Here is a 61,441-nt window from a genome sequence, read left to right as displayed (position 1 = left end):
AGCAGCCGCTTCCAGTGTAGTGCCGGCCCAGCCACCAACTTGGGGTGATCTTGCTCCGTCCCCCTGAGCCAGAATTGGGCTGAAGTGGGCGCAGCGGAGCTTCTGGCTTGAGCCAAGGCCGATACTTTGGGTTAGGCTGGTTCCGCTGCTGCACACGCACACACAACACCGTCTATTTTAGTCCATTCCGCTTTCAGTGCCAGCCTGAGTTGTGAACGCTGCATGGCACATTGACACAGCTTTGTCCAAGCCACCAAACTGCTTCCCGCCTCTCCCCTTAAGCTCAGGAGGCTGAAAGGAAGGAAATACATGCGTAGGCAGCACGTGCATACATTCAGAACGGTAATCTATAGCACATTAACAGTGACCAAGACGTTTCTACCACTCTGACAGAACATAATTGCCCGTTTTTTCTTTTTTTTCCTTACAGTTAGCACAAGGGTAGTTTGAAAAGGGTTTCTTTATAGTTAGGAAAAAAGTATACTACTGAACAGACATTTATTTCACACGTACAATCGAGAGAAACATTTAAATATTTAATAATTCTGCTTCTGAGACTGCTGCTGAATCTGCAGGGTTTCTTCCTAAAATGCTGAAACACAAGTTTTGTGGGCTGCTAATGTTGCAGTGTTCTCTCTAAGGAAAATACTGTATTGCTTCAATTCTACCCTGTTTTAAAAACATCTTCAATCTTGCACTGTTTTTGAACTGCCAAGGCTGACTTGATCACCTTACAAAATCAAATCTGGTGTGTTTTAAGGCTGAAATACGACCATGGCCATTTTAACAGTCTCTGAAAATTTAGTGTATTGGTTATTTACTATTTCTGTTTGGTTTCTGCCTTTCCTGCTCCAAGATATCTGAGGCAGCTAAAATATACATTATCCCACTTTCATGTTTTTTTGCACTTGGAAAAGTCTACATTTAGACCTTTAAAAGAATACTGGGACACCTGTCTCTGCAGGAGGATCCTGAGACCACGGTCCCCTATTGCAGCTGAAATTATTTAGAATAATTTTTTTTTCCTATAAAAAACTGTTTCCATTATCTTTGTTTTATATCACCTCAGTCACCTCAAACCCAAAACCCATGTTTTGTTGTCTTCAGTATTTCTGGTCCTTTATGGGGGGATTATATTATGAATATTTTTGCTTTTGAAACTTAAGGATCTCACTGTCCCTATGAAACAGTTATTTGAGTTGCAAAGGAAAGAGAGAATTTTCTCAATGTTATAATGCTTATTATGCCAACACGGATATTTTTTTCAGAGGAAAGTATAGGTAGCCTCAACATGAGACATGGCTATTTTAAAGGGGTGGCAGGAACAACATTTTGGTCTCATTCATGTTGAAAAAGAGCATGCCAAATGTCAGTAATCTTTACCCCAATATCTGAGGGCCACCCAGTGTGTGGAATCAAGACTCCACTGTTGTCTTTGTGTATCCTCGTAACTTTCCCTCCCCTTTCTGATTTCTCAAAAAGAAAGATGGTTCTTCAAAGAAGAGGAGCCACCAAATCTTGAGATGGCACCTAAGTTGGCCAAATGCTACATTTCTTGCTGTTGAAGGACTTTTATTGGTTTGATTCCTGTCTGGAATAAGGTTTAGCTTTTTAAGTGCACAATTTAAACAACAAAGTGTCCTGGAATACCAGAAACACATGTGCAGCATATATACACATTTATTGTCCCAAGTATAGCACTTATATACACCCAACTGTACATCAGAGAAGATATTAGAATAGACAGCTATTCTTTCTGGTACTTTAATTTGGCACATTCCTTTTTAACTTAGTTCTAAGTTCTTTCTAGGAGTAAAGAAAATGGAAAAGGAGGGAAAGAGAAGACAGTGACTTCTAAGAGTATCTGGGAGAACTATTTTTTTGGATTACCTTGGAAGTACTTGAAGTACTAGCTGGCCAGGAGAGATGGGCACTCTATCTGGCTGGCCCCTTGGGTATTCATGACACCTACAAACAAGGAATAGGGCTTTGATCATCTTGTTGGGGGGGGGCACCCACACCTCTCCAGCGCCCCTGTGTCTTGCCAGGTTTTGTGTGCACTTGCAGCCAAGTGTCACATGAGTAAATGCCACTGTAGTCAGGGAAATGGGAGTTACAGCTTTTCTAGAGTTTCCTGCTTAGAGGGAACACTGTTGCCCTTCTCTTTCTTTTTAATATAAAAATATCCTTGGACAGATAAGACAAGAACCACTGTACAGAATTCACTGCACCATTAGCTAAGAGTAAGTTTAACCCAGCACATAACTCGCCACATGTAAAAAAAAAAAAAAAAAAAAGGAAAGTACTTTTGAATACACTTGCAACCAATCTGTTGACTATACTTGCACCTTGTGGTATGTCAGCCCATTTTTCTGGGTCTGGTTTCGGTTTGCTCTGAAATCCCGTTTGGGAGAGGGTCACCTGCCCTTTCAGTAAGCTGGCACCTGGTAACCTTTGGGGCTGGTGTTCAGGGTGTCGGAGAATGGTGGGCTCTGATAGGTTTCTGTGCTTTCGATGCCACTGCTAGTGGGAGGGTGTCCCGGATATCCTGTCATGGGATCGGGGCCAAACTGATCCGTGGCAAAGAGAGACATGTCAGTCCCCATCCGGTATCTTTGGAGGGCTTTTACAGTCAGGGCAACCTGTAACAGCAAAGAAAGGTTTCTTAGCACTTAGGTTCCGTCTTAGGCCCAGGACTCTTCAATATCTTCATAAATGACTTAGATGAGAGAATAGAAGGGGAACTCATCAAATTTGCAGATGACATTAAGCTGGCAGGAACAGCCAACAACCCAGAAGACAAGCTCAGGATCAAAAAGATCTTGACAGACTTGAACAATGGGTTCAAGTCTGTCAACAACATGAAATTTAATGTGGAGAAAAGCAAGGATTTACACCTAGGCAGGAAAAACCAAAGGTACAATTACAGATTAGGCAAAATCTGGTTCAAAAACAGTAACTGTGAGAGGGACCTTGGAGCCAGCTGTGTGCGGCGGCAGCCAAAAATCTAATACAATCCTTGGTTGTATAAACAGACATAGAATCAAAATTATGTGACGTATTAATACCACTTTATAAAATGTTAGTAAAACCACACTTGGAATACTGCATCCAGTTTTGGTCACCACATTACAAAAAAGATGTGAAGACTTTAGAAAAAGTGCAGAAAAGAGCAACTAAGATGATTAAAGACCTGGAGATTAAAACATATGAAGAAATGTTGCAGGAATTGGGTATGTCTAGTCTAGTGAAAAGAAGGACTAGGGCTAACATGATAGTAGTATATACCATTATTTGAGGGGCTGCCACAAAGAGGAGGGGGGTCAATCTATTCTCCAAAGCACCTGAAGTCAAGACAAGAAACGAAACTAATCAAGGAGAGAACAACCTGGAATTAAGGAGGAATTTCCTGACAGAACAATTAACCAGTGCAACAGCTTTCCTTCAGAAGCTGTGGGTGCTTCATCACTGGAGGTTTTTAAGAAAAGACTGGACAACCACGTCTCAAATGGCATAGGGTCTCCTGCTTAAACAGGGGCTAGGACTAGAAGACCTCCAAGGTCCCTTCCAGCTCTCTTCTGATTGATTGACTTTTGCGCCAGCAGTGGAATTGACGAGTCAACCAATCAAACTACGCAGTTTCTTATATTCATGATTATAATATAAGAAGTTGATTATAACTATTAGTAATAAATTTGTGTGAACAGATTAGTATGAGATACACTGAACTCTTCTCAATAAATTTATATTCCTGCACTTAATTGGTAAAGCAAAAGTTTAGCTGGTTGTGTGGGGCCACTAGACTTGTTTCTTTAATAGCCAAAGTTATTTTGCTTTTGTTTTTCTAATTTTCCTCTGCTCTTTTATTCCTTCCCTCTGACTTCTCACAGATCCACCTTCCTTAGGATCAGGTATTACTACCCTGTTTCCCCCCAAATAAGACATCCCCTGATAATAAGCCCAATCGGGCTTTTGAACGCGTGGCAATAAGGCCAAGCGCTTATTTCAGGGTTCAAAAAATATAAGTCAGAGACTTATTTTCAGGGAAACACAGTGTCCTAGCTGAAGGAAATAGCTTTTTATCACAGGACATCACAGAGGGTCCAAAAGCATTCTGGGAAGACAACGATGGATGTTAATGGCTTGCAAGAGATCATTATCATCATCTTTAAAAGTTTTAAAGCACACGAGATTCCTTAGGAAGGCCAAGGCCAAGGCAAGTATTAGGATGAATCAACTGTATTCATCATGCTGGGGTCTAAGGAGCTCTGGAAGACCTTTCCACTTTCAGATGGACCTGGACTGGATTTATGGTCTTCTACTTGCAAAATCCTTGAATGCTAAATTTGGGGATCTTGTCCTCCTTCTGTCACTGATGACTGGATAAAAGAATATTGCCAGCTGAGAGCAAAGGACACCATCATAAGGAACAGCTTGCACAAATGTACGGATGTGTTTCTGTGGTGCTCTACCCTGCAAAGTATCATCCCATACAATGACTTGGTGAATAAAACTTTTTTCTTTTTGACCTACAGAAATAGAGCTCACTATCTTACGACCCCTACTTAAATCCCCTGTATTTTTTTTCCTTTATGTCCTGTATTCTCTGAGCAAAACTAAGAGATTTCTAATAGTTTACTAAAGGACCCAAAGTATTACAGCAGGATCTCATTTAAAAATCAAAACCCTCTTTTCTTTCTGATACTCTTGTACTTTCCAAATATAAAAAGCAATCCCCTATTTCAAACGTGTTAAAGCTTTTGTTATTTTTTTCTGCTTATCTTATTGGGCATCTCTTGAGAATGCTTTTATTGAAAAGGAGGCCCCTCTTTTGTCTGCCCTTATATATATATATCCCAATTTCTAAAATGACTCTGCAAGTGGCATTGGGGAGGGGGCAGCCCTCTCTCGCCTTAGAAGAGGTCTTTGGTGCCTGTTTTGCAAATGTTTTTCCTCTACTTGGCATAATATAGAGCAGCTCAGAGTCTGCTGGAGTGGGCAGCTGTAAACAAATAATCATATATTCTTATCATTAGCTGCTAAAGAATATATTACAGATCTTTTTTTAAAAAAATGTTCAATATCTCATCAATGTCTCCAAATATAAAACAAAAGTTCCAAATAATTTAGAACTCTTTACTTGTTAATGCCAACATCTATAGAGTGGCAGGAAATTTTTAAAAAGGCAATTGGGGGAAGGAGGCTTAGATATCAGGGCAAAGTTTCACCTCCAGCAAAGAATTTGACCAGAGATGTAGCATCTGTATTAATTTTCTATTCTTAGTCACTGCGTTTTGCTGAGTTGAGAAAAAAAGCTAATAAATCAATTTGGGTCATTCTCAGTTTCATTTTTGTAAGGGTGACTTCCTTTTTTCCGTGGAATAAATGTGGACTGGAAACTGTATCTGATGAGGAAAGATGGTCAATCTTCAGGTATTACACAAAAGATGAACTAGATGCCTGAATACAGAATAATGGATTTCAGTTACAATAAAGTCATCTGAATGTTGAAAAAAAATCCTAATATTAAGAACAGGTCAAAAGTTGCCCCCAGAGATAAGGAGAATCTCAGTGCCTTCTGCCGTGCCCTTAAAACCCACTTTTCCCAGCAAGCCGGGCTGGCTTAAGAAGAAATTTTTAAATTTTTTAAATGTTTTAATTGGTTTGTGATTTTTAAATTTTTGGGCCAAATGTATATATATTTTAATTGTTCTTAATATTTGTAGTTCATGTTCTTAATTCTGGCTGTGCACCGCCCTGAGTCCTTAGGGAGAAGGGCGGTATATAAATTGAAAAATAAAATAAAATAAAAATAACAAATAAAAAAGGCATCAATCACCAAAGGAGGGGCGACCTTCCTCTGCCTGGGGACCTTCCAGGGGCAGCTGGAAGTTCATTACTTTGAAATGCTTTGTTTGTGACCCCTCAACTCTCTAAGACAGTGGTTCTCAACCTTCCTAATGCCACGACCCTTTAATACAGTTCCTCATGTTGTGGTGACCCCCAACCAGGGGTGGGTTCTAAATTTTTTTACTACCGGTTCTGTGGGTGTGGCTTATTTTGTGGGCGTGGCTTGGAGGTCATGTGACCGGGTGGCCATGGCTATGTGTACAGGGACTACTCAGAGGGCTAAAAAAAGTCATTTCTGACAGGTCCTCACACTTTTGACTGGTCCTCACACTTATGACCATCCTCACATTTATGCCTGTGCAGCATTCTTAACAACCATGTCACTCATTTCACAACTGCTTCTCTTCAACATGGATAGGATAAGATAGGGCAAAAAATGTAAAATGTGAGGACAGTCGTAAGTTTGAGGACTGGTCAAAAGTGCGAGGACCAGTCAAAAATAACTTTTTCAGCCCTCTGAGTAGTCCCTGTGCACAAAAGGACTACCCAGAGGGCTGAAAAATGTGATTTCTGACAGGTCCTCGCACTTTTGACCGGTCTTCGCAGTTATGACTGGTCATCATTTATGCCCATTGTACAATTCTTAACAACCGTGTCACTCATTTCACAACTGCTTCTCTTCACCATGGTGACAAGATAGGGCAAAAACATAAATTGTGAGGACAGTCGTAAGTTCGAGGACTGGTCAAAAGTGCGAGGACCAGTCAAAAATAACTTTTTCAGCCCTCTGAGTAGTCCATATGCATAAAAGGATACAGCAATAGAGAGGGATGAAGGAAGGGAAGGGAAATTAGAGTAGGAATTTTAGAGTAAGAGAGGGAGGAAGAGAGGAGGAGAAGGAGAAAGAAAGAGGAAGTAGGGAGAAGAAGAAGAGGGGGGAAGAGAAAATAAGAAAGAAAGAAAAGACAGAGGTGGTAGGTTTGAGGAGAAAGATTGCTGTACAATAAAAAAGATGAAAGGGAAGAAAGCCAACCCCAAACAAATATAAAGATATTAAGATAAAGAATGAATTGTTAAACTTTAAAGAATAAAAGAGAACAAATAGTAATAAATAGCAATAATTAGAAACACACATACAAACATACAACGTATTTTCTTTGAACAGAGTATTTGGCCGGTTCACAAATTTAAACAGTTGTAGGAGGTTAGCACCCACCCCTTTCTTAGAAGAATGAAATATTTTGGGAAATATTAAAAAGGCAGAATATTATATTTCCCTGGATGAGAAATGGAGAAGCATATTTTACAGACAAATCAGCTCCCACCTTCCTGCCCCCCAACCTTTGTTAATGGGCTGGAGGCAGAAAGTCAATCCTTTGTCAAAGGACATTTGCAACACAATAGCAACAGAAACTAACACAATGGGCCCCATCATGCCATGTGATCCTGTCCACCATTAAACATCTTTCCAAGCAGTCTCCATGTTTCCAGTGTCTTTTTCCCCACTTGGAGCAGAACCCAGAAGGATATTTCTTCCAACACAGTATTTAGTCATTTCAATTAAATTTACAATTTCTATATTTCCTTTTTACCATATTTATTCCTCATCTATTTTTTTAAAAAAACCAATATTACCCTTCATCCTCATCTCTAATCTTAATCAAATTCAATTTTTCCCTTCTATTCTATACTATACCCCTTCGCATTGTCATCTATTTTTATATCTATCCTCACATTGGTTAATTATGTAATACAGTTGTTTAATACAAATTCAACATTTTAATATAAATCAATTAGTTATATAACTATCTTTTTTGTATATTAATCAATATGAACATGAATATTCCAATTATTTCCATGCAATCCAATTTCTTACACATCAATTAATTATATTTACCAATAATAATAAACCAAATAATTTCCCCCATATATTCCTCCAAACCACAACTTAACCAATTAATAGTATCTCAATTATTACAATTCCCTAGTTAAATAGAGCTTTTTTTCTTTTGTGTTTTAAAATCTTGAACCTCCTCTTTTGCCCTAAATTTCCCATTGTTTGCAGTTTTGCACTTACCTTTTTTGGTGAGGAAAAAGAAAAAGAAATCTCTCTGCCTCATTTTGTCACGTTGCAGCCTGCTTACTTTCAATTTCGCTTTTTCAGCATAGGTAGAGGGGAAAAAATCTGCTCCAGGAATTTACCTCTTTGCAGCTAGCTCTTTGAAGCCCCGCGGCAAGAATTTAAACAGTTTTTTTTTCCTCTAGCCATCAGCTGGGACTCCGGAGGCAGCAATAGATTGGGAGTGGGCGGGGTAAGCGAACGGCGACCGGGCAATCCAGCAGAGGCAGAGGGTGAGTGAAGGCATGGGGGGGGGGGCGAGAGAGGGCTTTGGCGACCCCTGGGAAATGGCCGTTCGACCCCCAAAGGGGTCGCGACCCCCAGGTTGAGAACCGCTGCTCTAAGAAATGAGCTGGCGAGAGGGAGGAACTGACCCAAAGCCACCCAGCCAGTTTCTGTACCTAAGGAAGGATTAAAACACTTTTCTAGTCTATTTACAGTGGGGCAAAAAAGTATTTAGTCAGCCACCAATTGTGCAAGTTCTCCCACTTAAAAAGATAAGAGAGGCCTGTAATTGTCATCATAGGTAGACCTCAACTATGAGAGACAAAATGAGAAAACAAATCCAGACAATCACATTGTCTGATTTGCAAAGAATTTATTTGCAAATTATGGTGGAAAATAAGTATTTGGTCACCTACAAACAAGCAAGATTTCTGGCTCTCACAGACCTGTAACATCTTCTTTAAGAGGCTCCTCTGCCCTCCACTCATTACCTGTATTAATGGCACCTGTTTGAACTTGTTATCAGTATATAAGACACCTGTCCACAACTTCAAACAGTCACACTCCAAACTCCTCTATGATGAAGACCAAAGAACTGTCAAAGGACACCAGAAACAAAATTGTAGACCTGCACTAGGCTGGGAAGACTGAATCTGCAATAGGCAAGCAGCTTGGTGTGAAGAAATCAACTGTGGGAGCAATAATTAGAAAATGGAAGACATACAAGACCACTGATAATCTCCCTCAATCTAGGGCTCCATGCAAGATCTCACCCCATGGGGTCAAAATGATCACAAGAACGGTGAGCAAAAATCCCAGAACCACACGGGGGGACCTAGTGAATGACTTGCAGAGAGCTGGCACCAACGTAACAAAGGCTACCATCAGTAACACACTATGCCGCCAGGGACTCAGATCCTGCCGTGCCAGACGTGTCCCCCTGCTTAAGCCAGTACATGTCCGGGCCCATCTGAAGTTTGCTAGAGAGCATTTGGATGATCCAGAAGAGGATTGGGAGAATGTCATATGGTCAGATGAAACCAAAGTAGAACTGTTTGGTAGAAACACAACTCGTCGTGTTTGGAGGAGAGAGAATGCTGAGTTGCATCCAAAGAACACCATACCTATTGTGAAGCATGGGGGTGGCAACATCATGCTTTGGGGCTGTTTCTCTGTAAAGGGACCAGGATGACAGTGTACAGGAAAGAATGAATGGGGCCATGTATCGTGAGATTTTGAGTGCAAACCTCCTTCCATCAGCAAGGGCATTGAAGATGAAACGTGGCTGGGTCTTTCAGCATGACAATGATCCCAAACACACTGCCCGGGCAACGAAGGAGTGGCTTCGTAAGAAGCATTTCAAGGTCCTGGAGTGGCCTAGCCAGTCTCCAGATCTCAACTCCATAGAAAATCTTTGGAGGGAGTTGAAAGTCCGTGTTGCCCAGCGACAGCCCCAAAACATCACTGCTCTAGAGGAGATCTGCATGGAGGAATGGGCCAACATACCAGCAACAGTGTGTGCCAACCTTGTGAAGACTTACAGAAAACGTTTGACCTCTGTCATTGCCAACAAAGGATATATAACAAAGTATTGAGATGAACTTTTGATATTGACCAAATACTTATTTTCCACCATAATTTGCAAATAAATTCTTTCCAAATCAGACAATGAGATTGTCTGGATTTGTTTTCTCATTTTGTCTCTCATAGTTGAGGTCTACCTATGATGACAATTACAGGCCTCTCTTATCTTTTTAAGTGGGAGAACTTGCACAATTGGTGGCTGACTAAATACTTTTTTGCCCCACTGTAAGCTTTGTTTCATTTACTGAAGAAATGCAAACTAGATTTTTCCTATTTGTAGAGAGAAAAACATGTATTAATGCTTTCCCCTTTTACAGTTTTCCCACTGACTTCCTAGAAGTGCTTTGAATCCCTTTTGTTGCATATTATCTGAATGTTATTCTGAATTCAGCATCAGCTTCTCAAGACATAATGCCAGAAAGAGTCTCATGATTTAGTTGATTTTAACAGAAGTTTTTTAGCATGTGTTTTTTCACAAAACCATTATCAAGTAAACTCTTAACTAGGGGATCTGATTAGTTGACTGGCTTGGGAGAAATTACTATTATGATTATTAGCATCAGGCAACTGTCAATTTTTTAGCTGAGCCAAGGTGGTGCAGTGGTTAGAGTACAGTACTGCAAGCTATTTCTGCTGACTGCCGGCTGCCCGCAATTTGGCAGTTCGAATCTCACCAGGCTCAAGGTTGACTCAGCCTTCCATCCTTCCGAGGCTGGTAAAATGAGGACCCAGATTGTTGGGGGCAAACCGCTTAGAGAGGGCTGTAAAGCACTGTAAAGCAGTATGTAAGCCTAAGTGCTATTACTATTGCTATTGCTATTGCTGTCTATACTTGAGGAACTTATCCGAAGCCCCACCAGGTCTTGTTCACCGGAATTCAGACACCACGCAAAGCCCCAAAATATTAAACAGGACTGTGCAATCAGAGCCCCACTTTTCTATACATCATATGGCACAAGTATGTATACCATCTTGACGTTTTGACACACATCCACCAATACACATACAGATGCCTTTCTTGTCAGGGATCGTGAAGGATATAAATATAGCATTTTAAAACATGAACACTTAAGGCACAATTAGTGCCTGCAGGCTACCCCTCACCTGGGCAGGGGGGGGCAGAATGTATTTTTCTTACCCAGGAAATGATGGAGAAGAAGGAGAAGGCAATGGCTGCTCGGGCAGCATCTCCTCCTTGTGATGCCCCTTTGCTGGCAGGGGTCCGCTGCCACTGGTTGGCGAGAAAGCAGAATGCCACAAACCAGAGGAAGGACCAGAAGCCTGTCAAGCAGAAAAAACAGTCAGCACCCCGGTTGGTTGGATAGATTTCAAGGTAGACCAAGGAACTCGTGGAGGCTGCTGGCATCCTGGAAGATCAGAGGAGAACAACTATCAACTGTGGAGTTGTCAGCTTCATGTCAGAGCAAGGGCCTCTTTATGTGCACTTGGACAACATGCTCCAAATAACAGGACTAAGCAAAGGTTTGTGGCCATCAAATTGTGCCTGGCTAACCTTATCTCTTTGGGCAGAATTTCTAACTCGGTAGATCAGAGGATGCGTTGAGACACAGCATAACTGGAACTTTGTTGTAGCTCCTCTAAATCTCTCCTAAAATGCTCTTGATATAACATGGGCTAAATTAAAGTACTGTTAGGTGGCCCCACAGTTGTTTGAATGACCACACCAAGCGCCTCCACTTCAGCTTTGAGTCTAGTTTCCAGTACTGCGCTGCACCTCTCGGTCCTGGGCTCTGTCCAGTTCAATTGCCATCAGTGACCTTGATGAGAGATCGGAGGGGATGCTTGTAAAGTCTGCAGATGACTCTGCTGAGAAGAGTGGCTAAAGCATAAGTTGAAAAGAGAAGATCAAAACCTCACATCCTGGGCTGAAACAAACAGAGAAGAAGGTGAAGTCCTGCACTGCAGCCTGCACTGTCTCTAAGAACAGCTGGAGAGGCAGATGCTCTCTTGGGGTGGATAAAGAGGAGCAGGGTCCAAACCCTGGGGAATAAAGCAGGCCGCCCTTCTCTGCCCTGGTCAGACCCCATTTGGAACACTGTGTCCAGTTTGGGGCACCAAAGTTCAAATGAACAGTGACAGATTGGAGTAAGTTTACAGGAGAGATACTGGGAGGGAAACCAACCCCTGTAAGGAACAGTTAAAGCCCTGACTATGCTCAACCTACAGAAAAGGTGTCTGAGGGGAGGTGTGGGAACAGCCCCCCCTCAAGATATCAGCAGGATTGCCACACAGAAGAGGCCTCCTCTCTTATCACAAAGGACACAACCAGGACTGCAGCAAAACCCCCTCTGAAGGGGATTCAGGCTAGACGTCCGGATTGCGCAAGCTGTCAGCCAGAGCAAGAAATCCACCCCATGCCAACTTCCACTCTGCAAGGAGGCAGGGCTCCGATCATATGCCCAGGCCCACCGAGGTGGCCTTTTCTACCACCTCCACTCTGGGTTGCCCTCTGTTATTTTTAACAATACTGTAATATGCTTTATTTCGAAGTTCTACTCCAGGCAGTCTCCGACTTACAACATTTCATTTTTATGGATTGTTCAAACTTACAGTGATAGTGAAAAAAGTGACTTATGACTGTTTTTGACACTTATGACCATTGCAACATCCCCATGGTCATGTCATCAAAATTCAGACGCTTGGCAACTGGCATGTAGTTATGACAGTTGCTGTGACCCAGGGTCATGTGATCAGCTTTTGCGACCTTCTGACAAGCAAAGTCGATGGGGAAACCAGATTCACTTAACAACCATGTTATTAAGTTAACAACTGCAATGATTCACTTAACAACTATCACAAGAAAGATCAATAAAGCTGTGTGTGCAGCGGTGAAATCCCCCTGGTTCTATCTGGCTCACCGAACCGGTAGCGCCGGTGGCAGGAGGCTCCGCCCACCCACTGGGACGTCATTACATCCCTTTTTTTACCATCTGCGCATGTGCAGAAGAGGCACGCGCATAGCACACGCGCACTCCCATGTGCTACCGTTCCCGAACCGGTAGCGAAGGTAAGTGGATTTCACCACTGTGTGTGTGTATGTGATGGCAAAGGGGGAGGGGGGAATGACAGGTGATAAAGACCAGAGAAGCTCGGAGCTAGTTGGTACCAGCATCCAAGGCCAGGCAGCCTGAGAAAATATGTGAATTATCACAAAACATCTCAGCATTCTCAAAACACTTCATCAAGTTCTGATTGGCTGAAGATGAACTGGTCACGGGGAGAGGGCTGGAAACCTTTCTGTATCTTTTGAGCGCAGGAAACCCAGAGTTTGCCTGACTTTACTGCAGTCAACATCTCTTAGTAAAAGAACCTTTCGCTTCGACCGAATGGAGTTGAGGGTCTTTCTTGCCTAAGGGATCAGATTAGGGCAGGTCTGACATTAGGCGAGCTCTAGGGTTCCCATGCTCAAAAGAAGTCTGACAGAACCTTTGCATTATCTTGTCGAAAATAAAGGGGCCAAGTGTGCGCAGGAAGGTCCTGTCTCTCGTTGCTCTGCAGCCCTCTGGGCTTCCCAACCTTCCCTTCAATTCCAAGGCAAGCTTCAAAGCAAAAGCACTCCCACACCACGTCATCACCCATGAATGCAGCCAGCTGGAAAACACCCCCAAGGGAAACATAAAAGCCATTCCCAAATGCCTTCAGAATACACTGAGAAGATGAGAGGAAGAAGAACATCTGAGAAGTTGTAAAACAGATTTTAACACAATAGTTTTATTGCCTGAACTAACTGTTTTTGCTTTTCTTTGGTTGGATTTCCATCAGAATTGAGCACAACTAAACACCGTCCTTCACACACCTGCAGTTGGTCAAGCACTTTGTAAGACACGCTTGTGCCAGCCCATCCAGCCTTGGTCCATGGGCAGTTGTGGCACAAAGCCATGCTCACTGGGTGCACTAGGTCAGGCTCAGGATGTGTGATTTCGTCTGTTTGGGGAACCAGGCTGTTATGCAAAGCCATGATCTTGTTTATTTTGGCACCATATGCTATGTGGATACAAGAATGTTTAGTGAACCCAAGCCCCCGTGTGAGTCAAGCTCCCCGTTCCATCCCAGCGGACATACCAGAAAAGCCAAGGTCCAAGAGGACAACACGCTTTCTGTCCTTCACACTGCTGATCTGCTGGAAGTAGAGGTCCATCACCAGGAAGAAGCTGCAGGCCAGGAAAGCCAGCAGTCCTATTGCGATGCCATAGTTGCAGGCGCCTTCATTGCTGTTGAAGATGCAGTGCAGCACCGGGGACTTATCTGTGTTCACATAACCCTCATTGATGATGGAGCCAAACACCACAATAGAGAACACCTGCAATGGGCGGGAGGGGGAGGAGAGGCAGGTGAAGGAAAGAGAGGAACAATGTGCAGTTGAAACCTCAGCTCTTTCCAAAAGGATTCATATTATACCATGTTTCATTTCTGGTCCATCCTCAAAACAACTTATATAAACCAGAGAAAACATGCTAAAACGTATCAAGAAAGGATCAAGAATGCCTGTATTTGTGTATCTGGAGAAGGTCTTCACTCTCTGATTATTGTATAAAACATACAATAAGGGGAAAAGTATTGTATAAAACAACAAAGGGGAAAAGTTTGGGAAGGGAAGAGGAAAAACAAGTACAAGCTCATCCCTATTAAAACTTGGCCCAATGAGAACAGCGCATGCCTCTAGGATGGGGGCAGTCAGTCAGCCCCAAGCAGAGGCCATCACCCTGCCTGGGTCTTCTCTAGCCTGCCCTTCAGTGAGAGCTGCCATTCGCTGATGGTCAAGGGGAGAGCAAGGTACTTTACGGAAACAAGATTAGGATGGATTATTTTAAAAGTAGATGTTATCTTGCCCCCTCCACTTTAGCCTTGCTCCATAGGGGGAACCAAGGGAGGGTGTCAAATCAAGTGGTGATCTCAACCCCATGATTGAACATTACCTAATCAATCACAGAACCTAAGCCTTGTATGTGTATGCGGTGTACGTCCCATGTAGCAAAGGCTTTGACATGGCCAGCATCCTTCTTCATGGATGTTCTACCCCGCCCAAGGCCCCTGGCCTTTTCTATTCATCTGTCCAACCTTTGGTCATTCGCCAGATGCTGCATCAGGGCATCTTCACAAACCATGGGGTGAAGTTCCAAAAAGCATTTTAAAGAACCACAGATGGATTTCTAGCATAGGTGACAGAGGCAACTAAAGCAGCCGAGAGGATCTACAGAAAGTCCCTGTGGCCACAGGACAGGAGGAACTGCAGGCTTTCTGACAGAAGAGTCCCGCAGGGCTTGGAAGCTGCTTGGAAAGAAGCCCTGGAAGGCTGGAAAAAGCCAGGGTTTCGCTGACCTCTGAGTGGAGGAGAGCAGCTATTCCAGTTGGAGGGCAGCAATGATGCAACCTCAGTTCCCCACAGAAAGCTAGGCAGGATGGAAGCCTATTACTCTGGGGATGAGAAACCACAAGGACTCCCAAGATGAGAGCGGGAAATGTCTAAGAAAAGACCATGGAGAGAGAGTTGCCGATTGTGGCCAGGAAAACCATATGAAGATGTCTAGGTAAGTCAGAGAGACTCGATTCCCTTTCTGAAGCCAGGAGAACTTCTAAACTCTTCCTCAGAAGAGGGAGGGCAGAAGAGGAAGGAGAAGAACAGGGAAACTTGAGGAAAGGTCCCTATGTTGGAGGTAGAATAGAATAGAATAGAATAGAATAGAATAGAATAGAATAGAATAGAATAGAATAGAATAGAATAACAGAGTTGGAAGGGACCTTGGAGGTCTTCTAGTCCAACCCCCTGCCCAGGCAGGAAACCCTACACCACTTCAGACAAATGGTTATCCAACATCTTCTTAAAAATTTCTAGTGTTGGGGCATTCACAACTTCTGCAGGCAAGTTGTTCCACTTATTAATTGTTCTAACTGTCAGGATCTCCTTAGTTCTAGATTGCTTCTCTCCTTGATTGGTTTCCACCCATTGTTTCTTGTTTGACTCCCTCTTCTTTGTGGCAATCCCTGAGATATTGGAACACTGCTATCATGTCTCACGATACTAGTCAGCACAGGTATCCTTTGCCACAATTCTGTAAGCTAAGAGTTGGAAGTAGCAATGAAAAATAAAACTGGGCAATTTTGCCTCCATCGTGCAAATCAAGTCCGTTTCGGATTCCTTCCGGGGAGGCAAATCAGAGACAATCTGAGAATTGTGCTGGACACCCTAGAGTACTATGAAGAACACCCCGAAAAACAGATGGCCTTAATCTTTGTTGACGCCCAAAAGGCATTTGACAATCTAAATTGGAAATTTATGACCAAACAAATTGAGATAATGAAATTCGGAACAAATTTTGAAATGATGATAAAATCAATCTATGATAATCAAAAGGCGAGCATCCTGGTAAATGGAGATAGGACAAAAATATTTCAGATTAGCAAGGGGGTAAGGCAAGGCTGCCCCCTGTCACCACTATTGTTTATTTTGGCCCTAGAAGTTTTGTTACGGAAAATTAGAATTAACGAGGAAATAAAAGGTCTAAAGATTAGGAAGGAGATCTACAAGATGCAAGCATTTGCAGACGATGTAGCCTTAATTCTTGAGGACCCCATAGAATCGGGACCAAAAGTGCTAGAGGAATTGGGTAAATATGGAGAGGTGGCAGGCTTCACATTGAATAAAACTAAAACTAAAGTACTGACCAAGAATGCAACTGAGAGTCAGAAAAATGAGATAGCAGTAGTGTTAGGACTACAGGTTGTCAAAAAAATTAAATACCTAGGAATTTGGATTACATCAAGATGTTCTACGTTAAAAGAGGACAACTATATCCCCTTAATTAGAAAAATGAAACAAGACCTCGATAGATGGAAGAAAATAAGATTGTCACTTTTGGGCAAGATAGCCGCAATTAAGATGAATATTCTCCCCAAAATATTATTCCTATTTCAAAATATACCGGTGAATTTAGACAAAAAGTTTTTTTTAGAATTAAATAAAATCATCAGAGAATTTATATGGGAGGGGAAGAAGCCGAGGTTTTCCATTAAAATTTTAAGGGGCAAAAGAGATCTAGGAGGATTTGGGCTCCCCAATTGGGAAACATACTACAGGGCAGCTAAGCTAGTTTGGATAAGAGATTGGACCACCCTGGAAAATGAGAGGATTTTAACCCTTAGAAGGCCACGATTTACAAAAAGGGTGGCATGCCCACATTTGGGACGTAGAGAAGAAAAGGAGAACATATTTTCATAGACACAAAATTAGAGATTCATTGATACAAACATGGACCCCGATTAGGCAAAGATATTATAAAAAAGTCCCAAGTTGGCTCTCTACGATGGAGCCCCTGATCTACCCCAATAGATGGGGAATGGAGAAAATGGGCAGGTATAAAGATATCTTAGATGAAGGAGGGAATCTCAAATCAAATGATACCTTGAGAGAGCAAGGAATAATTTTAGATTGGTGGACCTACTTACAAATAAAATCTAGATACCAGAAAGACAAAGAACAATACGGATTAGAATTTGCACCTAATGGGTTGGATAAAGTCCTGATGGGAACAGGCAAAAAGATTTTGGCTAAATTGTATAATTATTTACTAGATGATGATAAGGCTGAGGATATAACAAAGAATCAAATAAACGCATGGGAGAAAAATATTGGACGAGATATAAATTTTAGTGAATGGGAGGAGGCATGGAATAAGAACCTTAAATTGACTAGAGCGGCGACATACAAGGAAAACCATTACAAGATGCTCCATAGATGGTATCTAGCCCCGGCCAGGCTAACAAAGATATATCCTAATATACACCCTAATTGTTGGAAATGTGGCTATGGTCAAGGCACCTTCTTTCACATGTGGTGGACATGCCCGGAAGCGAAAGGATATTGGAGTAAGATCAGGAGATGGTTACACAAAATAATTGGGGAAGATATTGAATTAACACCGGAAATATTTCTCCTGGTAGTAGTAAAGAAGCCATACAGAAAGAAAAAGATCCACTTAATGATCCATATAATTACAGCTGCCAGACTGGCGTATGCACAGTCTTGGAAAGAGAAAACCCAACCACCAGAAGAGCTTATAATTAGGAAAATATTGGAGTGCGCAGAGATGACTAAACTAACCCATGAATTAAATGATGATGAGAAGTCAGATTATTATATTGAGTGGGAAAGGTGGTATAAGTGGATGCATGATAAAATGAAAGAAAGAGTAAAAGGTGTGCTAAACAAAGGTAAAAAGTAATTTGAAATATCACCACAAATATTTTTTTGTTTATAGTTAAAACACTGCACATTTGATGTTAATTGAAAATGTCAATATACTTATGTTTTTTTAAAAAACTCAATAAAGTTTTTTTTCAAAAAAAAAAAGAGGAAGTCCGTTTCAAGCCTTCCTTGCCTTGATGCTTTTCTCTCCTTGACCCCCCTGCCTGCAAGCTCCTCCGGTCAAGAGGGGCTATCAGAGCCCCTGTGAAACTGAGCTTCTTAGCAGGACCAGAGCAGCAGTTCTCAGGCGCAGCACGGAAGAAGCTTTGGCCTAATGGAAGCTGGGCTCTGGACTGTGAAGTGGCAACACACAAGCTGTCAAAAAGAAGAACACCTGGATAACAGGCCTGCACAGAAGAAGGAAATCCTGACCAATCCTGACCTCCCAATGGTTAATATATGAGACAGGGCCCTTGGATCTCCTATTCTCCATTCCAAATAGCCTCGTTTATTTTTTATTTATATCCCACCCTTAGGTTTTAATGCCTAAGGCGGAACTCGAACTCACTGTCTCTTGGTTTCTGCCTGGTGCCTTTAGCCTACACCAAGCTGCTTAGCAATTCCCCAGCAGTTTGGGTCTGCATTAAATTAGTGCATCAGTCAAGATCCTGAGATCTGCAGGAACCACTACATTTTCAACAATCTTATAAAGCTTCAAAAATGTTTGTTTAGCATCCCTCTCAGTTAAAGCCCAGGCAAGATCAGAAAGGGGCACATTTTAATTACAGCACCAATGCTAATGTGCTCAGCGCATTGTGAGCAGAAAATTCATCATTTAAAATTCCTAATATAGAGGGTGCTTTAGATCATAGACAAAAACAAACTAGATATCCTGTTAGGAAATGATTATTACCTAACTTGTTGGGTTGGCAATATATAAACCATGAATATAGCTTTAAGACTGCTGTATTGCCTGTATTGTGTCCTGATTGGTTAGCTCTGTAGCCAATGTCCTTAAAAGGGAGCTAGAAACCTGGTTTGTTTCTCTTTGCTTCTTTTTGCTGATATCTTTGCTGTTTTGCTGTGTGCTTTTTGCTGTGTTTGTTACTGTTTGCAACTGTTTATCATGTATGACTACAACGACTGGTAAGAAGACTTTGTTATTGGATTATCCCTGGACTATTGTATAACCATCTACTGCTTTATATGTGAATGACCTGGACTGTTTACTGGACTGTGCCTTATTACTATTTCCTGAAAGTAAACACAACTCAGTGTATCTGTGTGTTGGCTGTGTTATTTCATAACTACTCTCAATCGCTTTCATGTGCATACCCTTGTTACTCAAGAGTTGCTCTGCAAATTCCTCAACATATCCGGTTTATACTATTAATGTTCAGATTAGATAACCAGTTTAATTAATTTACCTGAGGTGCATTGGATGGCCTCAGATGACGGCATCTGAAGAAATCAAAGGCAACTCAAGATCTTCAGGGCAAATTAAGGCCATGATAACAGATTCAGTGAGATTTGTGAGGCAGAGATTCTATGTATGATAAAGGGCATCAAGTAGACATTTTTCATGACACCCCCCCTCGGGCGGTCTGAAATGCTTTCTCAATCGAGCAACAGGTTGCACCACATGACACAGAGGGTCTTCCAATTCTGCAAACAGGTTGCATGGTGGTGATGGGAAAGGGTGAGTTTGGGGCAAGTTCAGGAACAAAGCCAAGAAGAGTTGCAAGATGGCAGGGACCTTAATGGAGCAATGTGCATTTCAATCCCCTGTCCTGCTGCTCCTTACTTTGGGTTACTTCAGAGCCTATATTTAAGTAAAATAATAGTTTTTGAAAAATTCATACTCATTGCCAAGATAGAGGAGATCTCTGCCTGGAGTCCTACTCCACTGGACTTTCACTTTTCAAAGCATGTCTGGTTTTTGGAACTTGTACCAGTGATGCAAAGCAACACATTTATTTCATGGAAGGCCTCTGGTCTTTTGTTCCAAGGAAATAACCATGGTGGGCAGTGGCGACTCTTCAAAGTTACAATGATCGGAGGCTAAAACATATGAAGAATGGTTGCAGGAATTGGAGATGTCTAGTCTAATGGAAAGAAGGATGAGGAGAGACATGATAACAGTCTTCCAGTATCTGAGGGGCTGCCACCAAGAAGAGGGGGTCAGCCTATTCTCCAAAGCAGCTGGGGGCAAGACAAGAAACAATGGATGGAAGCCAGTCAAGGAGAGAAGCAACCTAGAACTAAGGAGAAATTTCCTGACAATGAGAACAATTAATCAGTGGAATGACTTCCCTCCAGAAGTTGTGGGTGCTCCAACACTGGAGGCATTTAAAAAGAGGCTAGAGAGCCATTTGTCTGGAATTATAGCGTTTTCTGCTTGAGCAGGGGGTTGGACTAGAAGACCTCGATGGTCCCTTTCAACTCTGTTAATCTGTTATTCAGTCACTGATGCCTCCTCTTTTTTTATATATATATAATTTTTATTAATATATTCTATACACTAATACACAAATAAAATATACAATCCTGCCACCATGGTATAATATGATTACATTGTCCATAAGTATAAAATCATTCCTTTATACATACATATTTGCCACCATATATATATACATCATCATATATCTATTCTATCCCACCTTTTCTGGACCCAATCGTACCATACTTTCCAACTGTTATAAAATTCTGAATCTTTTTTACCATTGATCAATCTAGTTAGTCTATCTGATTCCGCACACCATTAATTTTATATATTATTTTCAAATCTATCGGTAAGTATTGATTTTTCCACTCCTGCGCATACGCTAATCTTGCTGCAGTGATAATGTGAATCAACAAGAACCATATATCTGATTTAACATTCAAAGGTTTTGCCCCCAATAGGAAAATCTCAGGTCTTAATTCCAAATTAATCTGTGTAATTTCCAAAATCCATTGCCGTATTTTTTTCCAATATTTAACCGCCTGTGGGCAGGTCCACCATTGGTGAAAATAGGTTCCATTGCTGTAACCGCACTTCCAACAGCAGGCAGATGTCCCGGGAAACATTTTAGCTAATCTCGCCGGGGGTAGATGCCACCGGTAGACCATTTTATATATGTTTTCTTTATATGAGGAGGCCATGGTTAATTTCATATTTTTCAACCAAATCTGTTCCCATTGCTGGAAGTCAAGGGGATATCCAAAATTTCGCCCCCATGCTATCATACAATCCTTCACTACATCCTGTCCTATCTGCAGAGACAATAAATATGCATAACATTTAGATAATATCCCTTTCCCTCCTTCTAATAAGATCTTATCCAAATCTTGTCTTTTACGGTAGATTCCTTCACTATGTAAATCTTTTTTATACCTGGAGTGCACTTGAGAATAAGACCACCAGTCTATCTTATATCCTTGAAGAGTTAATAATTCTCGTGACTTCGGATTACCCTGAACATCCAAGAAACCTTCATACGTCAAGGTTTTCTCCCCTTTATACAATGTCGGGTAAACCTGAGCTTCCTGCGCCGAAATCCAACATGGAACTTTTGTATATACTCTTCTTCTAACCTTTTCCCAAGTGTACCCAAGCGTCCTACGTAAATAGTGATCATCAAAGTGTCTAGGGTGGCCGGATGCTCCCGGCCATAGGAAATAGTGCCAGCCATGTTGAAGACCGGCTCCCTCAAATGTCAAAAGTCGTCTCTTTTGTAGGACCATCCATTCTTTCACCCAAATCAAGTTTGCTGCTTGGTGATAGAGCTCCCAATTTGGGAGTCCAAATCCTCCTCTATTTTTGGGTTCTTGTAACATTTTAAGTCTAATCCGCGGCCTCTTTCCCTGCCAGATAAATTTAGATATACTCCTATCCAAATTTGATGCCTCCTCTTCTTTGCATCAGATGAATGCTGGTCAGTTAAATTCTCCCCTGGATAAACAGAGGTGTTCCTCTTCCTAGGAATGTCAGCCATGAAACCTGACAAAACTGTAGCTGTTCCTTCCTTTGACGAAAGTGAAGGACGACCCGGCTAGGAAAAAATGTATACAGGAAGTGCCAACCGTACCTGATGGAAAGCCAGCAAGTAAGGAAGAGACTGCAGGGGAGCATGGAGAATGGAGCTGAAAGGCCAAGGATAGGAAGGGGAGGACTGTAAGCCATAGTGTGTGTGTGTGTGTGTGTGTGTGTGTGTGTGTGTGCGCGCACGTGCGCTTTAATCATACTGTAATTCCTATCATATTGATGATGATGCTAAAAAGTTAAGCAAAAACTCCATTTTGCATTGCAAAGGACTATTGAAAAAACATATAATCCAATGCCATCTTGCAGACAAAAGCCAGTTAGCAGGAAGAGGGAAGAGGCCAACAGGGCTCTTTCCTAACATTCTAGCAGCCTTTGGATTTTGGAAGACGGACTCATCTGATTTGGAAGGGAGAATGCTTAGGAGTCAAACATTCAGCTCAAGAAAAAGCCCAATTATCTTAAATCTAATAAGGTATCCTTTAAGATATGCCCTAAATGGCAGAGAATTGGCTTGCCTCAAGCCAAGAATGTCTGCATAGCAGTAGTGGGTTCCACTTACCTTCGCTACCGGTTCGGAACGGTGAGCGTGTGTGGCGCTTCTGCACATGCGCACAGCGTCCATGATGACGTCCAGGCGGGTGGGTAGAGCCTCCCGCCGCCTCCGCCACTACCGGTTCGCCTAAACCAGGGCAAACCAGTTAAAACCCACCACTGCTGCATAGTTTGTGGAAGCAGCTTCTCCCAAGCCAAGCTGGCCTGGCTGAATCCCAGAAAGAGACCGAGGCTGCACTCGCCCGGGAATTCCTGGGCCCAGAAGATTCAGGGTTGTTTTCCATGGACTGGTAGCTTTTGGGGGGGGGGGGATATTAATCACAGGGGTTATTATTTATTGTATGGCACATTGACATCACATTTTGATCAAAACATAAGAGATAAAGATAAAAAGTATTATGTTTAGATTACAGATATAATTTTTTGCTCCACTTGTCACAGCAAAGACTCTATTTTGGCACTTTGCCGCTATATCTTGGATAGCTTGTTTTTCAGCCCCAGTGTCACAATTTGGGGAAGGTATTTTGTCCCGCTTACAGAAGGCATCAGCACATCTACCATGACCAGAGTGGATTTGGAAATGACCATTTGTATCCATGCCATTCCTTAAGTCCCCTGGATGGTGCTAAAGGACAGTCCCTTCAAGACGAAACCTCTGAACGCTCAAATATACGGCAGCGAGTCAACCCTAGTGATCTCCTGGCTATAACACATCATGCTAAATTACACAGAGATCCTTCATGAAAGAATCCCTTGGGACAGACTGAATTCATGGCTGCCCTACACAAGTACAGAAGCCCCTAAATTTAAAGGACAGCAGGTATGCCAGGGAAACAGCTGGTTGAGCTACCCATGGATGGGACAGCCTCAGATATGGGTCTGAACAACTGGAAAATATGCCAATGGCAGCAGTAACTGCCAGCCCTGGATGCTGTTCCTTGCCAGGAAAACATAAGGAAATTTACAGACACTTATCTGGTTGCCTAAGGTGAACAAAAATCTCCTGCCACAGAAGGGTTTGCAAACAAAAGGAAGTGCTCAAGTGTTTCTTCAAAGTGGCACATTGGACATTCAGATACACATTTGGGTGTGTAGGAAGTTAACACCCACCCCTCTCCAACGAAAATGAAATATTTTAGGAAATATTAAAAAGGCAGAATATTATATTTTCCTTTCCTAGGAGAGGGGTGGGTGCTAACTTCCCACAATTTTGTCCTGGTTTGGATCTTGAGTGAGGGCTAATCCTATCATGTCCTGAGGACCATGTCTTTTGTTTTGTAGATAAGCTGGCCCAGCCTTTGTCTTATAGATAGATTGGCTGAGGCTCTGAATTTGTCTTTAGAAACATGTTTCTCCTTTAGGGAAAATATAATATTCTGCCTTTTTAATATTTCCTAGAATATTTCATTTTCCTAGGAAAGGGGTGGGTGCTAACAGGCAGAATATTAAGAAGGTTCACAATCTTGCTCATATTACCTGTATCTGAAGGTAGGCTAAATATCAAATGGAGATATATGGCTAATTTTTTATTACTTTTTCACTGGTGTTGCTGAATTAAAATATCATAATTCTAGAATGCAATTTTTATGCTTAGTGGCAGTTTTATATTATAATTTCATAACTAATTTTCTCAATAGATTGCTTTAAGCACTTAAATAAAGTGCAAAAGGGTTTTTTTTTTTCAAACTGCAAAACTGTTAAAAAGGTTCTTGGGGACATGTTTAATTCATGTCACAGATGAGCCAAAATATCAGTCAGGCTTTTGAGGATGGAGCAGGAAGTGGGGGACGCTTTAGCAAATTAAGGAAATCAATCCAAATTATGTTGCTGAATCTCAGGATTTAGGAGTTTATCACACAAGAAATTTTCCTTCTGCAATGGAATCTTTGAAACCTGTTGAAACCTGTCATTTTTATGAGGGTGGCCCTCAAATAAATCAAACATCTTTGGTTGAAATTTTTATTTAATTTAAAAGCCACCTAATCTCAGGAGTGAACAAACCTGAAACAACTTAAAAGTTTGATCTATTTTAAGTGATGGGGCACTCGGCACCAGTTCATTTTTGGAAATGTAAAGGTTTCTCTTCTATTTCAAGCAAAGCAAGCAGGTCAATTGCTTTAGAAAGTCCAGCTGCTTCTGTCTTGCACAGCAATCAAGATTCAAGGGGTGGGAGGTGTGGATGAGGAGGAAGGAGGCCGAAGAAAGGGAAGATTGTGAGATCCTCATAGAGATGTTCAGCCAAACTATGGGATCATTAGCTGGACTCAAGAGTTGGTTGTATAATTGCTCCCAATAAATATGTGTCAATGGCTCCACATCAAACTAGAAAGAAGTATCAAGGGACACACAGCAGAGCACTGAGGTGTTAGATATAAATGAGTTAGAGAAAGGCTTGGAAAACGTGATTATTGAAATTAAGGAAGATATAAAAAAGAATGATAGCAAACACCTTATCAAGGTTTAGGACAATCTCAACAAGTGAGAAATACCATTATAAATTGCCCATAGTATTATTGGAAGAAGACGAGGAAAACAGAAGGAACAGTGGATCCAAGACAGACCATGTAAGCTGATTGATGAAAGAAAAGTTATAAAATGAAAACGAACGTTGTCTTACCTGAACGTTCCTTCTCTGCGCGCTGATGGAGAATCCAAATAATGGGTAGTTTCCTCAGCTTCATTGCTGGACTGGGTGACTGTTTCTTTAAGAAACATCCTTGGCCACTCCTCCTTTGCCTGGCTAAGCCCCAGTTCATTCGCGAAGTCAATAGAGGATGGAAGTCCTGAAACAACAAAAGGAGACAGAAACAAGGCAGTCCTGGCCAGAAGCAGCCATGGGACGGGTTGGATTCTCCATCAGCGCGCAGAGAAGGAACGTTCAGGTAAGACAACGTTCGTTCTCCAGCGCGCTTCCTGGAGAATCCAAATAATGGGATATACCCAAGCTAGTTAGAAGAAGGGAGGGAGGCTGCGTCATCCCGGGAAGGAACAGCCAGGACAGACTGCAGTACTCGACGTCCAAAGGAAGCTTCAGCCGAAGCAAAGGAGTCAATTTTGTAATGTTTAACAAAAGGAGTCAAGGTAGTCCACGTGGCAGCCCTACAGACATCAAGGATGGAAGCCTGGGTAGCCCAAGCCGCTGAGGTGGCTGCGCTCCTAGTGGAGTGTGGAAGTATCTTCCCTGGCAGAGGAGTCCGTCTGGTGCGATACGCCATGATGATGCAGGTCCTGATCCAACGGCCTATCGTGGATGAAGAAACCTTCATGCCCAATGTAGAAGGATTGAAGGACAGGAACAAGGCTTCGGATTTACGGAAGGCCGCAGTCCGTTTGATATAGCGGTGGAGAGCCCGTTTAACGTCCAGGGTATGCCATTGTTGTTCAAGATGATGGCTAGGAGCCGGGCAAAAGTCAGGCAGAATTAACTCCTGGGCACGATGGTATAGAGAATTTATCTTCGGCAGGAAGGAAGGATCTGTACGAAGAACCACCTTGTTGGGATGGAACACGCAAAGGTCCGGCCGTACCGAAAGCGCCGCCAACTCAGACACCCGTCTTGCCGAAGTAATCGCCACTAAGAAAGCAACCTTAAGAGTTAGATATCGTAGAGATATAGAAGCCAAGGGCTCAAAAGGAGGTGACATGAGAGCTGATAGAACCAGTGGCAAGTCCCAAGTTGGGTATCTATGAATAGTAGGAGGACGGAGATTGGATGCGCCCCGTAAAAATGTCCGTATACTGGAATTCTGGGTCAAAGGTCGATCGTTCCCAGATGACAGAACCGTGCTAAGGGCGGCCACTTGTCGCCTCAGGGTGTTAGGAGCAAGGCCACGGTCCAAGCTGTCCTGTAGAAAAACAAGCACGTCAGAAGGAGAAGCAGTAGTAGGATCCTGATGAGACTTGGAACACCAAGTGCAAAAGGCACGCCAGGAGGCGTCATATATACGGTTAGTGGATGCACGCCTGGCAGACTGCATAGTGTGAATCACACAGGCCGGAATGTTGTCCTTCCTCAATCTGATCCTCTCAAACGCCAGACGGTCAACTGCAACCATTGAGGATCTGGATGCAGTACGACCCCCTGGCTGAGATATATCCGGTCGTTGGGAATGTGCCAAGGACGTTCCACCGAGAGGTTCCGAAGGTCCGCGTACCAAGGTCGACGCGGCCAATTGGGGGCGACCAGGATGAGGTCCGCTTTCTCCTCCAACAACTTGCGAATCACACGGGGAATGAGAGGCAGCGGAGGAAAAGCGTAGAGAAGGCCTTGTGGCCACCTGCTCCGCAGAGCGTCGCATCCTTCTGCTCCTGGACAGGGGAACCGGGAGAAGAATCGGGGAAGATGGGTGTTCAGCTGGGTTGCGAACAAATCGACCATTGGGAGGCCGAACCTCTTCGATATCTCCCCGAACAGAGCCGGAGCTAGACGCCACTCCGCCTGATCTATTGGAGTCCGGCTGAGCCAATCTGCCGTGATGTTCTCGACCCCGGATATGTGTTCGGCTGTAAGGGAGAGGACGTTCCTCTCTGCCCAAAGGAGCATTCTCGTCGCTTCCTCCATCAGCTGTCTGGAGCGAGTTCCCCCCTCTCTGTTGATGTGGGCTTTCGTTGTCGTATTGTCCGTTAGGACTAGGACATGATGCCCTCTCACAGACGTCTTGAAGTGACGGAGAGCGAGGTGGACCGCTCATAGTTCCAGCCAATTTATGTCGTGCCGTAAGTCCCGAGTGGACCAGCGGCCCTGGACAACTGACGACTGCAGATGGGCGCCCCAGCCGAATTGACTCGCATCCGTCGTCAGGGTTAAGCGACAGGGTTCCAGGAAGAAGGAGCCCTTCCGTATGGACGGGGAGATCCACCACCTCAGAGACAGCCGTACCGTAGCTGGAAGGACCACGGTGATGTTCGAACAGGCCCAGTGGGATCTCTGATAGGGCAGGAGGAACCATTGGAGGGGGCGAGAGTGTAGACGAGCCCACGGGACGATGGAGATGCACGAAATTAGCTTGCCGAGTAATTGGGACAAGGTGATCAGGGACACGGACCTGCGGGCAAGAACCTTGGTCACTGATGACTGAATGCTGTGAATCCTGTCGGGGGATAGGAAAACCCGGCAGCTGATGGAGTCGATGAGAGCACCCAGATGGAGGATGTGAGTGGTAGGCAAGATTTGACTTTTGTCGAGGTTCAGGGAGAACCCGTGTTGTCGCAGGACACGAGAAACGACCTTCAGATCGACGACAGCCTGATGACGAGAGGCAGAAAGGATAATGATGTCGTCCAGATAGCACATAATCCTGATGGGGACTTGTCGCAGAGATGCTGCTAATGTAGCCAGCAGTTTCGTGAAGGTCCGAGGGGCGGACGAGAGGCCGAACGGCATGGCCCGATACTGGAAGTGCCTGTTGGCATAGGCAAATCGAAGAAACCGTCGATGACAAGGACGGATCGGGACATGCAAGTAAGCCTCCTTGAGATCGATTGATGTCATAAAGTCGCCTCGTCGGACGCCCTGCAGGATCGATCTGAGCGAGTGCATCTTGAAATGATGGTATTTGACGAACTTGTTCAAAGCCTTCAGGTCCAGGATCCCTCTCCAGTCCCCGGAGGATTTGGGGACGAGAAACAGGCGCGAGTAGAACCCGGAGCCCCGTTGTTCTACCGGCACAGGTTCGATAGCGCAGATATCGAGTAGGTGTTGTACCTCTGCGTCCATTAAGGTCCTCTTTACCGGATTGTTGGAAAGAGGGCACCGCAGGAAGCGGTTCGGAGGGCTGGAGAGGAAGTCCAAGGTGAGACCGAAGCGTACAGTCTGAAGGACCCAAGCATCCGTTGTGGAAGAGGTCCATTGAGGTAAAAAATGGAGAAGACGGCCCCCGATAGGTAACTCTGCGGAATAGTCACTTTCCCCTCCGGAAAGGTCGGTTAGATGCTCCGCGGTATTGACGCCTGGAGGAGGGTTGGCCTCTGCCTTGATCACGGAAGGCAGGCCTATCAAAGGCTCGATCTCCTCCGTAGGAGTATGGTTGTCTGGAAAAATAGGACCCCCTGGGCCCGGAATCAGTCCGAAATGGCTGGCGCTGGCTATAAGGGGCAAAGCGCCTATCGTGGCGTCTGAAGGAGGATGGCATGATTTTACGCTTATCCTTGTCCTCCACAAGTATCGGGTCCAAAGCGTCACCGAAAAGGAGGGAACCTTTGTGTGGAGCAGATGCCAGCTTCCATTTTGATTTGAGATCCGCTTTCCAGTGGCGGAGCCAAAGAAGACGTCGGGTGGTGACATTGGAAACAAGGGCCCGGGACGAAAATTTAGCTGTATTTAAGGACGCGTCCGCACAGTACTCAGTGGCTGCGATGATTTTATTTATATCGTGGTGCAGCCTGTTGTCCTCAGGTGGAAGCCGCTCCTGTAATTGGCGCATCCAGATTAGCGATGCGCGGGCAAAGAAGGAAGTCGCAGTAGAAGACCTGATGGCCCAAGCAGCGGCTTGATGAGTCTTGCGGAGAGACAGTTCAGACTTCCTGTCCTCGGCCTTGAGTCCATCAAGGACGTCGTTTGAAATCACCGAGGAAGACGTAAGGTGGGCCACAGGGGGGTCCACAGCGGGTAGTTGGATCAGATCCTGGAAGGAAGGATCAGAGCAGTACAAGCACTTGTCAAGACCAGAGGGAGCCGAGACATAGGCCGGCTGAGACCAGGGCCTTTGAACCACATCAGTGAATAATTCCGGACATGGAATAAAATCCTGGTCCGGTTTCTGCAGGAGAAATAAGTCACCATGGGGATTAGGATCCGAGGCCTGAGATGATTGAGACGGAGCAATCCCCATGTTAGTTGTAACTTTGGCCTTGTGGAGCAAGGACTTGAACATGGAAGGTCGGAAAAGCCCCGTAAAGGCTGGCCTTTCCGGAGCTAAGTCCTCATCCTCAGATAATTCCCCTTCCTCGAGCTCCTCTTCCTCCCAAGGAGAGTCCTCCATGAAGAGGGGATCCGGACGATAAGAATAGGCAAGTCGCAGATCATCACACACATGAGCCAAGGAGGGCTGTGCCAGGGGTGGAGCGTGAGGCACATGGCGAGGATCAGAAGACAGGATGCGAGACATAGTCTGAGACACGAGATCCTGGATGTCCCGCGACAGAGCAGGTTGGAGGCCTTCAGACGGACGAAGACCGGCTGCAGTTGGCGTATAAGTAGCCTCTGGAGGTGCCTTTCCCGGAGAATGGGAGGCAGGTGCACAGGGTCCTGGGACAGCAGAAGGGAAGGCAGCAGCTCTCAAATGTTGAACATCAGAAGAGCATTGCGCCGACCCAGATGGAGCTTGAGATACAGGAAGTGGCCTGTCTGGAGAGAGTTGTCGGTGGGACGGTTGAGCCCTTTGTTGGGCAAGAAGATATTGCCTTTCAAAGGCCTTACGTTTCCTTTCCTCAGCCCGGTCAGCCGCGGAGGACCGTGTAGTAGGGTGAGGACTAGCAGATCTAGCCCTGACTTCACGAGTTTTAGGGCCTTTGGAGGAGGTCTTAGCTCTCTTTCTGGTCTCAGGAGGGCTGTAAGCCTGATCAATGTCGGAAGATATGTCTGAATCCGCCATAACGAAGACGCAGGCCAGGTAAGTAGCTGAAAACAAGTCAGATGCGAAAAATTTTAATTGTTTTGTTGCATTCTATTATCATTATCATTTATTTATCTAGTGATTTATATCTATTAATAATATATTGCTTTCTCTCTCTCTTTTTTTTTTTTTTAATTTAGCCAGGAATACCAAGCAAGTTGCAAATGAATAATCAATAATCAATAAGGGCCAAACAAGGTGTCAGAACACCTAAAGCCTAGGAGATCAGCAAAAGAGGACCAAACCATTATTGGGCTATGCCAAAGTTAACAACCCCCTGAAGCAGAATGGTCCCGCCCAGCAACCCGAATGGCGGGAAACTGCAGGAACGGCAAAAAAAGAACGGGCGCTAGGCTGAAAAACAGCCCTTGAACGCCTCAGCTCCCCAAGCGCCGAAGGAAGAGCTGAAGTAAATTGCATTAGAACGCTTCAGCTCCCAAAGCGCCCAAGAAAGCAACGAGGGAGGTTGCTGTTTTACTAAAAACAGCGCGCGGCTTGCAGGGCACCCACAGCAGAACTCGGTATGAGCCTAAGAGCTCATAAGGCAGTTCAAAATGGCGCGCGGCTTGATTTTTGCCGCCAACGCCATTAACGGTCGGGAGCCGAGTCCGTAGGGGGAGGCTGTCAATCACAGCGGTAATGGAGCGCTCGGCTCAGCTTAGCCGAGAGCGCTGCCCACAGACAATTAAAATTCGGTTCGCTTTTCTTGTAATATCCAACCGTTATTTGTTGCTTAAGGATTCATCTAATGGGGGTTTGCAGAAGCGATGTAGGGACCCCCGGCCGCCACAGAAAACGTTGGAGCGGTGTGGGAGGCAAGGGGGGGGGGGTCCAGCTATTCAGGTCCCCACGCAGCGCCCCGGCGGCAGGCCAATCACTCGGAGTTGCCAGAGGTAGAGCTCCGAGGAATCCGTTACATAAAAGGGGGAGCGGAGAGGAGTCCCCTGGATAGAACCCCAGGCAAACTCACCCGCCGCAGTAACTACAGGCCTTCAGCTGTCACGAGAAATCCACACCGCTCTTGATAATTTCCCAGAAGAAGGATATAGAAAATCCAATTAATGAGATAGTTCATCAGCCAAATTGCTAGAGCCAAGGAAAAACCCAGTCTCTCACTTGACTGAGTGAATGAACTGGGGCTTAGCCAGGCAAAGGAGGAGTGGCCAAGGATGTTTCTTAAAGAAACAGTCACCCAGTCCAGCAATGAAGCTGAGGAAACTACCCATTATTTGGATTCTCCAGGAAGCGCGCTGGAGAACAAAACCAGCCAAAGATGTAGATGAAATGGGAAAAAAATCGAACCGGAAATATGGGGAAGAGAAGTTGCCAAAAAGAGAAGGAAGAATGGTTGGAATGGAAAGGCATTGACATGCAAGAAGCAGCTAATCAGAATGATTCCAAAACTTTTATTATATAGTTAAAGAACTGACTGGAATGAAGAATGGCTCCAGGGTACCAATACAATAGAAATAGAGATACGGAGAAGACTAGACTAAACGAACAGAACAGAACAGAACAGAACAGAACAGAACAGAACAAGAGCATTGGAATTGGAGGTTTTCTAGTCCAACCTGCTGCTTAAGCAGGAGACCCTATGCCAGTGGTGGGTTTCAAAATTTTTTACTACCTGTTCTGTGGGTGTGGCTTGGTGGTTGTGGCATGGCTTGGTGGGCGTGGCTTGGTGGGCGTGGCAGGGGAAGGATACTGTAAAATCTCCAATCCCACCCTACTTGGAGTGCATGTGTTTTAACGTTTTTAAAGTTTTTAATGTTTTAATGTTTTTTTTTAACATTTTTATGGGATTGTTCGCATTGTTTTATTCTTTGTTGTAAGCCGCCCAGAGTCCCTTGGGAGTTGGGGAGCATAGAAATGTGACAAAATAAATAAATAAATAAAATACTCCAGGGGAAGATTACTGCAAAATCCCCATTTCCTCCCGATCAGCTGGGACTCAGGGGGCAGAGAATAGATGGGGGTGGAGCCAGTCAGAATTTTCACTACCGGTTCTCCAAACTACTCAAAATTTCTGCTACCGGTTTCCCCGAACTGGTCAGAACCTGCTGAAACCCACCTCTGCCCTATGCCTATACCATTTCAGACAAATGTTTGTCCAGTCTCTTTTGAATCAATTTACTTAATCAATTAAATTTAATTGACCAATTTAATCAATGAAGAATAACAATGGGAAGCTTCTGGTCACCCAAGATGAGCAGAATAAAAAATGGATTTGAACACTTATTATTATTATTATTATTATTATTATTATTATTATTATTATTATTATTTAATCTTTAGTGAGATTCACAGCCTTTGAGGCTGGTTAATAGCTCAGCAGCTCGAGTCCTAACCAAGGACCTAGGAACTGTTAAGGTATCGTCGGAGGATGTAAGCTGTTCCGAGTAAGGTGGTTTTTTGTAGAGTCAAAATGTTCAAGTCCGGCAAATTTAGAATTTCTAAATAGCGGGGTAGCCCTTTGGATATTGCTCCAAGGGCTCCAATTACAATCGGGACAACACACGATTTCTTTTTCCACAGTCGCTCAACTTCAATTTGCAAGTCCCGGTACTTTGTGATTTTTTCTTGCTGCTTATCTTCAATCCGTGGATCACCAGGTATTGCAATGTCAATGAACCATACTTTTTTCTTTTCAACTATTGTTATGTCAGATGTGTTGTGGACCAAGTGCCTGTCAGTCTGAATCCTAAAGTCCCACAAGATCTTGAGTTTCTCATTCTCTAAAACTTTCTCAACCTGATGTTCCCAGTGGTTTTTGCTGTACTCAAATCCAAACTTCATTATTATTATTATTATTATTATTATTATTATTATTATTATTATTATTATTATTATTATTATTTGTTCAATTTATATGCCGCCTTTCTCCGAAGACTCAAGGCGGCTTACAATGCATTTAAAAAATATATATAAAAACATTAAAAATTAAAACATTAAAAACAATTAAAACCCATTCACACCATTCATGGCCAGATCTCGCCAGATCGCAACAGCGAGATCAATGGCCCCAGGCCTGTCGGAAAAGCCACGTCTTCACTGCTTTTCGGAAGGCCAATAGGGTGGGGATTGTCTGGATCTCAGGAGGTAACTGGTTCCAGAGAGCTGGGGCAGCCACAGAGAAGGCCCTTCTCCGCGGGCCCACCAGTCGGCACTATTTAGCTGATGAGACCCTGAGGAGACCAACTCTGTGGGATCTTACCAGTCGCTGGGAACTATGCGGCAGAAGGCGGTCTCGAAGATAACCTGGCCCTGAGCCATGTAGGGCTTTAAAGGTAATAACCAACACCTTGAATTGTGACCGGAGACCAATAGGGAGCCAGTGCAGCTCGCGGAGAATTGGTGTAATGTGGGTGTACCTAGGTGCACCCACGACAGCTTGCGCGGCTGCGTTCTGGACCAACTGTAGTCTCCAAACACTTTTCAAGGGTAGCCCCATGTAGAGCGCGTTTCTGGGAAATTCTTAACCAGCCAAACCCGCCCACTATGTACAATTTTAATGAAGAGTGGGCCTAATAAGAGCTTCAGGTGAATACTGTGAAATTATAACTGAAGAAATAAAGATGACAATTAGAAGCTTTAAAAACAACAGCTGGCTCTGATGAGATCTTAAAATGTGGCAAATAGGCTGAGATGAAAAAGCTGACAACATTGTTTAATAAATGTTAGCAAAATGGTGTAGTTCCAGAGGCCTGCAAAGAGGAACTATTGGTAAAATCCACAAGAAAGATACCAACTCAGAGTGCATCACCTGGCATCAGTGCCTGAAAAGACCCTTTGCCTAATTCTCCTTAGGTGGCTGCAAAGTGTCCTGTACCAACATCTGAGAGAACAAGCCAGATTTCGCTGCAGAAGGTCCTGCTGTGAACAAATCTTCACCTTACGAAATATCACAGAACAGTGCATTAAATATCAACATCTGCTGGCCATCACCTTCATTGATTTCAAGAAACCATTTGGCAATGTCCACCTTGCTGTTATTGCCACTGAATTAGACCTGTCGATACCAGCCGCCGTGAGAGGGTGGCTTGGTCATTGTTTTCTCAGGACATCGGCTTGAGACTCCTCTCCACTGCCGTGAGAGGACAGTGGAGCCCCGGTTCTGATCCGCGCCAAAATGGTGAACTGTCTCTCCTGGACTTTTAAAGGTACCATCATTGAATCCTTAGCCTGACTCTATTTCCCCAAGCGAACTTGCAGGAATGTATTCACCGGCTGAGCTCTTTGCCTTGCGAGACTCCCCCCTCTCGCAAGCCTGGCCTTCCATGTTATCGAAGGCCTACCTCGATGAAGGGCTTTGGAACCCAGAGAGGTGGCATGTCGCGAAGAGGGGGTTGAGGGGTTTTTTAGATAAAGTTTTAGCAAATGTCTTAAAGGGTTCCGGGGGGGGGAGGGTTGGATCAGAAGTAAGGCCGTGGGTATGGGGGATAACCCACTAAGGGGAGGGCCAGGTAAGGCTGTGGAGCACGGCATGGGGGGTGGGGGGCCCGGGGTCAAGAGGGGGGATAAAGTTCATCCAGATAAGGTTTTTACCATCAGTACTGTGGGTGGGAGGGGTAGATATGGCGGGAGCAGGGGGCCATATCGTGTTAGGGGAGCGCGCGCCCGCTGTCTTCGAGCGCTGGCGCGCTCCGGCCCCCAAAGCTCCACTCGTTTTCCAGGTGGCGCAGATCCTCAGGGCCCTGGCCTCTGTCTGATGTTATGCAATGCCAGGTCTGTAGTAAATAAAGCCCCCCTCATTTGTGATCTTGTTCAGGAGGGGGGAGCGGACCTGGCAGGTATTACGGAAACCTGGTTGGGCCAAGAGGGGGGGGTCCCTCTTGTTGAAATGTGCCCACCAGGTTTCCGCGCATTCCATCAGCCGAGGTTGCAGGGTAGGGGCGGGGGGGGTAGCGGTTATTATTAACGAAGGTCTGAGACCAAGGGAGGCCACTGTTCCTCAGACGGCCGGCTGTGAATCCCTCCTTGTGAAATGGGGCCACGGGGTTCAGATGGGTTTGCTGATCACATACCTGGCTCCCTGCCATGTGGCAGCAGCCCTGCCCGAGCTACTCAGTGTCATCGCCACGGTGGTGGTTGAGACCCCTAAGCTTATGGTCATGGGGGATTTCAACTTGCCGTCCGTTGGTAAGGCATCTGAGGTGGCTCGGGAGTTCATGGCTTCCATGACAGCCATGGACCTGACCCAGTTAATTCATGGCCCTACCCACACGGGGGGAAACACGCTGGATCTGTTTTTTGTCTCTGGACAGTGGTTGAGTGATCTCGAGATAGGGGATATAATCACCGAGCCCTTGTCATGGTCTGATCACTCTCTCCTTCATCTCGACCTTCGAACCGCTACACCCCGCCGCAGGGAGGCGGAGCCGGTAAGATGGTTCCGCCCCAGGCGCCTGATGGAACCGGATAGGTTCCAGATGGAGCTTGGGCCATTCCCTGAGGCTCTGGCACACGCCTCGACTGGAGACCTAGTGGCCGCCTGGGATAGGGCGGCCGCTGGAGCTCTGGATCGGGTCGTGCCTTTGCGGCCTCTGACCCGGCGCCGATCTCATTTAGCTCCTTGGTTCACTGAGGAGCTGAGGGAGTTGAAGCGCCGGAAAAGACGCCTAGAGAGTAGTTGGAGGGCCAGTCTTTCTGAATCTGACCGGACACTGGTAAGAGCTCATATTAGGAATTACCTAGTGGCGATAAAAGCAGCGAAATGTAGCTATTTTGCTGCTCTTATTGCGTCATCAGATAATCGCCCGGCCGCCCTATTTAGGGTGACCCGCTCCCTGCTCCACCAGGAAGCGCGGGAGGACCCCTTGGAGGGTAGAGCCGAGGATTTTGTCCAATATCTGTATGACAAAATCGCTCAGATTCGGGAAGATCTGGACTCCGACTGGATAGTCTCTGGGGGAGGGACTGGGGCAGGTCTTGAGAATGTTATCTGGGATGAGTTTGATCCTGTGACCCCTGAGGACGTGGACAGGATTCTGGGTAGACTGAACGCGACCACTTGTTTATTGGACCCGTGTCCCTCCTGGTTAGTGCTGGCTTCTCGGGAGGTGACACGAGGCTGGTTCCAGGGGATTATAAATGCTTCGCTGGGTGAGGGTGTCTTTCCTGCCACCTTGAAAGAGGCGGTGGTGAGGCCTCTCCTCAAGAAGCCTTCCCTGGACCCGGCAATGTTGGTAAATTATCGTCCGGTCTCCAACCTTCGTTTTGTGGCGAAGGTTGTTGAGAGTGTGGTTGCGCAACAGCTTCCCCAGCACCTGGATGAAACGACGTATCTGGATCCGTTCCAGTCGGGCTTCAGGCCCGGGTACAGCACGGAAACAGCATTGGTCGCGTTGGTTGATGATCTCTGGAGGGCTCGGGACAGGGGGTGCTCCTCTGTCCTGGTCCTGTTAGATCTCTCAGCGGCTTTTGATACCATCGACCATGGTATCATGCTGCACCGGTTGGAAGAGTTAGGGGTGGGAGGCACTGTGTTGCGGTGGTTCTCCTCCTTTCTCTCTGACCAGTCGCAGTCTGTGTTGACAGGGGGACAGAGGTCGACCCCGAGGCCCCTCATATGTGGGGTGCCGCAAGGGTCGGTCCTCTCACCTCTCCTGTTCAACATTTATGTGAAGCCGCTGGGCGAGATCAGCCGTGGTTTCGGGGTGGAGTACCATCAGTACGCTGATGACACCCAGCTGTACATCTCCACCCCGGATCACCCCAACGATGCCCTTGAAGTGATGTCCCGGTGCCTGGAGGCCGTACGGATCTGGATGGGGAGGAACAGGCTCAGGCTCAACCCATCCAAGACCGAGTGGCTGTGGTTTCCGACGTCCCGATATAGCCAGTTGACGCCATCACTGACTATTGGGGGCGAATCATTGGCCCCCACGGAGAGGGCTCGCAACTTGGGCGTCCTCCTGGATTCACGGCTGTCTTTAGAAGAGCACTTGACGGCCGTGACCGGGAGGATTTTTTATCAGGTCCGCCTGATTTGCCAGTTGCGTCCCTTTCTGGATTGGGACTCGTTACGCACGGTCACTCATGCCCTCGTCACCTCCCGCCTGGACTATTGTAATGCTCTCTACATGGGGCTCCCCTTGAGGAGCACCCGGAGGCTCCAACTGGCGCAGAGTGCGGCCGCGCGGGTGGTAATGGGAGCGACATGGCGCTCCCATGTAACACCTCTCCTGCGCGAGCTGCACTGGCTCCCGGTGGTCTTCTGGGTGCGCTTCAAGGTTTTGGTTACCAACTTTAAAGCGCTCCATGGCTTAGGGCCTGGTTATTTACGGGACCGCCTACTACCACCAATAGCCTCCCACCGGCCAGTACGCTCTCATAGAGAGGGACTCCTCCGGGTGCCGTCAGCCAAACAGTGTCGACTGGCGGCCCCTAGGGGGAGAGCCTTCTCTGTGGGGGCACCTACCATCTGGAATGAGCTCCCCCCGGAGATACGGAGGATCCCGGATCTGCGCTCCTTCCGCCGTGCTGTGAAGACCTTTTTATTCCATCAAGCGGGCTTGGCCTGATCTCTTCCCTTTTTAAATATGTAAATTTTAATCTGTTTTTAAATTATTGGGGTATTTTAATTTGTCTGGGCCAAAAAGTTTAATTTGATTTTATCGGGTTTTTAAATTTTGTGTATTTATGTATTTTATTGTTGGCTGTTCACCGCCCTGAGTCCTTCGGGAGTAGGGCGGTATACAAATCAAATAAATAAATAAATAAATGTCCACCAGGAATCTCTCTGGCAGATCAGTGTACCAACGGTCTTCATTACTATCTTTAAGGACTTATACCTACGATCAAGCTTCTGCGTTAAGACAAAAAATGATCTCACGAATATGTTTGAAATTACTACCAGAGTTACACAAGGCTGTATTCTGTCACCGCTCCTCTTCCTTGTGGCCTTCATTATGCGAAATACATCACGCACTGGGAAAGGCTTTCGTTATTCTGACCAAGACTGCCTTGGTGACCTGGATTTTGCAGATGATATTGTGCTACTTGAGAAAGATAAGACAAAACTACAAGTGATGACTGCTTTAGATGAAGAAGCAACCAAAATTGGCCTCAGGAAAGTGCCAAGAAATAGAAGATCATGTATCTGAGCTCCACTGCACAGATATACAGTAGGGAATTACACTCGGATCACAGCGACTTGAGGACGTAGGAAGGTTTACCTATTTGGGTAGTGTAATTGCACAAAATGCAGAGAAGGACATTAAGTACCGCATTGGAAAAGCAAAAGCTTTTTTCCAGAGGATGAATAAATTTTGGCCCTCATCATCTATATCACTGGAACTTGACTTCGTTTGCTCACTTCCATAGAGATCCAAATAGCCAGCGAGACTTACAAGGTATCAGCAAGTATTAACAAGAGACTCAACGTCTTCCAACAAAAATGCCTTCACTGAATCCTAAAGATTTGCTATTTTGACCATATTACTGTATTATTAGTGTTCCAAAAGAGTTTCTCCTGCAAATTACATAACATTGTTGAATGCAGAAGACTCCAACATGCAGGTCATGTTTTCTGCATGGAGAAGAATCAAATCCTTAAGAAGGCAATGAGAGGGATCTCTCCCATGCCAAATGACCAAGAGGACACCCTCAAACTACACGGTGAAGAGTGTTCATGGAAGACTTAAAGCCTCTTAACATCACATGGGAAGATGCTGAAGTACTCATCCAAGACCAAAAATGCTGGCGATCCCTTGCTGCCTAATGTGCTACATAGCATGGGAGGATCTAATGCTAAAAAATGCAACAACCAAGAAGAAAGGACAGAAGCCAGCAATGTGAATTTCAACGGGATATGCAGAATCTTATAGAAAGATATCAAAGACATCAGTACAGAATACAGGAGACCATACTGGGTAGCAGTGCATGGAACATGGATTTAGGTTTCTTGATGGATCAAATCTGAACATGAGCCAGGGGTGTAAGACAGCTGTATAAAAGGCAATGGCAATGCTAGAAAGAAGTTTTGTGTCAAAATCAAGAAGTCTTTGTTCCTCTCTATTATGCATTGGTTATACAAATATAGCTAGAACACAATGTCCACTTCTGACCAACTGGAGCAGTGGTGGGTTGCTACCGGTTCGGTCCGGATCTTGCGAATCGGTAGTAACGGTGTCGGGAGGCTCTGCCCAGCCGCCCAGCTGTCATCACGGAAGCGCTGCGCGAGAGAGAAGCAAGCACGTGCGCTCCCATTGTGAACTGCTAGCAAAGATAAGTGGAACCCACCCCTGAACTGGAGCATGTCCTGGACCTGTCCTAGAAGAAAAATGTTATGAGAAGTGGTTAGAGGTCTGTAGTAGATATAATTGGTGACTTGTATGTATTTCATGTAGAAGGTGGAACTGTTCAGAGGCTGCGACAAATCTGAACTTTTTAGAACATAGAATAAGGATATGGAGGTCTTCTAGTCCAACCCCCTGCTCAAGGGGCAAGTCGATTCTCTCTCCTCTGTGACAGACCCTCAAGTACTGGAAGTTAGTAATCATGCCCCCCCCCCAATCCTTTTCTTCAATAGGCTAAACATACCTAGCTCCCATAGAAGAGAATATTTATAGCTCAGGGTTAACCGTGGGGTCCTTGGTGCTCTCTGAACTTGGTGGTTTTCTTGCAGACGTTTCATTACCAAATTAAGTAACATCGTCAGTGTATATCTAGCAAAAGTTCATCATACTATTTAGCCTGTAGACCTGTTACCAATTTGTTGCTCTTCTCTGCACATTCTTCAGGGCCTCGGCATCTTTTCTATATTGTGGTGATCAAATCTGGATGAAATATTCCAAGTGTGACCTCACTAGCGTAATATAGGGTAGTACCACCAATTTTTGTGATCCTGATGTTATCCTCTGTTGATGCAGCCCAGGACTGTATTGGCTTTTCAGCAGCTGCAGCATACTGATGGCTCATACTTAAGTGGGGATCCACTAGGACACTAAGATCCCTCCCACAGATGCTACTGTTCAGCCAGGTACCACCTATTCTGCATCTATACATAATGGACTTAACTTACAAGAAAGTAGATTTCAAATGGATGTTGAGAAGAATTGCATAATGGTAAGAGGTGCCTTGGAAAGTAGTACTGGACTCTTCATTACAGGTGTTCCAATAGAGGCTGGATGGCTGCTATGCAGGGGTGAAATGCTCCCGGTTCGGACCGGCTCAGGCGAGTAGGTAGCGATGGCGGCGAGCAGTTTGGAGAACCGGTAGCAAAAATCCCTGCCCCCGCCCCCCATGCCCAGCTGAGCCCTGCGATCATCAGAGCCTTTTTTCCCTTTTAAATGGCTCTGACCAGCCAAGCTCTGACATCCCAGCTGAGTTGCCTGCTAATCAGGATCGCCAGAGCCATGTAAAAGAAAAAAAGTTTCTTTTTTTCTCCCCCCACCCCAGCCTCCAGCTTGCTTAACTTAGCTGCTGATCGCATGACGATCGCAATCCATGCATCAGCAAGCAACTGAATCTCCCTGCCTGCAATCAAGCTCATCGGTGAGCAGCTCTTTCTGCCTGCCTGCCTTCCTGCCTAGACTTGTGGACTTCAACTCCCAGCAAAGCTGGCTGAAGAATTCTGGGAGTTGAAGTCCACAAGTCTTAAAGTTGCCAAGGCTGGAGACCCCTGTTCTATTGGGTAAGTTTTTTTCCCCTTTGGAAGCTTTAAAAAAAATAGTTAATTGGGGTTTTTTTAGTTGTTCTTTTTTTAGACCTAGCCATTTAAAGTTTAGGAAGTTTTAAATTTAGCTGCTTTTATATAAAAATAAAAATAAAATAAAATAATATTTGTGCAGCTTTCTGAGATTTAGTGTGTTTCTGTAGTGTTTCACTCTAACTACACAAACACACAAAATCTCACAAAGCTGTATGTGGAATTTTGTGTGTGTAAAGTGTGAAAGTTTGTTTTTTGGGCTTTTTGTGGCTATGTGAGGTTCCTGCTTGTTGCAGGGGCCATTTTGGGTCTAGCACAGCTGCTTTTACATTGTGGGTGAGCCAGTAGTGTTGTGTTGTGTTTTGTAGGTTAAAAAAGGGCAAAGAAGTGACATTGACTTGGCCATGCCCACCCAGTCACCTTACCACCAAGCCCCACCCACTAATTAAGCCACGCCCACAGAATCGGTAGCAAAAAAATTTAGATTTCACCTCTGCTGCTATGGATGCTATAGCGGATTTCTACACTGAGCAAAGGGTTGGACTAGATAACCTCAAGAAGCCTTTCAGCCTTTACATTCTGTGATTCCAGAAATACACCTTACCCAGAACCCAACTCTGCTAGCATCGTTGATGGAACTATGTTCCTGAGCCCATCCTGATTTGTCTCTAGTTCTTAGATCACTGTTACTTTCTTTGGTGAAATCTACAAACTTTTCAAAACAGAACCACAGCTCTTTTGCTTAAAAACAACTATGATTTTATGACCTTTTTCCCACATTTGTTAACTGAATCACTACAGGTAGTCCTTGAATTACGATCACAATTGGCCCAAAATTTCTGTTGCTAAGTGAGACATTTGTTAAGTGAATTTTGCCCCATTTGACCTTTCTTGCCACAGCTGTTGAGTGAATCTGGATTCCCCATTTTTACTTGTCAGAAGGTTGAAAAATCACATGATCCCTGCGCACTGCAACCGTCATAAATATGAGTCAGTTGCCAAGCATCTGAATTTTGATCACATGACCATGGGGATGCTATAATGGTTGTAACTGTGAAAAATGGTCATGCCACTTTTTCCAGTGATGTTGTAACTTCGAACTGTCACTAAGTGAACTGCTGCAAATTGAGGACTACCTGTAGTTGTTAAGTGGCTCATGTGGTCATTAAGCAAATCCAGCTTCCCCCATTAACTTTGCTTATTGGAAACCAGCTTGGGAAGACTTCAAATGGCGATCATATGATCCTGGGATTGTTCAAACATCATAAATACCTGCTGGTTGCCAAGCACCCAAATTTTCATCCTGTGGTGGTGGGGATGCTGTGCCAATCATAAGAGTGAGGACTGGTTGGAAGTCACTTTCTGCAGTGCCACTGTAGCTTCAGATGATTGCTAAAAGAGTGGTTGCAAGTCAAGGACTACCTGTAGCAATATTATTAGAGCCATTTTTACATAGAAGAAAGAAGTCAATCTTGTGCTGGAGCCCATCCTTGCAGAAATTCTCTCTCCCAGAATGTTACCTGCTTCAACACAAACCCAAAAGCTCAGAAGACTAAACCTCTCTTCCCGGTGACCGACACAGATTGGATTCCGAGCTTGTTTGGTTTGGCTTCCAGAGGTTGTGGGGGCTTATTGGAGGCTTTTTAAAAAGAGACTGGAGAACCTTTTGTCTGAGATGGACTAGGCTGGTCTCCTGCTTGAGCAGCAGGTTGGACTGGAAGACTTCCAAAGTCCCTTCTATTATTCTGTATTCCTGGCCTTTCCTACCCAAAAAATGAAGAGGAAGCAAATTCGATGGAAGGAAAGGCCGCATTTGGAGGGAAGAAATAGCCAAGGGCCATGTCATCACACCAGAATGGCTTCACTGAGGACCTGGACATTGCTGTTCTCAAGCAGAGGAATTTCTGAGGGAAATTCCAGCTTGTGAAACTGCTAAGTTTGGCTTCCTTCATCTCTTGAGCTCAGTCAGCATCCACATCATGGAAGCTCATCCACTGCAGGTTGGATGACTTGGTTGTCCTTGCATCTTGTGGCTGAGAACAGCATCCTTAAGAATCTAATAAAGTCCCCAGCAAAATCCTTGTTGATAAGGTAAAAAACTTCGTACTGCATGTAGTACTAATGCAAAGTTTAGCAACAGCAAGCAAACAATCCCATATGACACAGAGAAAGCTTGAGGGCCTGCAGAAACCCTTTGGGTGAAGTGAGGCTCTGGGCTACTCAGCATGTTTATTGCAGGCCTCGAAAACACACAGAGGGGCTGCTTACCCAATTTGCAGCTGCCGCAACTCTGGTCAGCTTTACAGAAGAGTGGGCAGACTGGTGCCAACCTTCACCACGTATTGGTGAATTTTGCTGATTTTAACTTGATTTGGGAGCTCAGTCACTTGCCCAGAAAAAAAAGGCAAAAACCCAATCAAGCTGATAGAAGCATTTTGAGGGGAGCAATCTTATTTCTCTTCTGATAAGTGGGCATTCGGGAAATGGTCACAGCCATTTTGGGAGTTCAGCCATTAATAAGCCCAGCCCATGGCAGTCATTTTGTGAGAGTGCCCACAAAATAGAAGGTAGCAGCAAGTGCTGTTCAGAAATGGGCAATCAGATTCAGGAGATGGGTGGGGTGGGGAGTTAAAATGAGGGCTGCTTGCTTTATATCTTAACAGCTGCCAAGAGAATCTTTCTGGATTTGATCAGCCTCAACTTGCAGCTGTGTCTGAGTGGCCAGTTCCTCTCTGGGGCTGCTGGAACCCCCTAGACTGCACCCTCTTTATAGGTGCAGCCTGAGCAGGGCAATAGTGTGAACAGGTTTATCAAACCTATTTTCTTGGTATCTACTGACCCTCTCAAAGTACAGAGAGATGAACAAGAACCCTAAAGGCTGAAAAAGTGATCTTTAAACATTAGAGCCCCTGGCTACAAACATGTTGCTGTTCTTACACACAACACAGAAGCCTTCAACAATGTCACTCTGTTACTGTCACAGATAATTTTCTTTCCTTTCATGACCATACATTATTTCTCCCTCTCCCCTGTCCATAAACACATCTACTTTCTAGAAGATAATCCATACCTGAAAAAGGCCAAAACATTTAAATAGGCCAGGGAAAGGTCAAATGAAGTATTTCTCAATCTTGGCAACTTTAAACTATGTGAACTTCAACTCCCAGAATTCCCCAGCCAGCAATCTGAGGTAGGAAATGCTAGTTGAGGTAGGAAATGCTAGTTGGGGAATTCTGGGAATTGAAGTCCACACATCTTAAAGTCACTAAGCATGAGAAACACTGGTCTAGTGACTGCATGCATTCAAATGCTACTCTTGGCTAATTTTAATCTGGTTTATCATATTGCTCAGACCCATCCCAATTTAGTGCATTCATGTTATTGTGCAGGTCCAGAAAATGGGTTAATTAAGGAAATGAGTTTCCTTGTGAATGTGGCCAGTGGTCTGAGGAAGTGGAGAATATACAATACTCTGTGTATGCTCAGATGACAGCCTCCTCTGGATTATTCTTCAGTCTGAGTTAACACATCCAAAACAGGTTATGAAGGAAAACCTGTCTTCAAAAGTACTGTATGCTTCATGACAGTGTTTCCCCGTTGATTTAAAACATTAAACCAAAGTTTACAGGTTTCCAACAACAACAACAATAACCGGTCTTTTTCCAATATAGATTTTTCCAATATAGATTTTTCCAATATAGATTTTTAATCCTTTTCTTTTTAATTATCTTACTGGTAGTATTTCAGATAATTGCCTGTAGTATATTAATGACATTACCTAAATGCCCACCGCCTTCCTCACCCAAGCAGACGGCGAGGAAGTCACTTCTGCCCTTCAAAAGATGCAGCAGAAGCGCAGCCGCTTTGGGGGCCTCGGCAGGAAAGCCCACCTAAGGCGGGGAGGAGACCGCAGAAGAAGCGGCCTCGCAAAGGGAGGGGCCGGGGGCTCCCACCGCCGCCGAAGTGGGGCAGGAGGGCAGCTCTTCCCCGGCGGACCCCGTCAAAGCCCCGAGCCCCCTCTCCTGAAGGCGGCCGCTGCCCTCCTTTCCCCTCCGCCCGGCGGGAGGCTCGCTCGCTTCCCCGCCGCTGAGCCTGCAGCCCCGAGACGGGAGGAGCCCCCTCGGCGGAGAGGTTGCTGGCCGAGATGCCGCAATCGGCGCTTCCGTCACGTCTGGCTTCGGGGATGGCGACCGGCAGGGCCGGGCCGGGCTGGGCAGGGCGGGCTGGCACGGCGGGGACCGGGGGGGGGGCGTCTCCGGCGGACTCTGCAAAGGGCGCCTGCTTGTTGCTCCCAAGGCAAAGCGGGGGGAGGAGGGGGAGGTGAGGGGGACCTCCGGGGGAGAATCGGATGGCTGGAAGAGGCTGGCCGGCTCTCCCCTTCTCCCACCCCCCACCTGCTCGGCTCCCGCTTGGCGCGCCCCAAGGACCGGGCTGGCTGCGGATGATGGGACGAGGGGGATGCCTCAGGGCCCCCGTGCCAAGGAAGGCGAGAGGAGCCAAGCGGCCCCCGCGCTGAGGCGTCACTCCCTTTCCCGGGGGCAGCAAAGGGCATCGGGGGCGGAAGAAGGGGGGCTCTTACCCCGGCGAGGACCCTGAGGAGGGTCTGGGGCCGCTTGGCGAATTCCGCGGGCTCCACCGCCGCGCCCGCCCGCCCGGCTCCGAAGGAAGCGCCCTCCATCGTCCCGCCGCCGCCACCGCCGCCTCGAGCTGCGAAGGCAAAGAGAGGAGGGGGCGGCGGCGGGCGGGGACGGGCGAGCTGGCGCCACCACCTGCCCGCCCGCCAGCCGCGCAGCCCGCGATCCTGCCGGCGCTGCCCTGGCCGCTCCGCAGTGTCCCGCCCCCACCGCCACCCGAGCTCGCCCGCCCCGTCTCTGCCTGTGGAGGCTTCCCACGATCTGCACCGAGCTAAACCAGAGCCTCGAGACCGGGCGAGGCGGAGGAAAACGGCTTTTCATCGGCCCCACCAAGCTCAGACGCCACCAGCTTTGGCCAGCCTCGTGCCCGCCCCAGTTCGACTATCCCAGCCCATCAGCTTCAGTGAGTTATGAGCTTTGTAGTCCAGCTTACCTTGGCCAGGGCTGCCGACCCCTATTGGGTTCCTGTACTCCACCCGTGAAACCCTCTGGGTTTGCCAAGTTACCTTGGCTTGCAAATTCTAGTAGTGCCAATGAGCTAGCAAACTGCTTACTTAGCATGTTGCTTTGATAATGGCTCATGTTCTTTCCTGAAAAGGCTTAATGTAGTTGGCCCAATATCTCCCTTGCATCAGGGCCACTCAGAATCACCCATAAATGTAGCTGGTGTTCAGTACCCATGCTGAACCCATGTTGGGCATATCTATGTCCGTACCTTATGCAAAGTGTTAGTATTTTGAGTAGATAGATATAATCCACTTGTAGTGCAATACAAACTGTGTACTTTGATCACAGTGACAACCCTGTGAGGTAGGCTGAGTTAAGAGAGATGAGTTGCCCAGGGAGCTTCTGCAGCTGAGGCAGAACTGGAAGCCACGACCCCCTGCTCCTAATCCAACCTCTTCTCCCCTAGATCCTCATAGCACATCTTTGCCTGTCCAGGCATGTGGAGGATCAGTCCTGGGTCCTTCAGATTTTTAACCTACTTGGAGGTGACAGATTTCTGGAAAGCAAAGGCTGGTGAATGGCTGTGCAAACTAAAGAGCCTTGGTAGTACAGTGGTCTAAGGCACCCTGTTATTAAGCTGGATATTAAGACCAGCTGCCTGCAATTACTGCAGGTTCGAATCTCGCCAAGGCTCAAGGTTGACTCAGCCTTCCATCCTTTCTAAGGTAGGTGAAATGAGGACCCAGATTGTGGGGGCAATAAGCTGACTTTGTATAAATATAAAAAAGGATGAAGGCTATTGCTGAGCACATTGTAAGCCGCCCTGAGTCTCCCGAGAAGAGCGGCATATAAATCAATTTAAAAAAAAAAACAACTCCGTGAACTGGCTTTATTTAGTCCACCACTATTAAGCAAACCATGGCATAGCACAATGTTGAAAGACATTTGTTTTAACATCTGTTTCTAGAACATGCCAAGGACCTTCTTCACCCATAGAAAGACCCAGGAGTCTGGACAAATCACAAAGACATGACTGTGTCCTCAAATTGTGTAATTTGCATCAGCTGCATCCAAGCTGTATAATAAGAGATAGATAAAGCTGGTTTGGTTGCTAGATATACATCTTGCTTTTCTCTAAGGCCTCAGGTGGCATCCCTGTAGGTCTCCTTCTGTTTTAACCAACAACCCTAACCCTAATCCTAACTCTAAGAGGGGGGATGTTTGGCCCAAATGGGTTACATGAACGAAGGCCTTAAATCTGGTCTTTGCCAGTTCCTTCCTCATCACATTAGAACTCTGCAGTTTTCTTGATAGTAATTTGCATGTCTCTTCCTGGATGCATTTTGATTTGCCCACAGCCCAGAGACTGCCTCGTGGTCTGCCATCCAAGTATGAAACCCAGCTAGTCCTGTTTAGCCTCCAAGCCCTGGCAAGGCCTACTGAGCATTACCACCTTTGGACTGGGAAGCCCTTGCCTGACAAGATGCAAAAGCCTTCGGGCTTCTGCTTTAATGCAATGGAGGAAGCCCCTCACCTCTCCAGATCATAGGTCCCCCCCAGCAAACTGCTCTTGCTACTGCATCGCTGTCCTGACATTAAACCTATACTGGTCTTCCTGTAACTCCCATTACTGTTTGTCTGGTCCTTTGGCACAAGTGTTCTCTTTGCAACTCTCAGGTCTCATCTTTAATGCTCTTTAAGCACTTCCCAGTTTTTCTAAAGCCTTTTTAGCTGGCCATTAGCTTTCTTCTGACTGGGCCGAGCCATTGGTTTCTAGCTTGCATTTTGTTTGCAGAGTGGGCAGTCCAAAAGGTTAAGATGACTAATTTTTGTTTTGTTTTCTAATTTCTGCAGCTTCTCTAAGATCTCTCAGAATAATAGATGCTGGCCTGAGGAGTGGAAGGAAAGCCATGGAGGAAGAGAAGAGAAGGAAAGGGAAGCACCAGAGAAAAAATAGGCAATAGTATTTCAGCAGAAAATGCTTAGCTTTATTCACCACAATATTTAGTTGTATAAGGAGAGAAGATAAAGAAAATTCCATCCTACAAACCTGCCATTATGTCTCTTCCCAATGAAAGAGTGGCTGTTGCTACATATTATGGTCCTAAGGAGGGTTGTGTTTTTTTTAAAAAAGCTGGATGAAAATGGATAGAAAAAATCTACAAAGGTGGACAAACGTTCTTCAGCATCTTGCCATGACAATAGAGTTGGGAGCAACATAGTCTTGGATTTAGGATTTGCCCTTTGTTTACTTTGCTGCCTAATTAATTACGTGCAGGGTGCTGCTGCACAAATCCAGAAATAATCCTGTTGCCATTTTTCCCAACGGGCTTGCAGTCTGCAATTGTAGAGCAAAATGAAGGGGGAAGGAAGAACAGAATTCAAGGTTATGTGTGAGCAGTGAGGATAGGGAGAAAAGGGCAAGGTGGAAAGTTTGCCTCAAAGGAACAGATGTTGGCTCATTAGCTTAAATTAATAGCTTTATGAATCCGATCCATAAAGGCTCTGATTTGACTTCCAGCTGCCATGGATTAACACAGAGATGCCACAGCCTCAGCTTTCCTACCTCAGTCTCCCAAATGGACTGGTAATAATCTGCTCTGCAGGGTTGTTGGGATGCTCTCCACCTCTTTATAGGAAGCATCACTGATAATTATCTGAATCAATATTTAATATTTATGAGCTACAATCTGCTGTTCACACAGCACTGGAAGCAGCTGATAATACAGTTTTCAAGTACCAAACTGCAAACAGTGAAAGGATGACACATCTCAAATATAACAATCTGTTTATTTTTAATCCTATTAAAAGCAGTGCAGTTATTAAAGACAACATGAATCAGTCCACAGGAAAAACTTCAAAGGGGAACCAGGATTTGCAGATGCAAAATCATCAGTGAGGGAGCCTGAAGAGGAAGGATATTTTTAAAAGCAGAGGCCAGGTGATAAATCCACCAATGGCAAGAGAGGCATAATTTACAGGCATTTACAAGAGAGGCAGGCGAATTAGGGAAAACTCCGTTGTTTCTGGCTCCAGATGTCATTAGATGTGTTGTTGCTCCTGCCAGCTATCTTAGTCAGTTGGAGTCAGCAAACCACCGGAAAGCATTTGCACTCACACGGTGCCATGCGCTTCCATCAGCCATCTTGTATGGCAAGTATAAAAGGATACCATTCACGGAAAGACTCTGTCCCTGCGGCTCAGGAGAGGTGGAGAGTGTGGGTCACATGCTCCTTAGATGTTCCTTTTATACGGAGATTAGAAAAAAACATATTCTGCCAATAACTGCTAGGTATCCTGGCCGTTCTAACACTACCTATCTTCAGTGGCTGCTTAAGGATGAACAGTCCATAACTACAGCACAGGTGGCCAGATTCTGCGCAGCAGCACTGGGGATTCGTCGCAAATACATGTCTTCTCCACCATAACAATGTTATATAACAATTGTGGCAAACCCTTTGCACTGCTTAGTCATTTCCCTTTTAGCGCTGAATCTACAATGGGCCACACAGTTTAGGGATTGCAACTATCATATAGTCAGACCAGTGGTAGGTTTCAAAATTTTTTACTAGCGGTTCTGTGGGTGTGGCTTTGAGGGCGTGGCAAAGCTTGGTGGGCATGGTAGGGGAAGGATACTGTAAAATCTCCATTCCCTCCCCACTCCAAGGGAAGGATACTGCAAAATCCCCATTCCCTCCCAATCAGCTGGGACTTGGGAGGCAGAGAATAGATGAGGGCTATTTACATAACTACCTGTTTGCTAGGCGGGAAGTTTAAATTAACTGACCCTCAGCTGATTGGCTGACCACCACAGCTGCTAGGTATATAAAGGGAGCTGTTTCCCTAGGTCAGTTGCTGGGTTCTCACCATACAATAAAGAGCTGTTGTCACTCACTGCCTGGCTTGCTGCGTCCTCATTCACCCAACTTAACATTGGCGACAAAGATGGGATTTTGAGGCCAGAAGTCACAACCGAAAGAGCTGAAACCACGTTCCGAAAGAGCTGCGGAACACCCGAAGCCAGAATCCAGCCAGGCGAGCGAGCGGAGCACCGGAGAATCGCAAACGATGTCTGCCTACATCCCGCCAGCGCCTTTCAACCCCAAGGAGGAGAAGTGGGGATCCTACATATCCCGGTTCGAGTGCTTCATGCTGGCCAACGACCTGCAAGGGCTACCGGACATGCGGAAGAAGGCCCTGTTCCTGAGTCACTGCGGACCACAGGTGTTCAACACAGCCGAAGCCTTGTCGGAGCTGAATTCGGTCCACACCATATCATAGTCAACGCTGCAAACCCTGCTGAAAGACCACTATGCCCCAATGCCTTCCAAGTACGTCCAACAGTACGAGTTCCGGCAAAGGCTGCAGCAGGACGGCGAGTCGATCAGCGAGTACATCGCTGCCCTGCGTAAGGCTGCGAACCAGTGCGAGTACTGAGTTCTAGATGAGATGCTCCTAGAGCAACTAATCTGCGGAGTGAAGGACGGCTGGCTACAACGGAGACTACTTGCGAGATCGAACCTGACCCTGCACATCGCCCTAGATGAAGCAAGAGCACAAGAGTTGTCCGTAAAGGCCACCGAGAGACTGCAAGGGACCATCCATGGCTGGACAGCGCAGAGGTCGGCGACCGTGCACCATGAAGCCGTAAGTACCAAGAGCAAAGGAGAGTCTGAGGAGGAAGTCTACCGCACAGAACAGTACAGGCCGGACCGACGAGGACCCAGAGAAGACTGCGCCAGCTACAGAGGCCCCCACCCCGGACACAACTGTAAGTTCCGGGATGCGATCTGCCGCTTCTGCGAGAAAAAGGGGCACATCGCTCGAGTCTGCAGAGCCAAGCAAGCACAAGGCCACAGACCATGAGGCCAAGCCAGCCAATCCAAGACGGCACCATGCCGGAGGCCCAATAAAGATGGCGGAAGCCGGAAGGGCGCGAAAATTGAAGACATCGAGGTCTACACCATCCGCATCGGTCAGGCCTGCACCTCTCCCGGAGAAAAGACCTACACCACGGTCGAGATCGAGGGACGTGAGTGCCAGATGGAGATTGACACGGGATCCCCCATATCCATCATGTCGTGGGCCAACCTCAAGAAAGCCATCCCCAGCGCACACAAGCAGCAGCTCCAACCACAGTGACGCCGGCTTAAAGACTATCAAGGGAACCGCATCCCCGTCGAAGGAATAGGCGAGTTCCAAGTGCAATACGGGGAGTTCAGCGAGAGACTCCCCCTCACCATTGTCAGCAGCAAGCTCCCAAGCCTCCTGGGCATGGACTGGTTTCGAGCCCTGGACATGGGATTCACCGGAGTGAGGAACATCCAGAGCACCCTGAGAGACGACCTGATGCAGGAGTTCCAGGACGTGTTCAACCAGAGGCTTGGCAAGTATGTGGGGACCCCTATCTCATTCAACCTCGACCCCAACGTTGCCCCAATCCGTTTAAAGCCTAGGAGGGTACCATTCGCCCTGAAACCCAAGATAGACGTTGAGCTGGACAAATTAATCAAGGAAGGGGTGCTTGTGCCAGTCGACCACGCCAAATGGGAGACCCCAATTGTGACACCCGTGAAACCGGACGGGTCAGTGCGCATATGCGCCGATTATAAATGTACAATTAATAAGGCTCTGCAACAGAGCGCTTATCCGGTTCCAATTGTACACCATCTGCTGCATTCCCTAGGCCCAGGCAAGATCTTCGCTAAACTTGATCTTGCGCAGGCGTACCAGCAGCTGCCAGTAGATGGCGCGACCGCGGAAGCACAGACTATCGTAACTCATAGAGGGGCCTTCAAATGCACCCGCCGACAATTTGGAGTTAGCATAGGCCCCGGACTTTTTCAAAGTACCATGGAACTGCTGCTGCAAGGGATCCCTGGGGTGGTCCCCTATTTCGACGACGTACTCATCACAGCAGAAGACAAACAACAACTGGGGGGGAGGCTGAGAATGGTTTTAGAAAAGTTCAGGAATGCAGGACTTCGGGTCAAACGCAACAAATGCATGATCGCAGTCCCCTCCATAGAGTTCCTGGGGTACCAAGTAGACGGCACCGGCATACACCCCACCGAGAGTAAAATCAGGGCAATCCAAGAGGCCCCCACCCCTAAAGACAAGGCGGAACTACAAGCGTTCCTGGGACTACTTAACTTCTATGCAATTTTCTTAAAGGACAAGGCAACAGTGGCTGAACCCCTACACAGACTGTTAGCCAAAAAGTCCACATGGAAATGGGGGAAGGCCGGGGACAAGGCATTTGCAAACATTAAGAAATTGCTGTCAGCCGAGAGTTTCTTGCTTCAATACAACTCAACGCTTCCCCTTGTTTTAGCCTGAGATGCGTCTCCTTTCGGTGTGGGAGCCGTCCTGAGCCATAGACTCCCAAATGGCCTAGAGGCACCCATCGCATACTACTCCTGAACTCTGTCAAGCGCCGAGAGGAATTACAGTCAGCTTGACAAAGAGGCCCTCGTTCCACGAGTACTTGTTCGGGAGGGACTTCAACTTAATCACCGACCACCGCCCGCCGCTGGGGCTCACCGCAGGAGACCGACCAACACCAGCAGCCCTATCGCCCAGGATGACACGCTGGGCCATCTTCCTCACAGCATACTGCCTGGTACATATATTGCCTGGTACATCGACCAGGGGCGGACATGGGAAACGCTGACGCACTCAGCCACTGCCCACTACCAGATAAGCTGGAAGACGCTACACCTGGCATCCCCATCTGTCACGAGTGTTTTCAGAATTGCTGTAGCTACTTGATCAGTTACAAACAGTATGGATCCAATCAAGCCATCTCCTGTTTGCAATTAACTGCAAGCCTTCCCTCACTAGTTAATTGCAGGTTAACTCCCCATATAAGCACAGACCTTTCTGCTTGCTATTTGGGCCTAGACACTGTTTAGGCCTAGATGCAGAGCCAGTGCTGAAGCACCTGGATGCAGAGCCCAGAGCAGAGCTGCAGAAGGGAGGAGAACTCAGCTAAGGAGTGCTGACGGCTGCAGCAGTGATAGCAGCAGAAAAGGAGCCGAAGAGCTGTGTAAAGATACTCCCACGGAGCTAGCTGCAACTGTGAGTTGAGATAGCTGGGAGCCTTTTGAAGTCTCCAATTTCGGCTTGCCTTTTGCTGAGTTGAAGCACGCAAGCCAACATCTGAACTGTTGCTGCTGTTGGAGCTACGATCGGAGGAAGAGCTGGACAGTCTCCCCCCCAGGAGCTTCAAGCCACGTTTGCTGATTGAATTGTTTTTCACAGGCGACTATAAGCTGTGAATTTACGCTGCTGCCCTTCTACCACCTCGATGATGTATCGACACCGAAGCTGCTTAATGTCATGTTAGTTTTTTCTTATGGACTGTTTCGGTATTGTGGAGAGGAATTTAGGGAGATGGCTTGGCTTCATTTAACCAAGATAAGACTTTGTTATTAATGTGCCTTTTTAAAGATATAGTGTTTTTTAAACATTTTGAAGTAAAGTATATTTTTATACAAGACTCCTCTGCTAGTTTTATTTCAGTCCTAGTGTGTTGGCTCGTGAGCTGGTTCACGGTTTGGGGACAAGCCTCAACCCCATCCGGACACCATCCTGCTGATACACGTTTTGGACTCGGGGCCCATCACATCAGCAGAGATAGCTAGAGCCTCAAACAAAGACCACGTGATCTGGACGGTCGTGAGTTGGGTGACGAGGGGGTGGCCGAAAAAGACTGGGAGCAGGGAATTCAAACAGTATGCGAGCAAACGGGACGAACTAACAATGTAAGGGGTGTGTTTGCTATGGGGCGAACGGGTTATTGTTCCCTTGTGCCTAAGGGAAAAAGTCTTAACGCTGTTGCATGAGGGGCACCCTGGGATTGTACAGATGAAGGGACTAGCCAGGAGCTATGTCTGGTGGCCCAACATGGATGCAGACATTACCGAGTGGGTGGGGAGATGGCAGCCCTGCCAAGAGTCTAGGCCAGATCCACCGACAGCATCAGTGAGGGAGTGGGAAAGACCCAAGGGGCCCTGGTCCAGGATCCACATAGATTTCGCTGGCCCATTTCACGGGCAGACCTTTATGGTCGTAGTAGATGCCTTTTCAAAGTGGCTAGAGATTAAGCTCATGAGGGCCACTACCACCACGGTTATTAGGGAATTGAGGCAGTTATTCGCGACCCATGGGTTACTGGACATCCTAGACAATGGGCCCCAATTCATGGCCACACAGTTCGAGGGGTATTTAGCAGACTTGGGGGTCAGACACATCCTCTCGGCCCCGTTCCATCTGGCTAGTAATGGTCAGGCGGAGAGATTTGTAAGAACGGCCAAGGAGGCCCTCTCACGCCTAGGCCCTGGGGACTGGCAGGAAAGAGTAGACCGTTTCCTCACAGCCCAGCATTCCACACCTTGTACAACCACAGGCCGAAGCCCAGCCGAGTTATTAATGGGGGGGAAGCTCCGAGGGGTACTGGATAGGCTAAATCCCAACTATTCCCCCGAAGTTTTCAAGGGGGGGGAGGAAACTCAGGGAGTTCACCATAGGGACTCCAGTCCACGCCAGGAACTACGGGAAGGGCCCACTCTGGGAAGCAGGAACAAATCACAGGGCCCAAATCGTACAGAGTAGACATGGGGGACGGGAGAGTTTGGCACAGGCACATAGATCAACTGAGACGGCGAATCGCCACAGACGCCGAGGAAAACTTCAACGAACCGCTCCCTGACTATCAGCCAGAACCACCAACTACATCAAGCCCGAGTGCAGCGGAGGACTTATCTGACGATCCTGGCATCCGGAGCCGCCCCAGCAAGGAGTTCCCACCGGCTGGAGAAGTCACTGCCCACAAAGAAATCTTGGAGGTTCCATTGGCGGAGCAGGGAGAGACAGGGAGTCCCTCTGACCTGCTCGACAACGCCCCTCCAACTGAACTGCGCAGGTCGACTAGGATACGTACACGCCCTAGTCACCTGAGAGACTTTGTATGTAAATAAAACCCAAAGTGACTTCTGGGAGTGTTATGTAAATAAGTTAGCTAGGCGGGAAGTTTAAACTAACTGACCCTCAGCTGATTGGCTGACCACCACAGTTGCTAGGTATATAAAGGGAGCTGTTTCCCTAGGTCAGTTGCTGGGTTCTCACCATACAATAAAGAGCTGTTGTCACTCACTGCCTGGCTTGCTGCGTCCTCATTCACCCAACTTAACACTACCGGTTCCCCGAACTACTCAGAATTTTAGGCAGAAGAGGGAGACCCCTCAAAGCAAGCAGCAATGATAGCTATATTATTTTCTCAGTGCTGCCTTCCAAAATACAATTGTTGCCTTTATTTCTAGTATGCCTTTCCTTCGGCAGCTCAAGTGGACAAACATTTCCCTTTCCCTTCTTTATTTCCATAAGACCTCTCTGCAAGGTAGGGGAGAAAGAGACAGAGACAGAGATGGAGAGAAAGAGACAGACAGACACAGACACAGAGAAAGAGAGACAGAGATAGACAGAAAGAGAAAGAGAGAGAGAGAGAGACAGCGACAGAGATGGAGACACAGAGAAAGAGAGAGACAGACACAGACACAGAGAGACAGAGTCAGAGAACAGAGACACACAGACAGACACAGACAGACAGACGCAGAGAGACAGAGAGAAAGATACAGAGAGGGAGGGAGAGACACACAGAGAGGGAGAGAGACAGACAGACAGACAGATACACACACACACACACACACACACACACACACACACAGAGAGAGAGAGAGAGAGAGAGAATCCCTATCAGTCAATTGCAAAAGGCAGCTTGGTTGGAACAGATTCCATCCTGCAATGATACCTCTAACACCATCAAATACCCACAACTGCCTATCCCAGGTCCTTGGGAAGGACTATTTGCGTGGATAAAAATGCCAAATGCAGTCTGAACATCTAGCTGGCTGTGCACTAACCCATCATAAACCCTGCAAATATTAAACCCATTAACTCGGCACATAAAGATCTGCAGTAGATTAGTTGTTCCTGGAATGTATGATGGCCTACCTAATGGGGTTGTTGTTAATTACTCTGGCAAGATGCATATGACCTTTTTTGAATAGTGATAAAAAATTCTTATCACCATCCCTTTCCCTGATGGCTAAGAACTAATAAAGACATTTTACAACCCCAGCTTGCAGTCAGGCTGTGGTGCACATTAGCAACCTGAGTGAGCAAATGGAGGGAGTAATTACTGTGGATGTCACGCAATACACCAGGAGGATTTTTACATCAAAGGTGCAGCCATGTTCTCCCCACCCAACTCATCTAAAGTCACAACGATGATTTTCATTCCATAGATACTGATGCCATGACAACTATGACGTCACTCCTCTACTCAGGAAAACACTCGCATACCCGTCCTCCTCCTAGAGTAATGGTCCAGCAGGATCCAATCGGGTTGCCCCCTCCAGCCATCTTGACTTTCCTTGTGCCTCAGTTTATCCTCTTCCAAGAAAAGCATCAGACCTCTTGACTCCAGATTAGAGCCTGCCTGCCTTTGCGGAGAAAGGAAACCACTTAAAGGGGGAATTTCCTCCCCCTTCATTAGCCCCTTGAGAATCTGCCTCCTTTTATAAGAGGCAAAGAGAGCTTGAAAAGCAACACCTTCACAATTCGTGGTGATGTTTTCTTCCTCCTTTTCAGTTACGGATGAGTCACTGACTTGTATCTATTACTGACTTCCACTCACTTTTTAAAGGTTACTTTAAAAACCATTTTAGAAGGCGAAAGAGATTGAAGGGCCCTCACTTGACAAGAAGGGGGGCTGGAGCCTCTGAGTGAAATCAGGGGGCTTGTCCTTAACATTTTTTGGAGGGGTCTGCTAATGTTTGGAGGAGTTTTTTAAAAGTAAGCCTATTTTAGAGATCCCATAAGGACAACACACTAATGGCATTTCAGCAATTGCATTTAAAGAAAAGGGTTCCCCCCTGCCCCCCACAAAAGGAGACCCTTAGGAATAGTATATGACCGGGTGGCTCTCCTCTTCCCTAAAGGGGAGTTATTCATCTGGAGCTCAACTGGCTTTAAACAACAAGAATCAATCTCTGAGCTTGTGAGTTGGTATCTAAACGTTTTATTACCAGGCTAGGTAACATCTTCAGTGGAATTTAAGGAATGGTGAACGCCAACACTGACATTCCCTAAGCTTGGAGAATGAACCGACACCCTCATTCTGCACTCGAGCTACAGATATTTGCCACTATCACAAACATGAATTAAATATTACTGAATGGGTAAAATAAATTGGGCTTCTCCGATTCAGCCACCTTCCGTGCAGCCTGAGACTGCTCTTCTCAAAAGAGGGGAAACCAAATACGTTTCTTTCTATCTGAAATGAGACCCATTAAATGTGAACATTTATGAGAAGGATCTATAAATAGTTAAGGTGAAAATTGTGGATGTTTTGAAGAGAGTGCCTTTATGGAAGAGAAAAGGCTGGAAAAACTGGCAAAGGAAAATATTATACAAAGGGCTGTTGATTAATCCGTTGCAGGATTACAAGATCTGATTGTAGCTGAATAATAGACTTTTTCTGTTTGATAAATGCAGTAGGAGAACCTGGTTTATTTATCTGAGAAATGTATGTGGTTACCAGTCTCAATCTAGTGACTGGATAACACAATGTAAAACAAAACACTGGCTTGCTGCTACTGCATGTGAAGCACCACTGATAATTGTTTATAAACTACACACTCTGCTGTTTGCAGTGAAGTGAACAGCACCACATTAACTTGTTAGTTTGATCATGGCTTACAGGAGAAATCACAGTGGGATAGGTTTGTATAAATACTGAGCCATAAACCATGTTTTACAGCAAGCCCCAATGGCTGGTTTCACCAACATAAGTAAAGAAGCCACAATATAGTATTTTTGATACATAACCCAAGCCAACAAACTGTTGACTGTGATAATTACATCGATTTCATGATGTATTTCATGATGACAATGCCAGTTCCAATCTTATCCCCATGCAGGTCAGAGAAGGATTGATTACCACCGAGGGCAACAGCTGAGCCCAGCATTCCCACCACCAGAAAACTCTCTTTACTAAAATATATAGGAAGAAGCAGCAGTGCAGATACACAAGTGCCTCGCTATTTACCCCTCTTTTTCCATTCTTTACTGTAGCAATATTTTCAGGATCAGACTCAATAAATTTAGTAAGAGTTAAAGGTTTAAATATATCTCCTTTTATTTACATTAGGCATTCTATATTCACTGAATATTCACAGATAGAAGCAAGGAAAAGGGTGCAAACAGCTCCTTATATATACAATGGGTGGAGCTAGGTATGGGAGTGGTGAATTATGAATACATTAAGAAGTGAAGAATAAATTAACCCCTGATACCCCGTTCATATACTATTTACACATTAGAGAATAAGGCATTTACATCTGACAAATCCCCCTCTAAATGCCGATTCGTTATGCAACACCAATTACATTCAGATTCAGGACAGTACAAAACATACAACTTAGAAGTTAAGTATTTATGCTGCTTAGCAGGTAAAGGTTTTGTCAATATGTCAGCTAATTGTTCTGAAGTTTCACAATGCACTGCTTTAATAAATCCATCCTGAGATAATTGTCTCACATGTTTAAATTTTATATCTATGTGTCTGGACCTTTGTCCAATGGCGTCAGATCTAGATATTTCAATAGCTGCTTTATTGTCTTCATGCATAACAAAAGGCAAAGCAGGTTTTTTCCAAACATCTGAAATCAAATCATTAAACCATACAAGGTTATTTGCAGCTTTAGATAAACAAACATATTCTGCTTCTGTCGTTGAAGTGGCCACTAATTCTTGTTTACCAGTGTACCAGTAAACTGGACAGTCATTTAAGAGGAATATATAACCAGATGTACTTTTTCTACATGAGGTGTCTCCAGCCCAGTCCGCATCTGCGTAACATGTAAGCTTTGGTTCTTTATTATCGTTAGGTTCCAACATTAAACAAAAGTCTAGTGTACTTTTCAGATATCTTAATATTCTTTTAACAGCTTCCCAGTGGTACATTGTTGGCTTGCTGACATGTCTGGATAATAAATTGAGGGGTAAAGCGATATCTGGTCTTGTCCAATTAGATATATAAAGAAGTGAACCTATGACTGATCTATAAAATGTGTTATCTTTGAATTCAGGGGATGATTCATCAGCATTTCTTAGAAAGTCAGTCTGCATAGGAGTATCACAAGGTTTGGCATCACTTAGATTGCATTTGTTTAAGAGCTCTATGATCTTATCTCTCTGAGTAAGTTTGAATCCTCTTTTAGTCTTATTAATCTGAACACCAAGATATTTGTTTACTTTGCCTAAAGATTTCAATGAGAAATGTTCATTTAGCTTAGTTACAAAAGTTTCTCTTCTCTCTTTATGTTTTCCTATGTATAAAATGTCATCCACATAGATTAATACAAATTCTAAGTAATCATCACCCTTTTTGACAAAGAAACAGTTATCAGCAGTGGTGGCATTGAAGTCCATGGTTTTAAGTACTTTTACTAAACAATCATACCATCGTTTACCAGATTGTTTTAACCCGTATAAACTCTTGTTTAACAACCAAGTCTCATTCTTGTTTGTGTATTGACTGTGAGGTGCTCTTACATATATTTCCTTGTCTAGTTTTGCGTGTAGATACGCAGTCTGTATGTCATATTGGAATACATCGAGATTGAGTGCTGATGCTACCACTAGAGCTGTTTTGACACTCTCGGTTCTTACTGTAGGGGAATACATGTCAGTATAGTCCTCCGGATATTTCTGTGCATAACCTTGTGCAACTAGTCTAGCTTTGTATAGGGTATTGCCTCCCTCTAAGTCCTTAATTTTATATATCCACCTGGTACCAATAATTGTTTTATCTTTTGGTGCAATTGCAGGTGTAAATACATTTAATCCTTGTAAGCTTTCCATCTCTTTTTTCATTGCTAATTCCCATTTTTCTTTTTCTTTACGAGGGAGTTTTAACACTTCCTCATATGTATTAGGTGTCGTTGACTCACCATCCATATGCATTATATAATCCTTGTATTTATTTGGCATCTGATTTCTGGTGTTTCTAATTGTTTTTTCAGGTTTACTATTGTTATCATGCAAATATCTTGCTTCCTTTTTTGTTAGTGTGTCTGTCTTTATTTTGTGTTGGCTATTTGTCCATGTTTTGGTTTTGTTTTTATATTTGTTGATATTTTGCTTTTCTATAGTCCCTTTCTCTTGAGATTTTGTATCTTTGTTGTTACTTGGAAATATTTCATTAAGATGTATTTTAGACCAGTTGGCCTGTTCATGGAACACAGCTGTTCTGGAGACTATAAATTTGTTATTACTATCAATGAATCTGTACCCTTTAGTGCCTGTCTCATATCCCATAAATCTGAGTCTTCTGGACACGTTTTCTCCCTTTCTTCTTAGTTGCTTAGGTATGTGTATGTCTGCAGTGACTCCAAATATATGCATGTGTGCCAATTTTGGTTTCCTATTATACATTACTTCATATGGTGTCTTATTTACAATGCTGGACCAGGTTCTATTCTGTGTGTAATTGGAATAATGTAAGGCTTCTGACCAGAATTGTTTGCTTAAGCCAGCATCTTCCAATGTGCATCTAATCATGGTTTGTAATGTTGAGTTCTTCCTCTCTGCAATCCCGTTCTGGAACGCAGAAAATGGACTAGACGTGTAATGTAACATTCCTTTGTCCTTTAACCATTGGGAGAATTCTTTAGACATGAATTCACATCCCCTATCTGTCATGATTTGTTTTATTTTGATATTGTGTTGTGTTTCTATGCGTTTATAAAATTCTTTAAATTTTTGAAAGGTTTCATCTTTGTGTTTTAATGTATAAACAAATCCATAGCGGCTATAATCGTCTACTATGGTCAAGAAGTAACGTTTTCTATAAGTGATTGATGAAGTTAGTGGACCAACTAAGTCCATGTGTACTAAATCAAAAATTTTGTTGGTTGATCTAGTAGATTTTCTTGGCCTGGGGCTAGTTTTTAGTTTTGTAGATTTACATACTGAGCATTCCAAATAGTTTTCACAATTTTTTATTTTAACACCTTCTGCGTGTTCAGTCATTTTTTGTACTACAGGAAAACTGGCATGTCCTAACTTCCTATGTAAGATGTGAGCACACTCATCATGAATTGGCTTACCTATTTTTGGTTTTTTTTCATTGTGTGCATCTTTGTGATCATGAGATATTTTACATTCATCATTGTCACTGTTGCTAATGTTTCCATCATCTACTTCAATACAATCTTCCATATTTGAATCAATGTTGTGCAACCATTTTTCCTTTGTTATTAGATAAGGTAGGCCTCCTTTAATCATTACAGTGCCTATATCTATTTTATTTTTCTCCAAAGTCGCTTTTCCTTTAGAAAAAACAATGTTAATATCAGAATCTCTACTTAGTTTTATGGCACTTAGTATGTTATGAGGTATTTCAGGTATTAGCAATACCCCCTCTATTTTTCCTAGACCAGGCAAGGTTACATTCCCTCTACCTAATA

The 61,441-nt window shown here is 45.3% G+C and overlaps 1 protein-coding gene across 1 annotated transcript; it reads right to left on the bottom strand.

Moving 5' to 3' along the window:
• Positions 1 to 2,429: 2,429 nt before the first annotated feature.
• SYNGR3 (synaptogyrin 3) lies at positions 2,430 to 45,502 on the bottom strand. Its single transcript, XM_070954943.1, has 4 exons — positions 45,404 to 45,502; positions 13,862 to 14,099; positions 10,917 to 11,059; positions 2,430 to 2,642 (listed from the first exon to the last, which is right to left on the bottom strand). The coding sequence occupies exons 1-4, from the start codon at positions 45,500 to 45,502 to the stop codon at positions 2,430 to 2,432; spliced, it is 693 nt and encodes a 230-aa protein (XP_070811044.1).
• Between the last annotated feature and the right edge of the window lie 15,939 nt (positions 45,503 to 61,441).

The sequence above is a fragment of the Pituophis catenifer genome, unplaced genomic scaffold (genome assembly GCF_029215685.1).
Source record: "Pituophis catenifer annectens isolate HBS135680 unplaced genomic scaffold, rPitCat1.0.hap2 SCAF_16, whole genome shotgun sequence".
Taxonomy (NCBI): Eukaryota; Metazoa; Chordata; class Lepidosauria; order Squamata; family Colubridae; genus Pituophis; species Pituophis catenifer.
The sequence above is the reverse complement of the archived record's forward strand: the minus strand, read 5'-3'. Positions and strand labels throughout refer to the sequence as shown.

Excerpts from the sequence above, each read along its gene's own strand:
- SYNGR3 (XM_070954943.1), bottom strand. The coding sequence starts at position 45,502 with ATGGAGGGCGCTTCCTTCGGAGCCGGGCGGGCGGGCGCGGCGGTGGAG. Across the intron at positions 14,100-45,403 it reads TCCTCAGGGTCCTCGCCGGG|GTGTTCTCTATTGTGGTGTT; the intron begins GTAAGAGCCCCC and ends CGCCCATTGCAG. Across the intron at positions 11,060-13,861 it reads CTTGGACCTTGGCTTTTCTG|GCTTCTGGTCCTTCCTCTGG; the intron begins GTATGTCCGCTG and ends TCTGCTTGACAG.